This window comes from Labeo rohita, chromosome 3 (genome assembly GCF_022985175.1).
Source record: "Labeo rohita strain BAU-BD-2019 chromosome 3, IGBB_LRoh.1.0, whole genome shotgun sequence".
NCBI classification, from domain to species: domain Eukaryota; kingdom Metazoa; phylum Chordata; class Actinopteri; order Cypriniformes; family Cyprinidae; genus Labeo; species Labeo rohita.
In genome coordinates, this window is record NC_066871.1 from 49,609,089 (window position 1) to 49,681,177 (window position 72,089).

Below are 72,089 nucleotides of genomic sequence, written 5' to 3' on the forward strand. Positions count from 1 at the left end.
AAACACAAATAATGATAACCCTCAAGACACTTTGTTTTATTTATTGCTCTTTAATTGTCAAGAGTTTCTCCAGTGTTTGTTATGAACAGATCTTTGTCAGAATGATTTCTTCACATGCTGAATCTCACTTATAAACACTTGTCTGTTTTTCATGCTGGTTGTCAATGTTTAGAGACATGAGCAAAGAAACTCAAGTAAAAGATTACTGAAGTAGAAGTACAAGTAACAATTGTAATAATTACTTTAGTATAAGAGTAAAAATGTGTCCAATGAAAATACTATTTAAGTAGTGTTCTTATCTAAGTGTAAGGTAAAGGTAAATTAAAAGTAATAGACTAATGGTGTGTTGTTCATCATAAATTATTTCAGGAGTGGAAATGGCAAATAACTCATGCTCACTCCTCTACTCCCTCTACTGGTTATAGTAATAATTTCAGGTCATCTGTAAAAAAAAAAAAAAAAAAAAAAAAAAAAAAAGAAGCCCAATAATTGTGGCTCACATCATTTATATGATTCATATGATTTATATGATTCAAATAGATGCATGTAAAAATTAACATAAAAAATGGTTTACAAACTTTTTTAATTTGAGGTCTGAGTACTTGAAAAGTCATATTCTATATAATGAGTACTTGAAAAATCTGTTATTTTATATCCTATTATCTATTGGGTACTGATTCGTTCTACAATCACTGTGAGTTATGGCTTCTTCTCCTGCTATTGTTGTCTGCACTGCTTGCCACATGTATAGCTTATCGATCTCTGTCAGCAGTGAGGGATTTACATGTGATAAATGCAAGGAAATATTTAGGCTGACAGTGAATATTTCAGAACTAAAAAATAACTGTAAAAAATAAAAAACACAATTTGTTGAGTCAGCTTAAAATAATTTTTTTACCCTGCTGCCATAAAATTTTAAGTTCAGTCAACTAAAATAAGTTTATTCAAGTAGAATCGTAGAATACCAGTTTGCTAAACACACTCGTGGTCAAAACACGCATCGACTCAGTAATACATGAAACACTGATTACATTACACATAACATTACTTGTTTTATTTTAGATATTATCCTGCACTGATTGTAAGGCCAAATGTGATTGGTTGGAGCGAGAACATGCAACGATTGGTCAGCCCCACGTGGCCGGTATCTGGTTGGCTTAAGTAGAAGGTGGGTGGAGTCCATCCATTTGTGGATCAGTGTGCATCTTGACGCTTGAAATGTTTCGAAATCCACAAATATGCGCTGCGATCCACAAATGCACAGAGAGCTATCCACAAATACGATCAGCGATCTACAAATGCACAGTACGCGATTCACATATAAATGCCGGGCAAAGTTGTGTTTGTAAAATAAATAAAAAAAATATTTGTGAGTATGTTTTTTATTTGCAATTCAATTTTTTTTACTTGTGAATATAATTCATGTTTGTGGAACTCTAAGATTTATTTGTGGATCTCATTCTATTTATTTTGTGAATATGCTTTTTTTTTTGTCAATCGCTTTACATTTATTTGTGGATCATAATGTATTTATTTGGAATTATGCAACAATTCTAACTCCATATACTCTCTTTTCCTACTATATAGTAGGTAAGTAGGCATATTAGAACGCAAATTAAGTATACATACGTCCAAATCTCGCGAGAATGGCTGCGTTCGAAACTGCATATAGTGTAGGTACTTAATTTCAATAAGTACTTACTTAACGAGCGCTAAAAGAGTACGTACTTTACAGCCAAATCTCGTTGAGTATGAATGTAATTCGGACGTCATCGGCCATGTTAACGTTATCATGTGATCTACGAGCTCATAACAAGCGCAACAATTTAAAAGATACGAGAGGCAGGTTTGATCTAGCCGTATATATTTTGATGTTGATAATTGTTCTTGTTAAAGAAACAATTTTACATTTTATTTTACCTTTTTTTTAACTTTAGAATATATTGTTAATCATGTTATCCAATTCTTTGTAGTTAATTTCTTCATTTTCTGTGTAAAATTGACTTAAGTGGTTTAAATCTCCGTTGTTTCTTTTTTTTCTTGTTGAATTTAACTGTCCTTTCATCCACCAGGCTTCTAAAAAAAAGCACCGTGGTGAATTATTCAGATATTTAACCTTGTTATTATTATGTTGTTGTTGTGTTTTTCTGTGTATATAATGTCATACCATAATGAATGCATGATATCCCAGTTAGCAAATTTCCTTTGGCCCGGATCTGGCCCAAACCTACAGCTAAAGTGTGGCCCAGATTAGTTTTTGTTCGCCGGCCCAAAATTGGCCCATATGTTTTTAGCCAGAACTGAACCAAACCAGAGCCATAACTCCGGCGTTCATGAGCCAGGTAATACATTTTTATGTGGCCCATATATGGGTCTTATGTTTAATTTTAGTAAGGCTGAGTTCTGTTAAGACCTCACTGCCCTAATGTGGCCCACATGCGGCTGACTGTACATGTAAAATTCATATTAACTAGAGAGTAAATCACACACTCAACAACAAAAATGTAAATAAAATAATTTACTTTTGTCAGTGCAGGTTAAATGCGCTTTACAGTTACTCATTATTGCGTTAGAATATTCCTATAAATATATAACACATGTATTTAACATTACAATATGAGTTGGAATCATTTTTTAAGAATATAAATCAAAAACAATTAATATTCAAACCAAAAATTATGACATGGACAAATCTGAGTTGGAATCTATTTTTAAGAATATTTAACAGATATACATAACATTAAAAAAAATTAAATGGACAAATTTGAGTCAGAACCTGTTTTTAAGAACAAATAACATTAAACTTGAGTGTTGAGAAGAAAAGTGTTGAGAAGAGAAGAGTTGCTTGAAAGTGTGTTGCTTGAAACGACAATGCACTGTCGTTTATTCATTCTCTCTTTCCTCCCACCATCTCATTCTCCAGACAGGTGCAGCCACTTTATAAAGTTAATTTCAATATCTTTATCTGAAGCCCTTCCAGTCAGGAGATTCTGCACCTACAAAGAGAAATCAGGGCTCGCAAAATTTTTAAATCCCTGGTAGCCCTTCGGGCAGGCACTCTTCAGTTTTTGGTAGCCTGAAATAAATGTAGGTAGCCCGAATAAAATAAAGAGATTTTTTAATGTAGAATATTGTAAAGGAAACAAAACATTAATCAAAAACATTTTCAAAACAAATTACAACAACCGCATAAAACAGTCAAATTACAATCATCAACTCAAATATTTGGTTCTAACTGAACAGAAATTTCTATGAACTTGTAAAAAAAATGTATAACATGAATCAGTCAGATTCTGAATATGAAATTTCAACTGAGGTCACGGATGAGACGATGCCACTCGACGTTGAGGGCATAGCATCTCCTTCATCACCTTTCTCCTCCTGTGCGTCGGTCTCCACTTCTCTGCTCTTTGTTCTTGTTGAAGTTTTATGTTCCAGGTGTCTTGAGCCTTTTCCAGAAAACATCCAGAACCAAACTGCCTTGTCAGGGCAAAAAGATTCAACTGATTCTCCATTTATGGAGAGTTGCATGCAGTCATTCAGTGTTTCGGGCTGTAGAGAGGTACGATGTGTTGTTTTTACTCAGTTCATGCAGGAAAATCCTCTCTCACAGATGGCTGTTGATGGACTAAGTGTCAGCATTAATTTCACCAGCAGTAAGATTTGCGAGAGGTGTTCTGGATTCTCAGGGAGGAGATCCCTGTACAAGCAATCTAGCTTGCTGCCCCAGTGTTCTGCAAGCCACATTTTTAGATCCATCCATTCTTGTGGAATTTTCTTCTTCTCTTCCTCATCTAGCAAACTGGCAAAATGTGTGACAAGATAATTCACCTCTTCATCCCCATAATTTGCCAGCTCTTCTCTGAGGCAGGGAAGAGTGGAAGGGTCAAAAACCTTAAAACAAGAGAGAGGCTTTTCACACAGATTTTTAAATCTGCTGTCCATGTACTTGACTGTGTTGTCAATAATCTTCTGAATCTCTGCACCAAGGGTGTCTTTGTCTGTGCCCTCACCTCTTCTAGCAGCTCGCTGGCTTTTTGTGAGCTGAGTTCCACAGTAGCAAATGCTGCCATCCTCGTTCACTGTGAACTTTGTGTCCAAAGGTTTCTGTTATTCTCCTGGTTTTGTTTTCAGGCCAATTAAGCATGATGTGGTGCTCTCAACTAACTTATTTGTTCGCGTGATGTTCAAGTTGTCATGCTGAAAATCAGTACTGCACTTGGATAAGATGGTACTGTAGCCCAACATGAAATGCAGGAAGCGAACAAATTTCTCACTCTTCATCTCCTGCACCACCCCCTTTGCTTTGGCTTCATCCTCTGACTTGATATCACTTACTTCTGCCATGTTCTCCATATGAACAACAGTGGGAGTGTAATTTTTTTTCCACAGCCTTTAGACATCTCAGCCAGCTTGGAAGCCATCGTGTGGTCTTCAGGCCACTGAAACGTGCTATTTTCTCATTTAACAGTTCACTTATTTCTGTCAGTTCTCTTCACTTCTTTGGGGAATAGTAGTACATCTTAAAGATGGTTTTCAGCGTATCTTCAAATTTCACCAGGTACTCACAGCCTTTCACACTATCCAGCACGGCTAGCTCTAATTTGTGTGCCACACAGTGGATTGTTATGATGTGGGGTATTCTCTGTTTCAGTCTCCCAGCTACTCCTGTTTTCACACCCATCATCACTGCAGCACCATCAAAATTCGCACACACTACTTTTTATTCCATGTGTCTTCTCTGATACGCATGGTGTTCACTGCCTCATCAATAGCCTCTAAAATACCTGCAGCATTTGCACTCTTGATTGGCTGACATTTGATCATGTATGTGGATATGTCACCATTATCTCTCACATACCTGACATGAACCAACTCCTGTTCTATTATACCAGTGTCTGTACTGCCATCTGCAAGAACAGATAAGAACCTGCTTTCTTGAATTTCCTTTTCGATCTGGTCTCCTGACGTTTGTGCTATTGCTCCAATAAACTCTCTGCAAGCGTGGTCATTGAGGTAAGTGGAACCAAGGTCTAGGCCATTAGCTTTTTGAAGTTTGCAAAGACTGCTAAATTTTGCCAATGGCAATTCACTTTTTTTCAATGTAGTATGCTGTTCTGAAAAGTTTTTTCATGACTTCCTGTTGTGCTTGGTTTATTTTTAGTATGTTTTTTGCAATTGGTGTTTGTTCTGGGAAAGATGCTGCAGACTGAGCACCAATGCATTTCTTGTGATGCAGGGATTTCTCATGGGTTCTGATGGGGTCTTTCCTAAAATTACTGGTCCCAGTAACAAATGCACTTGTCGAGTCAGAAATCGAGGGAAACTCACGACACACCCGGCAGAACATTAGGTTATTTAGCTTATCGTGTTCCAGCCACAGAAAATCTTTTGTCCATGAAACCAAAAAGCTGCGCTTTCTTTTTGCCTCATAGTCTGATTTTTCTGAACTTTTCCGCTTTGTGGCAGTCTGCGTTTCTTTGGCTGTCCCTTCACCCTGATCTGTCTTGTTTGGCCCAGCAGAACTAAAATACCTCCGTAAATCCATGCGCTTATTTTCACACACGCACACACATAAACGTATGTGATATTCGAAATTCTCTCCACTGCGCAAACAATTTCTATCTCGTTTAAGCTTGCTGCGAGAGATTTCACGTGTCAAGTGAGGATAGTAATGACTGACAGGACGATCTCGTAGGCATTGGTGCGCAACAAATACGTCCCTGACCAATCAGTACTGCCGCTCCTTATACGCCGTTCGCGCAATGGCGAATCAAAAGTGAAAGTAAGATTAAAAAAAGCGAGCGCGAATTCAAATGCAGTTTCAATATTCCACATATTTATAGTGGCTCCCCGTTGCCCGAAAACTACATAGAACATAATTACCCAACTATATTTGTAAGAGAATGCAAAAGCATTAAAATATATTGTTCCTCCCTGTAAGATAGCCCGACGAGCAGGACGGATACATTTTGGTAGCCGACTGGAAGACACAATAACCCCGGGACGTCGGGCTAGCGATTTTGCCAGCCCTGATTCTATTGACACGAAATCCATAACTTTGAGTCAGGACAGTCCGAAGATGATATGACTTAATTTTGGTGAAAATCGGACCAACGGTCTAGGAGGAGTTCGAACAAGTAGGTTCCCAGCTAACACAGTTACGTCGTGACAACGTTACTGGAACGGACCATATTCGTCGCAGCGACGTACCAAATAACGTTCCAGCGACCTAACTCTGTGATTCCCATATTTGTCGTGGCGACGTTACAGTGTTACGTTGGTGGGACGTGACAAGTACGTCCTAACGACCAAACCAGTACGTCCTGACAACAAAACTACCACGTTCCTTATATTTTAATTTTTTACTTCTCACCTTTAGTCTGGTCCAGAGGATGTGCTCGTACCACCTTTAAATAGGTATATAAATGACAAACTCATAAACATGTTCTGCTATAAAAAAAAAAAATAAAACACTTAATTCTAATGTTTTTTAATCGTTATAGGAGATTTTAGTGAATATATTTAATACATACATGCAAACCATTACAAAAACATTACATTCTAAACATTAAATGAGCAAAAACAGTGCATTCATTTATTAATCAGCATTTATTCAGTGTTATTTCTACAAACACTAAGCGAATACATTTTGAACATTACACCTATTCTTTAACCATGCAAAGTGTTACCAAGTCATGAGCACAGATAATTTAACACATCAATACATAAATCATGTAAATTTTACTGAAGTGTTTTAATTTTACTGAAAATTATCTGTTATCTCATTACTGATGGGTATAGTTAACGATTTTATCTGTAAAAATGATCAATAATTAATCAATACTCATTGACAACTCCCTATAATCTGGTATAAAAAAAAAAAGACACTGATAAGAAAGGAAACAATTCAGTAGTGACTTCTTTATTACTTTAAGTTAATTTGTTTCCTGAGTGTCCTGTTTATGAAACACCTGCTACAAATATCTGATGGTGATGTGTTTCAATACTGCTTCACTATCAAAAGCAAAACCTAAACAATATTGTCATTACCAAAGGACCAAAGTACCCGAGTACTCTGATGTCAAACATGTTCTTCCTCCTCTTCGCCACCCTGAGCCTGTACTGCCAATATCGTTCTCTGGCACCTGAAAGAGAGGATCACCCTGTTAATGTTGCTAATGTATGTACACAATCAGTCAAAAATCTGCCGTCTTTGTGTTTCAATGTTTTTCGATAGAAGTCTATTCAAGTCCATTTAATCAAACTTACAGTACAAAACTGTAATATTGTGAAATATTATTTTTAACAATGTTTTCTATTGTTTTTCAAATACACGTTAAAATGTATTTCATTCCTGTGAGGCAAAGCTGAATTTTCAGTAGCCTTAACTCCAGTCTTCAGTGTTACATGATCACTCATATGATGAATTGATGCTCAAGAAGAATTACTGATTATCAATGTTGAAAACAGTTGTGCTACTTAATTTTTGTGTAAATTGTGGTTTTTCAGAAGAATTTTATGAATACAAAAATAAGCAAAACAAAAAAGCTGTTTTTTAATCTTTTGTAACATTATAAATGTTTTTACTGTCACTTTTGATCAATTAAATGCATCCTTGTTATTAATGTCTTCCCAATGAAAAGAAAATCTTAGTGACTCCAACCTTTTGAACTGTAGTGTACACCAAAAAAAAAAATGTAGGCAGCACAACTGTTTTCAACAACAACGATAATAATCAGAAATGTTTCTTGAGCAGCAAATCAGCATATTACAATGATTTTGAACACTTACAACTGGAGTAATGATGCTGAAAATTCAGCTTTGATCACAGAAATGATTTACATTTTAAGATTAATTTCAAAGTTTGACCAACAGTATACATTACTACATTTAAATGAAAACACATCTTGTAATAAACAATGCACACATTCTCAAAGAACTTACGTTCTGATGATTACTGCCTTCCCTCACGGCTGCCTTCTTCAGTGGTTCCCAGACTTCCTCATTTATCACCTTTCCTTTGAATCTACACAAAAAAAATAACAAAGAATTTGGATAAGTCACCCCAGACTTTTTTTGATGGTGGCCACAAACGGTCAAGGTGCCTTTTGAAATCTTAAGTGGTTCTCCAGCTTCTAAAGTAAAAGCAGAATCTGGGGCCTTATTCAGAATTTTATCTTACTACTATGTGTCCTAGCTAGGATATTTAGTTTAAAACCTATTTACAAACTCTTAAGAGTCTACAATATCTAAAAAGAGGGTTCAGTCAATGCATAGACCAGGGATCCTCAAATCTGGTGCATGAGATCCACTTTCCTGCAGAGTTTAGCTCAAACCCCAATCAAACACATCTGAGCAATGCCAATCAATGTCTTCAGGATCATTAGAAAATCACAGGCAGGTGAGTTTGATCAGGGTTGGAGCTAAACTCTGGAGCTCTTAATACTGAACTCCCTAAAGTGCACCAGATAGACAAATTTAACTTTAAACTGTACAGTACATTATTTCTTACACAAGACCATGGCCCCAGATCCCCCAGGTAGACCAAGGTCCAGCTATCCTTTATAGTCTCAAAACAATCCTGTGGGAAACACAGCAAAATGATTTTGTGTATGATTTAGGCATGGGGAGAGTAGGGCTGCACAATAAATTGCATGTAATTATCACGCACGTATAGTCAGTAAAGCCAGTTTCTTTGATTAGTAGTAAATTTCCATCACCTGCATTCAGCTGGAACAGCAATTTAAACATGGAGTCGTAAATCACTCACAAGCTACGCAAAATTGTGCTCATAATCGCAGATGAATCGCATTTGATTATGAGCGTGATTCTGCGTAGCTTGTCAGTCATTTACGACTCTGTGTAATAATTGCTGCTCCAGCTGGATGCATGTGATGGTGATCTACTACTAATCAAAGAGACAGCTTTATTGACTAATGCACTTGACAATCGCATGCGATTTATCGTGCAGCCCTAGGGGAGTCTTCACAATGGTCAAATTCAGGCCAACTACTTTTTTTTTTTTTTTTTAAAAATGGCCAGGAGCTCGGGAGGTGCAATACAATATAAGTGCAATATAAAGAAACAAAAATAAATAAATAAAAAAATACAGTTTACTTAAAGGAGAATAATCATCCTGAGGTATATGTGTTTGTATAGACCAATTATCTGTTTGTAAACATTCAGGATGCGCGCGCAGCATGGTTGCAGAAAACCCGGGAGGGATCACCTTTACGGCTAGAGAATTACACAGATACGGTACAAAATACTTAGATTTAAAAAGAGTGTGGATTATATTAATTAGATGTCATTTTCAAAATGTTATTCGCATATTACAAGAGCTTGTCGCCCAGTGATAAGCACTGTTATTCAAAGAAATTGCCGTTAGATAGTGGGATAGTCTTACAAATCCGAAACCAGGATGATGTTTTTTTTATGGGCGGTTCAAGTGGCAGTGTATGGAGCCATGGAATAAAAGAATAAAAAATGTAAATTTGATTTTAGATTTCAAAATACGGACTGTATTTTCGCAATTCTGAGATTTTTTTATTTTCGCAACTCGTCATTCTCTCTTTCCCCCTCAGCTTAATTCCCAAACTTCTGGCTTTTTCCCCCTCAAAATAAACAAAGTCATTAGTTTTGTTAAATCGAGTTATAAAATTGGTAGATATAAACTTGCATTTGTGAGGAAAAAAGTCAGAATTGTGAGATAAAAAAAAAAAGTTTGGTAAAATGTTAATAGTAATAGGTTTAAATAATATGTAATGCTGTAACGGTAGGGCTAATAACGGAACATCCCCTATGAACAGCTTATGTGAATATTATGTAGGCCTATTGTTTAATCAAATTTATGCTTTAAAAGTAGAGTAATCCACTATGCGCGCGCAGCTGCAAGTGACGTCACTGTGACGTGTACTCGAAATTGGTCTATACATATTTGTAAGGAGTGTCATAAGAAATTATGTTTTTTGAAATTATAACCCAGTCTTTGCAAAGTGAACAAGCAAAGAAGATCAAATACCCATAACAAAAAAGGTAAAACAGAGATATAGGACAACTTTGAAGTTGAGGGAGAACATGAGATGGGAGTTTTTCGACACACCCTAACTGTCATGTACCGAAAAAAGAGTTTAGGCAGAGCAAGACAAGATGAGCATTTGACATTAAAAAGTATATAAATTGTATTGTATTCCTCGCCGAGGTTGTTTACAACCACATTTGGGATCGTTAAACACGGGGCACCATAGAAGTCCACTATATAAAGAAAAATGCTGAATTGAATCCTCAAAAAACATAATTTCTTTATGACTGAAGTAAGAAAGACATGAACATCTTGGATGACATGGGGGTGAGTACTAGGGATGCACCGATACCACTTTTTTTCAGTACTCGACCGATACTGATGGTTTTATTTTTGGTACTTGCCGATTCTGAGTACCGATATCAATGTTTTTTAATTTACTGGTAAATTTATAAAATATTGGGTACAGAAACTAAAAGAATATGTAAAATGTTAGTTGTTTAACTTCATTTATCAAATAGATACAGTCAAACCAAAATTCATTCAGACATCTTTTCTCACATTATCAGACAACATTTCTCTGCAAACTGGAACTTATCATTTTTGATCCCAAGTGATCAATTTTACTGTATGCAATTTTTTGGGAGTATATGTCATACTTTTACTTTATTTTGCTGATTTACATAAATGAACTATAGTGTCCTGCACATTAATTAAAAAATGTAAAAAAATTATACTAGTGTCTGAATAATTTTTGATTTGACTATATCTTTCAGTTATATCTACACTTAGTTTTTGCTCAACACTTACACCTAAGTTTTCATTACTTTCACTGTTCATTTTTTTGCTCTATGGTACATCATCTTTAATTCATAGAGCTGCTCCATTGCAGCAGCTACTGTAATCATGCGTTTTGTTGTAATAATGCAGGGAACTATTTGTTATAAATCTCCTAACAGTGATATTTTTGCCAATAAAGTTGTGTATGCTTTATAGTGAATGCCCCTATAAATTTCCAAATTAGTTTTAATCCAAATTATGTGTGTGCTAAGTGAGTGAACATCAATAAAGATCACACAACAGAACTGCGCTCCCCCGCCCCCCTCTCTCTCCCTATCTTTAGATAACTTGTGCATTGTTTTACTTACTTATTTTTGACATATCTGACAGAACTACAAACTTCTGAGTAATGTCTGTGAGAATAATAGCAATATTAACTCGTCAATCTCATACAGTACCACATACCGGTATCGGTGCACCCCTAATTTCTGATCTGGATGTAGACTTCTCCTTTAAGTGATATCTATCTAGATATGAGTAAATTGTGAAATCCAACCCTGTGGATTACCTACCTCTCCTCCTGAGCATTCTGTCGTATGGGTCCAGGAAGTTTTCTTGTATGTCTGATATCGATGCGCAACTCTTTCAACCATGAGAAATGCAGTTCCAGTGTGTCTTCACATCCAGGGCAACAGAACGGTCAGGCAGGCCTGAAATATAAACATATAAGCCACTAAAATCAATTTACATCTATAGTTACATTGTTGGTCCTGTATCTTATATCTGTTTTTCAGTACTGAACAAGTCAGGAGCCAAATCAGTACCTGTTCTCGATAATCATCCCTACTCATAATCATAATAGTTGTCAGCTTGGTGCTGCCCAGACTGTCTCTCCACCTGCTGACAAAAATGTTAGTTTTACAACAATGAATAAAATATTTAGTCTACTAGGTAGTAACAAATGAGCATCTTTTCTTATAAGCAACTGACTGAATCATTGCCTGGTTCACTGGCAGTCAGGACCTTATTAAAAGAAAATGAACCACTAATTTCTTAACAGATTTGTTAAAACGTATCGGATCTTATTTGTGAATGAAAGGTTACGTTAACTAGCATAAAAAGCAAGCATGTAAAAAACATCTTTAACACCAATAGTGAGCAAATGACACAATTTACAGGTCTGTTGCTCGAGGGGAAAATGCGGAAAATGTTCCCACATACACTCCCAGCTAACAAAAAAAGGTCGCCACAACGTCCCCTGAATGGCATCTGCGAACGTCCCCTGGACGTCATCGTGTAGGGTTTTTTGGATGTCATGGGGACGTTGCGAGTTTGTTCGCGGGACGAAACTGACGAAATGGGGACGTTCACGGGACGTACCACGGACAATTGCGGGACGTTCATGAAAACATTGTGGGGACCTATAGCGAACGTTTGCTACAGGTCATTTTAATATACGTAAACATGTCATTAGTCAGATCAGACAAAATTGATCTACCCAAGGAATAAACACACAAGCAATAGTACATTAACAATACATTTTTATTTGTTAAAATATTTTTCTTTTGTGTGTGTGCTTGTCTGTCTGTCGTCTGACGTGTGTTCCAGATGTTGTTCGTTATCCAGGTCTGATTCCACCCTTATGTTCGAAACCTAAAACAATATAAATGAACAAAAATCAGCAATGGTTTTAAACCTTGACTTCGTTTTTGCATAATGACATAATATTCTATCAAACTGAATCATTATCTGCGCGAATGACACCTGCGTAGAATTTCCCGATTGATAGCCAACCTCTTATGATTTTTAAGCCATTGTTCCTATTCTATGTGCGTTTATCAAAAATGCACTTAACACAAAAGCACCAGCATATCGCTGTTTGTTCAATATTGAAGTTCAATATCTGTCAATATTGTATACGTTTAATCGTTTCAGCTTTACGAAAATCTGATATATGGCAATATATGTAAAACACATATATATATGTCGATGTATGGATTACACAGATATATAAAATAGCCGCTTTCAAATATGCGACATATATTTCCCTAAATACACACACATGTCTTTATATTACATGTTCATATATGGGCAACAATGTATATGTAAATGAAATATATGTTAAATATATTTACATATATTTGAACTAAAAATTTAATGGCAAAATATAAATGGCAAAAACAGAATAAGGGTAATGTTTAAAAAACTTTTAATTAACTGATCAGCTACAAAACACAATAATATTAACACTTTTTTTAAAAAGTTATTTAAAATGTATTAAAAGGGATAGTTCCCCAGAAATGAAAATTATTTAATTATTTACTTACCATCATGTTGGTCCAAACCTTTATGAGCTTCTTTCTTCTGCTGAAAAAAGACGATATTCTGAAGAATGTTTGTAACCAAACAATTTTGGGGCTCCACTTACTTTTTTAGTATTTTCCTATCATGGAAGTAAGTGGACAACAACTGTTTACAAACATTCTTCACAATACCTTTTTGTGTTCAGTAGACGAAAGAAGCTCATTCAGGTTTGGATCAACTTGATGGCAGTTAAATAATACAACATTTTTATTTTTGGCTGAAGTTACAGTAAAACAATCAAGTGGCAATATAGTGACAACTACTTTAATTCAGAATTTTTTTTTTTTTTTTTTTTTTTTTTTTTTTGCTGATGCAGTTCAGAGCTCTGCCATTTTGCAGTTCAAGGCTGTACCAATTTGGCCAGAAGTGGTTCCTGGGATGTATCATCATCAAAGCAACTTAAAAAAATGCAGAAAATTAAGTTAGAAGCACATTAATCCTAAAAAGAGCAAGAAATCAGAAAATAAATTCATTGCTATTTCCCATCTTCTTAGGACACAAATATTACAATTTCATGATTTTTTTTTTTTTAAACATGATTTTTTTATTATTAAGTTTGGTTGACTAAAAATCATGTGATGGCATTATTTATGATTCTCAGATTTAAACTATCACCAACAGCACAACAATGCAAAAGGACGCTAAATTATGAAGGTTGTGTAACGTTGTTTTACTTTTCCCCTCAGCTCCCCTGCGACTAGCAACAAACCTTAAATATTGTAGAAACTGTTATAGCGACCTTCACGTCAGCACTGCATAGAAATTAATATCTATGAGAAATGTTTAGGTGCACACAGCATATTAATATCATCATGAAGTAATATTACACATAATATAAATGAAGTAAAATACTTACTTTTGGCATTTCCTTGATATAACTAACTTTCCTGTCTGCTCTGTGTTGTGATTGAAAGAAAATATATCTCTGAGAAAAAGTTCAGGAGAGCACAGCACATAAATATCACTATAAATCCATATGACGTTATAAAATACAAATTTTAAATGAGATAAAACACTTACTTCAAGTGTTTCCCTGTTAAAAGCAACCTCCACGTCAGCACTGCATAGCAATTCAGATCTATGAGAAAAGTTTAGGTGCACACAGCATATTAATATCATCATAAAGTAATATTACAAGTAAATGAAGTAAAACACTTACTTTCTGTGTTTTCCTTGATAAAACCAACTTCTCTGTCCGCTGCATCGCGAGTGAAAGAAAATATTGCTATGAGAAACAGTTTAAATACATAAATTTCGCTATAAATCCATATGACGTTATAAAACACTTACTTTCCCTGTTAAAAATGACCTCTACGTTAGCACTGTAATGCAAATGAGATCTGTAAGAAACGTTTATGTTGGTTTAGAAGCATACAGCTATAAAATATATATGTTAAATGAGGTAAAACACTTACTTCTTACGTTTCCTTGTTAAAAGCACTGCGTAACGTTAATATCGTCATAAAGTAATAACATCTTATAAAACACATATCGCAATTGAGGTAAAACACTTACTTCCGGTGTTTCCTATGCCCTGTCTGCCCCGCATTGCCAGCGAAAGGAAATAACGTTATGTCTCTGGGAAGAAGTTCAGGAGTACACAGCTCTCGTCTCGAAGAAAATGGCCTCTGTGAAAAATATTCCAAATGGGTCAGGCGCGCACACGAGCAATAAATGTCCCGGATGTGACTAATACGGATGAAAGGCCGTATTTACACTAACTAGTGTTCATCACAACAAGTTTAAATCTTTACTCTGAAAGTCCTTAACGCCAGGATATATATATATATGTTTATATATGGCCATGTATCACATTTCTATATGGGTGCTAACGTTAGCTTCAAAAGTGTTTAGGCTAACGGCCAGCAGTCTTACACGACGGACAGCCTCAGCAAACGTTTTAAAAGGTAAACTTTTCATAAAATGTAAATATTACGAGATACGCAGTGGTTACGGTACTTAATGTCTACAAGTATAAAAGTATAAATACCTTTTCGACCGGACAAAAGCGAAAACTCAAGGCCATATCTGGGGAAATCACCATGACCGTTAACTGTCACTCAGCGTTGCCATGGATACATGCGCGTACCCTAAGTGACGTCACTCGATCACGAGCTCATTTGATTGGCTTTCACACTTTTATTTTTGCGCTGCATAACAGTCTTAAATGCAATAACTAAAAAAAAAAAAGTAATTTTCCTTAATAACTTATCTTGTCAGCTTACCAACAGCTTGATAGCCTATGTAAATATTAAAAAGTAAGAACTGATTTATTTGTCTTACCTGTGTTATTTTCCACTTTCTTTTCTATTCTTCATGTTTTCCTTGGCTGCATTCATCACTCTTCAGGGATTCAACCTTATTTTATTTATGTATGGGGAATACATAGGGCCTAATTGTAGCCTAGGTTCAATTACATTATTGAAGTGTATCTTGTTTTTGATGTCGAAATGCTGAAACAGACTTGATAATTACAGAAGTTACTTTTTCTTTTGCATAAATTCAAGTTATTTATTTTGCCACAAATTAAAATATATAGTTTATAGTATAGTACATACTAATAATAATAAAAATAATGCCAATCTTTCCATTTTTCATTCCAATATCACAGTTAAAAAAGGGATTTTGTTTTAAGGAAATATCCTTTAAAATCCAATATGGGTTTATTATTTGTTTTATTATTACTTGTCTTTAATTTAATGAACTCTGAGTTGCAAGGTGTCAGGTAAAGTCCAAGCATGGGCGACTGGATTTTTCATGTGTTGTTATGGGGATGTTTGCAAACTGGTTCGGGCGAATGTCCTCCAAATGTCCGCCAGCGAACGTCAAAAAGAGAACCAAATGCGGACGTAAGTGAACGTCCTCAGAACGTCCGTCAGCGAACGTTACAAAGCGGACCAAATCCGGACGTCCTCCAAACGTCCGCCAGCGAACGTTACAAAGCGGACCAAATCCGGACGTCCTTAAACGTTCGACAGTGAACGTTATAAAGCGGACCAAATCCGGACGTCCTCCAAACGTCCGCCAGCGAACGTTACAAAGCGGACGTACTGCGGACCTAAACCGACGTTCGTAACGTCCGGGGGACGTCCCCTGTTTGCTGGGCTGAAGGTGATTTCGTTAGCCTCGGTCTAATTAAACGTAAACAGTAGTTTATATTCAAGCTTACAATATGGCTAGCATGAGCAACATAAAGCGAGAGTGGCAGGCAGTCAAACAAACTATTACGGTTGAAGTTTTTTTTTTTTTTTTTTTTTTTTTTTTTTTGACAGTGAATACAGTATAGTTTATTGTGTTACATTTCACTAAACTAAAAAGAAGGAATACAATTTTATCTCATGATTTTAGCAGTTAAGGTTACCTCAGACCGCGACATAAGCGAACCAAACATGGCGTTTATTTACGAAATTAATATAGAAAACCTACAAAAATACAAAACACTAATCATCTTACATGATATCTAACCTTATATCAGCAAAACGATGAATAAAAATAGATTTATAGCGCTTACCTTTTCCTTCGGGTCCGTCTGCTGGAAGTTGACCGTTAAAGTGACGGGCACGCGCACTTACGCAGCACTTAAAAAGTGACGTGCGCTGGTTTAAATGTTCACTTGTCCCATATGCCATTTTTCAATAAATTTCTTGTCATTCACAAGCATAAATTATTGATATTCGCTAACAAGCTATTTGTTTTTGTTTGGTCATTAATTTGATGACAAATATATACATTTTAAATGACGGCATAATTATTATGTTTCTATAACAATTCAAAAATGCTTGATTAATTCAGTGTATTTCCCTTATTATAGGCTATTCAAATGGTATACACCTTAAAAAGATAGGCCAAATACATGTAGTGCAATAATATGAAAAGTTATCTGGAGACCAGCTGACCACGTCGCTACAACGTTCCCATGCGACTAACTAGCGACGTCTTTTGAGGACGTGCACAGGACGTTTCTGGGACTTTAGCCAAAATTCTGAAAATGGAACGTTACCTCGACGTCCTCACGACGTTATCAAGTAATGTCACGCTGACCAAATGATGACCAACTGGCGACGTCCTCACAACATACTGTGTATGCTGGGTAGAGACCATGGGATCACGTCCTTACAACGTTCCCATGGGACTAACTAGCAACATCTGTAGAGGACCAGCCCACGACGTTTCTGGAACGTCACCAACGTTCTAAAGCCTTGAATATCTCTCTAGCATGTATAAATGGAATGTCAGTCTTGACGAATAAATATCTAACATTTTAAATTGTAAGCAATTTATATTTAACAATTGTAAATAAATTGTAAATAAAATACTGGTAGACCTATACTATAGAGACCAAGGGACCACGTCGCCACAACGTTCCCCATGGGACTAACTAGCGACGTCTGTTGAGGACGTGCCCACGACGTTTCCGGAACGTTAGCCAATATTCTAAAAAAATGGAACTTTACCACGATGTCCTCACAACGTCGCCATAAAGTAATGTCGCGCTGACCAAAGGACGACGAACTGACGACGTCGTCACAACGTACTGTGTTTGCTGGGTTTTGTACATTAATCAAAATGGTGGAAAGGAAGTTTGGCCAAGTATGGAATAATTGGTATGTATGTTGTCGGCATGACCCAAGGAATATTTTGAGACCAGTTTTATTTCATTAGGCTAATGCAATCACAAGTTATTAGCATTTTTGAAAATTTCATTATTAATGTTTAATGAATGGTGTATTACTTCTGACCAGCAGGTGGCGCTGTTACCGAATTGATGTGGCGTGGTCAGGGTGTGGTGACAATAGCACATATAAAATTTGGTGTCAATATGTCAAGGCTTTGCAGAGATACAGCCTCAGAAGTAGTTTGGCATCTTTCCAGCAAATTCGTTGATGCGCTAAATGAAAATGGTTTCGTGTATCAACCATAGACTGTAAAAAACATGGACGTAGTGTCCGTGACGTCACCCGTAGGTTTCTGAAGAGCATTTTTGAAGCTCTTAGTGGGCGGGAGTCGGCCATTGCCATCTTGGAATCGCGTCACTGCACGTCACGCCCGGATAATCGAAAATCATAGATATATATACTGACTAGATGTCGCCTCTGACGCTGCTGTCTATAGGAACGATGCGTCAGCGCGGCCGCCATCTTGGTTCGGGGGAAGCCGCGTCTACTCTGCATTAGTTAACATTGGCAGAGAACTATCAACGATTAAAATCACCTTAATTTGCTTAATTTTCAACCGATTTTCAAGCCGTTTGGTTTATTATAAATGTCAGACATATATTTATGATAGAACATAGATTAATTAATTATTTTACTTATAAGTAAAATAATTAATTAATCTATGTTCTATCATAAATATGTGATATATCATATACAATACAATACTTAGACACACGTACATAACTAATTAATTTGTTCTACAATGCACAAAACAATTACAAGGATGCTGATAGTATAATGAAAAAAAACATGAATAATATAAAATAAAGTATATATAAAATATAAATAAATAGATAAATAATAGAGCAAAACTTTAATAAAGGCATGAGTTAAACAAACAAAGCGGAAAAAAAAAATAATAATTATGGACTTCCTGACCAACAGACCTCAGAATGTTAGGATGGGGAACCTAACATCTGCATCTAGGCAGAAATTAAATCATCATAAATCGTCCAAATCTCAAATGATTTTTTTTTTTGTTTGTTTTTTGGTTTGTTCCAACTGACAGACATGTATTTATGATCGAGTCCAGAGAAAATTGAAGCTTTTGATATTAATCTACTTCAAAACTAGGTGTAAGTTTATTATTCTTCCACTTCAGTGAACTTAAAATTAACTGTTGTTACTTACCTTAGCCTAGTCTACTGCACACAAAATGGCTACACAGGGTTGCTGCAGGATTTTTAAGCTCAAATTTAAGACTTTTTAAGACCTTTTTTAAGACCTGCACAAATAAAATCAATACCATATGAGCAGGGTAAGGCAATGTCTATGGTTAAATATTAAACTGTAAAATGACTGTAAACTACTGTAAAAAACGATTTACAGTTCAGATTTTTGACAAAAACAAAAGGTTTTATAATGTGATACATTTCACATTTCTTTAAAGTGTCAATTTTTAAGTAAATAGAAAAAAGTATTCCTTTTATTAATTGAAACAATTATTATCAATAAATTATTATATTAATTTAAAAAAACATACAAATACATGTTAGTGTTTAGATTTTTATGATGAATTATCTTCTAACTGATCCACCAGTTCACATTTACAGCTCTGCATGTTTGCAGGGTAAAAACATGGGTCGCTTTTCGCTTTGGTCTGAAGAAAAACAACCTCAATACTATGTTCCTGCAAAACCACATTTCTGGGACCCTATTTTTTGAGACAGCGCCATCTAGCAATTCCAATTCAACAAAGAAATATCAAACAGACGCAAAGACTAGATCCATTGAAACTATTTTATTTTATTTTTTTTTAATCTTTCCATCTTATTTTTAATGTAAAAGCTGACATAAACTTGAGTGTTCAAAGGGGTGTTAGCAATCTCCATTTAGCCCATTAAACTGTCAAAAACAGTTAATTGTGCTGCTGGATGTTGTAAATTAGTATTTGTATTCAAATTATTTTACATTTATTAAAGTACTAATAAACACACTAATTTGTACAGCAATTGTTTTACTGTTTACTTCACTTTGTTAAGTGGGTCACACGTCAGACATGAAGCGCAGCGGCTAATGAACTGAAGTCTAGAATATATTGAAATAAATTAGGCTAAATATTTCAGGGGTAAGTTTAGGATTAGGAGTTGGTTAGGACAATAATTAAGTGTATACAATTAAACAACTAAATTCAGTATTTCCTTAAAAATAATAATATACAGAATTGAATAGCTACTGCTATAAATAGTATGAGCTGTTAATGCATACATAATACAAATAAATAAATACAATACAATAAAATAAAAATAAGTAATTTTTAAAAATTTACAGGGTCCTAAAAATGCGGTTCTGAAACTACAGCCTCCTGTATTGTAAGAATACCCTACTCAAAACAACAGGCATATTGAAAATGCACATTCAATCTCTGCCAGCAGATGGCGCATTCGGAACTGCAGACATGTGTTTCCTCGGTAACCGCAGTACACAAAGCAGCTCAGCACCGGACTTTGAACGGGCAGCGCTCGTGTTTATTTAACGAAATCACAGCCTTTTGAAGTTTAATCGTGACACTAAGCTGTATCGCAATTCTGGTCTTCCCGTGCCTAAAATTTAAGACCTCTTAATCATAATTAAGACTTTCTTGTACAATTTAAGACTTTTATGACCTTAAATTTGATAAACTAAATTTAAGACTTTTTAAGACTTTTTAAGGACCCGCGGGAACCCTGCTACAATGGTGTGATATCCATACTTAAAAATACATGTTAATTAAAACATTTGAATTGTACTGGTTTATTTTGTACATCAGCAAGCCTGCAATACAATGACCCAGCGTAAAATGGTTATATAACACAAAAACAAACATAACGTGCGTACGTAGTGTGAAAACATCTTCCAGTATTTACAACAGCTTATTAAATGATTAGGCTACAGTATATAACACAGGTTAACCATTCTTTGAAAACATCCAGTTCATGAAAAACTTTGGCGCTTCCTTCAGATCCCCGACCCAAGATGGCGGCGATGTTGACGTATGCTTAGAGGACCAAGGCGACATCTAGTCAGTATATATATCTATGATCGAAAATGGGCAAATAGGCGGGACGTGGGTGGAGCTGGTTGCTGAAACCACGCCCGCCTAGTGCGACGGTGGTGACAGCAGCGGCAATCCACCTGTCACTTAAGTGGCCACGCCCTAAATTATGCAGAACTTTAAGGCTTAATATAAATTAAACGGATGAGTTATAAAAAAATTCACCCCTCTCAGAGTTGACATGAAGGGCAAAATTAGCTATATAGACCAAAACCACTTTTTGAACCAGGCTATAAACATATTTTTTTTTCTGCTGTGAAGTTGGGCATTTTAACATGAGGAGTCTATGGGATTGACTCCCTTTTGCAGCCAGTCTCTAGCGGCCAGTCGATGAATTGCAGTTTTAGTCACTTCTGTGTTGGCTTCAAGAGGGAGCCCGGGAGGTTGCCGCTTGGTATCAACACGAAATTCATAACTTTTTGCCAGCATGGTCTGAAGATGATCTGAGTCAATTTTGGTGAAGAAAAAGCAGGTTTTGTACATTAATCAAAATGGCGGACAGGAAGTTTGGCCAATTTCGGCATAGTATCAATGTTCTCGGCTTGACCCAAGGAATCTACTGACATCAGTTTCATTACAATAGGCTAATGTAAGCAGAAGTTATTCGCATTTTTGTAAATTTCTTTATAACTTTTGACCACAAGGTGGCGCTACCCCCAAACTTTTTGAGTACTGTCAGGGCATGGTGCCGAATCTCGCGAGAATTAGTGCACTCGCCTACTAATTCTCGCCTACTCTTTTATGAATACTGAAAATTCAAACATACTCATACGCTCGCCTATGCTTTTTGCCTACTGTATAGTAGGGAAGTATGGGTTCCGAACGCAGCCTCTGATTAGGTACAGGTGTGTGCGTGTAATCAGCTCAAAGGCTGATGGGAAAGGTAGTCCGGGGTGTAGTGCAACAGTCTGTGTAGTGTGAAATAGAGGTCTGCGCGGGACTGTTTTTTTAGTCCCGCTCCCGCGAGGTATTATTCCACACCCACCCGCTCCCGCTATATATATATTCACTCTTTGTTCACCCGCTGCCCGCTTGGAATAATTTTCTTCCCGACCCGACGGTTCCCGCTAAATTTTTATCTATTTCCAGAATCTCACATTTAAACCGAAAGAGAGAGATAACAAAAAATTGTAGGTTGTACAACAATTTATTTTATTTTTATTCTTCTTGTCAAGATGCTGTTAATACGGAAAATGTGTTGCAGAAAACAAAAATGTAGAAAAAATGTACAAAATTGTAGCATATTTATTATTTTTATTCAAAATACAAATGTGTCATTTTTTTGTCAACACAGTAGCTTAGGAAAAGTATAGCTGAAGACAAAAATTACATCTGCCATTTAAAATTATAAGCAAAAGATCAAATTCCTTGGCTTGTAGCCATTACGAAATTAAATCACTTTTAGCCTAACAATTTAACGAAAAAATGTCCCGACGTCGATTTCAACGTCTCTCCTACAAAAGAAAATATATAAATACAACATTATAATAACTAGTAATAAATTAAATGATATTTCAAAATTGTAAAAAAGTTTACTTACTTGCAAAATCACCTTTTCCAAATTATTTTAAATTAATTTAAATTAATTATTTTATTTATTTGCATGCAGCGCGTGCATAACAGTCATGAGCGCAGGCCATACTCCATAAGAATGAGTAAAGCGCAGATATGCTGTTCAGAAAGGACGTCGGGAACGGTATATTATTAGACCGCCCGCTCCCGTCCAAGTTACACCAGAGTTACCGACCACTACCGCGTTTTGTTTGTAAATTTATTCCCGTGTAGCAAAAAATCTGGTCGGGTCCCGCGGGGAGAGCCGCGGGAATGCAGACCTCTAGTGTGAAATGTCAGTGAGATGCACAGGCGACCTCTGGTGGCGGGCAGACCGGACAGGATTCATGACAGACAGAAACTAGGAGCAAGAAACCACCACCAACACATCAGCTCAAACTAACTTCAATACAGGAACAAGGAACTTAAGTAATAAGAGGCAAACAAGATAATTGACCATACACAGGTGAACAGAATGTCTTAATCAGGCAACAAAGTAAAATTAGGTCAAGGCAAGATCCACAACTCAAAATACAAAGAACACGTGACACAAATATTATTCTTGATCAGTAAATAAAGATCAGTGGTTTTGCATAAAAAGACTTTGCTGCAGTTTTGTGCTGTTTCTAAATCGTGTTACTTTAGATCACAACTCTGGATTAGAGAGTTCTATGAATTGTTCTTCAGGAGCGCAGTAACTGAAATTTAAAACTGTTAAAAGAAAAGGCTCAAATAACGAAAGCACAAATTAAAACAATAGGCATCAATATCTCTTCACTTTGTGCTTTTAACTTTTTCATGCAGTGTTGCGCGCATAGATATATATGTGTAGATGCCTCATTAGCAACTGTTTCTATGGGCCATTATACGTAAGCCGTCCGCCATATTGTATTGGTCAACTTGACTTCATACACCATAGGAATCACTGAATTTTTGCAATGCCACAATTTTGCACAGCCATTAGTCTGCGAACCTATAGCAGGGTTGCCAGGTTTTCACAACAATACCCGCCCAATTGCTTCTCAAAAGTAGCCTATTCGAGTTTTGAGGGGGTCCATGTTAAAAATCGTGTTCATGGGGGTAAAATACACGTTTTTTGGCGGGAAGAAAACGTGTAAAAACAATCCGTGGCAACAGTCTGAAAGTAGCCCAATTCCGTGGGAAAACCGCAGACTTGGCAACACTGACCTATAGTATGGTGAATGACATAAAGTTTACAGTTCCAAGATGGCGGACACATCTGCGTGCTTGGAGAGGTCGAATGCAGAATCTATACACATTTTATACCTATGGTTATGTGCAGCGACTTTAGACTTAACACACTATAACTAGAATATTTACAAAACTGAAAGGTTGTCTTATGCCATAACCCCCACCACAATAATAAAAAAAAAACTAAGTAAAAGCAGATGGGCTATAGAACAGATCATATTATGTTTTTTTATATTTTTTTTTTTGTTATTTTTTTATAGTAAATGAACAGCTCTCTTCTCTCCAATCCACTCTACAACAACAGTCTCCTATTTCCCTTTGCAAAAACTTTCACAAATTCATCCATGTCCAAGTTATTTGTTATGGACTTCTCATGGGCCAAGATCACCAAATTCTGCTTTCTTTTGTGTGACATGGTGCGACGATAGGGGGTTAGAACCTGTGACAATGTGGAGAAGGAACTCTCACAGGCTGCTGAAGACACACCAATTACCAGGGCTGTTACATACAATTTATGTAATTCAGGAAAGGCTTCCTTGTACTCTTGCAGGTGTTTAAACACAGAGGACAGGTCTGCTTCATTTGGACATTTTTTGAGCAACATCTGTTTTGCCACAAGGATTTCATTTTTCAGACTTGCATTGTCTGCCACTGTGCCAACCAGCACAGTAAGAGGCTGCAACTGAGTTGAATCTAGAAATGCACTAGATTTGGGTGCAAGACTAGATATGGCTTTCATCAGGTCAACATTCCTCTGTGAAAATCTTGTCTCCATTTCTGAAATGGCCCTGTCAAGGATGTTGAGCAGAGATCTTTTCAGAGACTGATGGGGATTAAGGGTAGGATTATCAGAGTCTGTATGGCCCACAGTTAAGAGCACAACACTTTGACCGAGGTGTTTGCTCATTGTTCTTCTTCTCTTTGGAAGATGTGAATCATCTCCAGCAGCCGCCTCAGATAACTCTGCCCAATACTCATCTTTACGAACCTCAGAAGCACTGCACATATCCACAGACTGAGACTGTAGAATTGCATTTGCTGGTTTTAAGACACCAAGCACCTGCACTAGAAACTCTCCAGTCTCAAAGAAGTGATGCCTCCTAATTTGACATAGCAGGCCCGATGCCTCAGTGCACAGGTCAACTGCAGCATCTTCATCCTCTGTCATCTCACATAGGATACTGAGAATATGATTTTGATTTTCAACAATGCACTTTGTCACCTCATAGTGGCTTGTCCATCGGATTTCAAGCAGCCTTTTAAGATGAGGTGCATCATATTTCTCAGACACATGGTGGTGCTGTAGAGTGAACTAGAGAGGTCAAAAAATCTTTTTGCACATGATTCACTCTGCAAGGCATGCACAACTACTAGGTGCAGTTGGTGGTTGTAGCAGTGGATATATGGAACATATCTAGATAGCTTCTTTTGGAGCAGAGCTTGTATACCACCTCTTACCCCACTCATCACAGAAGCCCCATCATAACACTGGCTAAGTATGTTGTCAGCACTGTAGCCAGCATCAGAAAGGTGTGTCAATATCTCAGAGGTGATGTACTCTGCATCAAGTTGATGCAAGTCAAGCAACCCAATTAGATGCTCCTCTGGCATGGAATTGCTCACAAAGCGAATCATCACAGACAAATTTTCCACATTGCACCTGTCCCTGGTCCCATCACTTTTGAGGCAGAACCCTGCAGAATCAGCATTTTCATATTTTTTCCTGACCTCTCTAAGCACCATGTCTGCCAGTGTTTGAATAATTTCATTTTGGATATCCTTAGATGTGTATTTTGCATTCTTTGGGATACCCTTAGCAATGCTTGCTAGCTTCTCATCCTTCTCTAAGGTATACTCCATTAGTTTCAGAAAGAGACCTGAAGCGATGTCATCATTACCTGCTTCATTCGGCCTCAAGGTTTCTGCAGTCCCACGGAGCCCCAACTCATTCACACAGAGAAACTTAACAGCACTGCCCACACTCTTGACATAGTAATGGTTTTTTTTTCAAGTTGTGTTTTACCAACCAACAGGGAGTCAACAGTTCCCCCTGTAGCCTCTCTGCTTTTGTGCTGAGTCCATACAGTTGAAGCATGCACATGGTTGTGGCTGGACACATGCCTCTGTAGCCCCTTGTCTCGATCAAGGGCTGCTTTCCAGTTGTTAAAACCAGTTAAAGTAAAAACAACATCCCTCTCATTAACAATGCTTCCATATTTCCGACAGGGGAAACAGAAGCAGGCATCTCGCTCAACAGAGTATTCTAGCCATGGTCGTGTGCGGTACCAGGCAGGATTGAATGATCTTAATGTTGTAGCAAATGCACGCTTTGGGTAGCTACCCAGTACTGGCTGAGATGGTGCATTGCTATTTAAGTCACTGGGTAGCTGAGCAGGCTGCTTTGGGACAGCACATGTTGGGGGAGGAACAGGAGAAGCAGTGCTTGCTGATGCTGAAGTAGTAGTATTACTAGTAGTAGCTGTCTCTGATGTACTAGCAGCAGTATCAGAATTGGCAGTTTTAAATGGTACCACTTTATGACATATAGACCTTAAAAGACACTTGAGACCCAATGTACCATTCACACTTCTTTATTGTTTTGTTATCTGTTCTTGTATTATATCTCACAACTTTTTTCCCATCTTTAAATGACATCAAGCTCATCATTGTACAATCAGTGAGCCATTAAGGTGCTGTTTGGGTGTCTCACACATAGCAGTGTGTATCTGCTGAGAAACCTTCACCTGTCGGAATCTGCCTAGACATCTGCACAACTGGAGATGACAAGATTCGTCAAAAGAAGCAAGAAAGTCCTTGGAAGGTGTCACTAGAGATAGAAGTTTCTACACGATGGAACAACACATCAAACTAAACAAGTCACAAAAGTGGCCTGGCTTGATTCAATGAACTATGCACATGAGTTGTCCTCAACCAGACAAGTGAAATGCTTAACTTGTCAGTCTACCTGCTGCATTCAAGCTGAATGCACCTGCTGAGATTGGTGCACCCAAAGGTCTTTCTAAAGGCCCCTACAACTGCAAATGTTACATCACAAGGACCACAACAAGTATCTGACAAGTGACCCCTGTGGGACTCATCTGGATTTGACCCACAGGGTCAAAGGGGAGGAAAACAGAAAAAAAATTACTGTACTTCAACAAAAGAGGTTTTTTACATTTCAAAGGTTGTAGTATGTTTGTATGTACAAGACTGACTTACTGCAAGTGAAATTTTGTGAATATCAACCTTGCTGTACATACAGCAGATAATTGTTTTGTTTTTTCATGTTTCAAAGGTTGCAGTACATTTCTAGTGGCCAGACTGATTTATTACAGTCGTAAGTTTGCCAGTATCTACCTTACTGTAAGCACAATACACAATTATTATTTTTATTCAATTATTCTAAACAATTACTGAAATTCAGCAAAAGGGTTTTTTTTTTCATGTTGCTAAGGTTGTAGTACATTTGTGGTTACAAGAATGACTTACTACAGGTGAAATTAGGCCAGTGTCTCCCTTACTGTATGTACAGTACACAGTACAGTACACTTATGGTCTTGTCTTCCCTCCAGAATCGACTGCAGTGCATGTGTGTTCAATAATGTTTAGTTGCAAGGTGGTTGTCCCTACATATCAACCCCAAATAATTGTTCTTATTGTTAGTTACTGCGTAATACAGAAAATAATTGTTGATTTGAACATTGTTGCTTTGTAATCTATTCAGCTGTTCATGGAATTCCATTTGGATTAAAGTCTCAAGTCTCAATTTATGATTATTCATAAAACATTTGTGATTATTTATAAAAGTTGTATTACAGGTATTTTTCCCCATGGATAGAGTAATATCTGAATCACTTTTTTTATGGAACATGATAAAAATTGGTTTAAGTTGTATTACTGAGTGTGTAGTCAATTAATTTTTACTGTACTATTTTTTTTTTTTAATTTTCCAATAAAAAATGTGGGTGTTTCATCTTTTGATAAAAATTTTAAAAGTGTTTTTCAGGACTACTTTGGGAAACATTTTCTTATTACAGTATGTAGATATTCATTGCACACTGAAATTGGTCAACATACATATATCTTACTGTTTTATTACATATTCAGTTCTGTTTATTTTTACCATTTTACCATTTTTACACGTTTAACAGAAATTAAATCTAAATCATCCACATATTTTTTTGAGGAAAGAAGTACTGACATCATGTGTTCCAATTTACATGATCAATTATGGCTCTTTATGTATGGTTGTATGTTTGTATGCATTTATGTTTCCATCAGTGTAGGTTCCACATACATAAATCTATCTACACACACCAACACACGTTATGTTTCAAACTTTTATGGTCGACTCCCCATAGGCAAAATGGGAGCCCAATCACCTCTGAGCTTAAGAAAACAGGCCAATGAACATTGGCGAGTGGAATTTGCATGCCAAGCTTAACGTACTCTACGACGTTACGTTAATACTGATGTATTTGGGGTCTCCTCTGGAAAACACCACAATCCTGAACCACGTTACGTAGTTGAGGAACAGACGCCGACAGGCAAGCGTGTCAGGACAAATGAATCTCAACACGTAACCTTCCCAACGTACTGATAACGGCCCACCAGGGGTGCCAGGTATCTGAAGCAAGTGTTAAGAGGTGGAGCACAATGACGAAATTTTAAGCCATGTGGAAAATGGGTAAAATAATATATTTGTTAAGATACTAGGGGAAACACGGTGGGATAAACCGTGGAGAAAAACACTGAGACATTATACCACAAACCTCCAGGGGGCGAAACAACTGGGAGAAAGCGCACAGATCCGTAAGGAATGGTAGGTAGCCGGCGGAGGACCAAGCACTGCTAGCAACTCGAGGCAACTATTGTCACTGCAGTCGAGGTCCTGTTCAGGAGCCCGAGGCTGCCTGCCCATTGCAAACAGCACCCCAGCCCATGTTGAAAGCATCTGAGTTGACTGCCTCATGCCTCGACACCTGGTCTAAGAGCACTGCTGCCCGTAGAACCGCAGGGTGTGAGCAGGGGCTGAGAAGGTGGCAACACTGAGGGGGATGCCAACCTGAGGTGTGCCACAGTGCCATGCCCATCTCAGGATCTGGTTGTGTGGCCAGTGCTGAAGCGATCTAATATCGAGCAGCCGAGCGGCCAAAACGGATCTACGGCTGCTATATGCCCCAAGAGCCTCTGAAAGTTCAAACCGCTGTCATGTACCTGAAAAGAATCTGGGAATTAAGCTCCGACTTTTTTTGCTGATATGTCTCGACCAGATCCAACTCCAAGCTAAGAAAAGAGAGAGCTTGTTCTTCTTTTATTTTATTTTTATTTATTTGTTCTTTAAAACTCACTTTTCTCCCAATCAACCCGAAGTCCCAGTGGCTGAGGTGCGGAGGCACCAAGTCCCTGTATTCGCATCAACAAATCTCACGAGTGAGGTATTTCTACTCCAGTCATCGAGATGAGTTGAGGATTCAGGTGCCCTTCTTCTAAGTGGGGCCAGGGCACCTTGAGTTTGTAAAATGCAGGCAAATGGATCATTTTGAAAAACAGGGACAGGGAAAAACAGGGAAAAACTGTACTGATACATCTGACCACTGAAGCAGACTGAAAAATGATCTGCATCAGGTAATCAGCGTAACAGCACACGTCCTTCAGGTCGAAAGCTATAGCCCAACCCTAGTGCTGAAAACTAGAAACATGTGTTACTGTTTCAGCCACCCGAACGGTAGCCCAAAAAGGGGACTGAATCAGAACTCAAGAACCAGGATGGGGCGAAACTCACCCCTTTTTTCAGGTTGTATGGACCGACCAAATCGACCAGCATACATTCTAGGTTTATTTAGTAGCCAGGCTGCTACCTGCAAAAAATAGGGTCATAGGGACTGTACCAACACCTCCGAGGCGGGACAACCAGGTTTTTTGTTTTTCTTTTGTAACGATGGCTCAACCCGGGAAGCAAGCATCCCGAAGTAGCGTCAGTTTTGTAACTACAAACATACTACAACCTTCAGAACATTAAAAGACCTTTTTGGTGAATTACAGTAACTTTTTTCTAAGAATATTTATATACTTTATGTACAATAAGGATGATATTGTCAACATTTCACGTGTAGTAAGTCAGTCTTGTAACTACAAACATACTACAACCTTTAGAACATTAAAAGACCCTTTTGTTGAATTACAGTATTTTTTTCTAAGAATAATTATATACTGTATGTACAGTAAGGATGATATTGTCAACATTTCACCTGTAGTAAGTCAGTCTTGCACCTACAAACATACTACAACCTTTGAAATGTGAAAAAACTATTTTGTTGAATTACTGTAATTTTTTCTAAGAACAATTATGTACTGTATGTACAATAATGGTGATATTGTCAAAATTTCACCTGTAGTAAGTCAGTCTTGTAACTACAAACATACTGCAACTGTTAGAACATTTAAAAAACCCATTTGGTGAATTACAGTTATTTTTTTAAAAATAATTATGTACTGTATGTACAGTAAAGATGATATTGTCAAAATTTCACCTGTAGTAAGTGAGTCTTAAAGAATAATTATATATTGTATGTACAGTAAGGATGATATTGGCTAAATTTCACCCGTAGTAAGTCAGTCTTGTAACTACCAACATACTACAACCTTTGAAATGTAAAAAACCTCTTTTGCTGAATTACAGTAATTGTATTCTAAGAATAATTATGTACTGTATGTACAGTAATGGTGATATTGTCAAAATTTCACCTGTAGTAAGTCAGTCTTGTAACTACAAACATATTACAAACTTTAGAACATTAAAAAAAAAAAAAAAAACCCTTTTGGTGAATTACAGTTATTTTTTTTTTTCTAAGAATAATTATGTACTGTACGTACAGTAAGGAAGATATTGGCAAAATTTTAACTGTTGTAAGTTAGTCTTGTAACAACAAATGCACTACAGACTTTGGAACATGAAAAAAAATGTGAATTACAACTGTTTTCTAAGAACAATTATGTGCTGTATGTACAATAAGGAAGATATTGGCAAAAGTTCACGTGTAGTAAGTTAGTTGTTTACCTACAAATGTACTATAACCTTTCGAAAAATGAAAATAATATTTTCAGTCAGATTGCCCACAAGCATTTACTATGGCTTTGATAAAAATTTTGTAGTAATTATTGGATTTCGTTTTGTACTGAAAGGTAAATTTGCAGACCTAAATCAGCCTAGGCGAATGTCTGGCGAATATCAAACCTAAAACTAACTTTACCAAGCTCATTATGCTTCCCTTAAACGGCGTATGATACATTGGAATAGCGAAAGGGAAATCAACGGAGTCCAATAATGATACAAACATGCTCAAATAATGTGGAAAGCTTTGAAATCTATTCCGTAGAAAATTCCATGTGACGAATCTGTGGCCATCCAACATCTGCTAGAATCTCAGGTAAAACTATTTGCATGTGTAACGGAGGTCAGCGGGTAAGTGCTGCGCAAGTAAACCTCACTCCCCTGATCTGAAGAGACGCACTAGCGACTAATGCTAAGGGTTGCAGCCTTTAGCCTCCTTGTTAGTGCATCCGCCTCCCATGCCGGAGACCTGGGTTCGAGACCTGCTCAGAGCGGTGTGCAAGTAGGACCCAGGTGGAGGGTTACATTGGTGCTGTGACCTGGATGGGAGTGAGGTTTAGGGGGGTGAGTGTAACGGAGGCCAGCGGGTAAGTGCTGCACAAGTAAACCTCACTCCCCTGATCTCAAGAGATGCACTAATTCTAAGGGTTGCAGCTTTTAGCCTCCTTGTTAGTGCGTCCGCCTCCCATGCCAGAGACCTGGGTTCGAGACCCGCTCGGAGCGGTGTGCGAGTAGGACCCAGGTGGAGGGTACACATGCACGCGCATATCCCCAGATAACATGATCTCCAGTTGATCCATAACATCGGCGGTTTGAACTACTGTCTAATTGTTCAGCATTCTTGATTTTGAGGATAAGTACTTGATTAATATGTACCTGTTTGTAATTAGTAACGTAGCATTATAGATTAAAAATAAGTTATTAGACACTGGGGCGATGTTTCTAAGCAGGCTTATTCTCTCAGGCTAGAAGCACGTGTTGGGTTAAATTCTGTGTCTTTGTCGATACGAGTTTCATCTTAACGTTAATAGATCCACTACAATTGGTGCATTTCTGTCACAATACAATGGTAACTAAGCCTACACATAACATAACCTACATTAAACAAGTACCCCAACGATGGGAGGGGAAAACGGTAGAAAAAGTGACTGAGAAAAAGAGTTGAACGCACCATGAACCTGTTTTTTTTCCTGTTTGTAAGTTAATGTAGCTTGCATAGTGTGCCATTTTTATGATATACCCCAGGTACATTTACTTAACTTATTCTATCGGTTATATCCGAAACACCAAAAGTTAATGTTGAATCAGTGTGCACTTCTCATCGCTCTTTTCAGTCTAGCTAACGTTTATAGAGTGATGGGAATTTTTTTTTTTTTTTGCTTAGTATGCCAACGGAGGGACTGTTGTCGTCATTAGCTATATGAACTAATGTTAGCCTGGCCCTTCGTGTGTGTATATCAGCAAAAATATTACTTTAAACTTTCTATAACTAGACATTTCTGTTTATTCAAACATAGAGTTTGAATAAACATGCTAGCCAGCTTATTGAATACAGTACGATTAAAAATTATTTTATGCATGTTTTTATTCAGGTAATATAGTTAGAAATATAAGTAAAACTCTTGATATTTAGTAACAATACCCAGTAGTGGTAATTTTCTTCTGGCCAGTTTTTAAACTTACACGTTAGGGTAAATTAGTTTTCATCTTTTGTTTACTTTTTTTTTTTTTTTTTATTTCCACAGTGGAAATGTTCCTTTTTATGTACAAAAAATGCATCACAATAGAAAGCTGTACCCATGCTCTTCTGGTGTAAACCTCACCTTAATTACATGGTAAGTAGTTTTTCTTAATGCTCACATACAGTAATGTATAACTAACTATCCTTGATTACTTAACTTTCCCTTTTTTTCTCTTTCAGTAAAGTGTATGTGGCAGTGCAGGAAGTATGTTGCAAAGAAGAGTTATAAATCTGTCAGGCATTCACCACAGCCACCATCATCTGACACACCTCCTCAAGCACCACCCACTCGTTCGGAATCACCCGAATTCTGATTGCCTGCACCTGCACCTCGTTGAGCCACGCCCTATAATATGGACTCGCTTGCATTCACTCATTGTCTGGTCTACCGTTCACATGCTGTGTCTCTCTCCTGACTCGCTAAACCTTTGTGGTTTCCTTCGGTGCTTCCTGAATTTGTGGTGTGGCTCATACTTGGACCTTGATTCGACTCACACACTACAGTAAAGGCTCTATGTTCATCTTTACGTTTTGTCTAACTTTGAAGATCGTTTTAATCAACAACTGGATTGAATTGTTACTCACCTCTCGTCTCATCCTGCCTTTTGTGTGTGTGTGTGTGTGTGTGTGTGTGTGTGTGTGTGTGTGTGTGAGTCTGTGTTTGTGTATATTTAAATTGTCCATGCATGTTTAAAACATGGGCGGGACTTAAAATCTATGTGTATAGATTTCACCCCTTACATTCTACAGACAGCAACACATTCAGTACTCTTAAGATGTGCCGCCACTGAAGTTTGAGTTTATCTTGTCCCCACCCTACAGGATGACACTATACATACCAGAAGAACCTGTGTTATCAAGTCTCTGTGGACCTACTTGAAATGAAGACCCTGAAAAACTAGTAAAGTCATATTTGGTGAGTTGATGAGGAAAAATAAGTTTCAAAAGCCCATATATTCTGTACTGGGCTGTGTTTTCCCTATTTTCTACATCAAAAATGTGACGAGAACACTTTACGCTGTCAAATAACTGAGCTGGACAAACTGTTCATTTATAGGAAACTGATGACACACCATGACATATTTCTTATGTGAACTGGTTGATGCACTAAACCAATTAAATTTTATTTATATCGGTGAGCTGTCTTGGGGCCTAATTTACAAAACTATGTGTAAACCCCTACTAAAAATTAAAATTGATCTGAAATGCAGAAGAGGCATGCTACAAAAAAAAAAAAAAAATAATAATAAATGTATACATGCATGCATGCATACATGGCATCAGAAAACTGTACTTGCATGGTTTTGTTTTAGTGCAGTGCATTACATTCTAAGATGGTTCTAATGTTTTAGCCAACTCTAAATGTGGTAGCCAAATAAATTATAACGATCTTATAATATAATGCACTTCAATAACACTTCAGCACCCACTGTGACTTCAATAATTAACAAATAGTAGAATTATCACCTTTGTGACAATTTCAACTTAAAAATTAGAAACTATAACCTTATAAATGTAAAATTCACAGCAGAGCTCCTGTAGTGGATTGAAGTTTACTTTACAGGTGTACCTAATAAAGTGGCCAGTAAGTATATATGTGTGCAATTCTTGTAATAAATATTTGAGCTAATTTTTGTTTGTGATCTTTCATGTATTTTGTCGCACAGGATTCAGACATTGACTCACAAAGTTCCAGGGAGCAAAATGTAATGAGAGTGTATGACATACTGAAGGAGGGAGCGCTGCCTGACGATGACATTGGACAATGGTGTCCGTATTGAAGGTGTGGAAGTCCTAAGTGACTTAAGTAGCATTGCACAGGCTTGTGCTCTGTTATTTGGACTGATGCACAGACTGATGCTCAGGTTTGAACCTGAGCTAACCACTAGAGCTCTCATGCACTTTTGAATTCTTGCAGATCTTTCTAAATTGACAGAGGTTGTCATCCAAGGCACAGTTCCTCAAAAACAATATCAATGTTTGTTTTATGTTATAAATTCATGTTCATTCTTGTTTGTTTTCAAATGTCACTTTTTTTCTATGTCAGGCCTAGGTTTACCTTACAATTAGCTGAAAAGGGTAATATTAAAATTGTTAAAATGGCTTAATTTTTAGAAGTTTTAAGACCAAAAGGGCATTAACGTCCTACAAGCTTGGGGATCAGTTTTCTCAAGAGCCAAGATTTTGTTGGCTAAATGTTTCTTATACACTGTGTTACAAAAACTTAAATGGATAGGAGACTTACAGCTGAATGATTTAAAAAAAAAAAAAAAAATGTTTGCATGTTTTCTGTGCTTTTTCTGTAGATTACTGAGCTTTGGGTAATGTCTTGTTTCTTAGTGTTTTCATCTAAAACAAATCTAATTGAAACAAGATAGATATTCATTAAACTACTAAAACCTTACAAGACAATAACTAGTTGATGTAACAAGGCAGAATGTGGTTGAATCAAAGTGCTTTACTGCCATTTAGTGAATAAGAATAAATTTAATTAGAACAACACAAACATTTTGATTCAGTTAGTTGACAAGAAGTTACACTGACGTATTAAAATCATGTTAAATCTACAAATGTATATTGCGTTGAAATAACATTCAGTTCAAGTTTACTTGATTTGTTTAGATGCATAATGGGTGCTACGATTAAATCATGTTCATTCAACAGATTATTATTTTTTTTTTGAGTGCAGTATATTCTGAACAGGGGCGGTTCTAGACCATTTTTAGATTGTCATCAACTTTTTTTTTCAGTTTGCACAATGAACATGGGTTGGATCTCTTACTTTTGATTCTTAAAGTACACATAATGAATGAATTTCACTTTAAAATTTCTAAAATTTTCTCCTGACCCCCCTTCAGGGACACCCACCCACCCACCATTTCAATATGTGTCAGTATTAAGAATCTGTGAATTTACTGCATTAAAAATGTCATTCAATTAACTAACTTATTGCTTTAGGTATTTGTGTATATTTACTTAACAAGGCAATATCTTGGTAAGCAGTTTAACAACATTGTGAAAATAATTTTGGTGTATCAAAAAAATCATGCTTATTAAGATACCAGCAGACATGATAATACAGCACAAATTGGTGCATGAGTAGTCACCAAAATGAACCTCATAGTTAAATACAAAATGGGTGAGAATGGAAAAAAGGTCCACTTTTAAAAAAAAAAAAAAAAAAAAAGAACCTCCCCTTCCGTTAGGCTGGCTAAGGGCCCTATATATATGTGTGTGTGTATATATATATATATATATATATACACAGTAGTCAACATTTGAAGTGGATCAAAACCTTTCATCAAAGTTGTCCTAAACAACAAAAACAAAACCCATTCTTGTCTTAGGACAACTTTGATGAACTTTTTTGATCCATTTCAAATGTTGAGTACTATATATATATATATATATATATATATATATATATATATATATACAGGGGTTGGACAATGAAACTGAAACACTGGCCAATATAGTGTTGGAGGTTTCATGGATATGTTTGCACAGCCTGGTGGCCTATCTTCACTGATTGCACACTGCACCAGTAAGAGCAGAGAGTGAAGTTTGACTATGTGCACCCAATGGATCAAACATTGTACCCTGAAAGTAGTGCCTTGTATCAGGATGATAATGCACAAATACACACAACAAGGCTGGTGACAGAGTGGTTTGATGAACATGAAAGTGAAGATGAACATCTCCCATGGCCTGCACAGTCACCAGATCTGAATATTATTGAGGGATGTTTTGGAAGAGCGAGTTAGGAAAAGTTTTCCTACGCCAGCATCACGTAGTGACCTGGCCACTTTTTTTTGCAAGAGGAGAATAGCTTAAAATCCTTCTGGCTACTGTGCAGGACTTATATTTGTCATTCCCAGGATGAAATGATGCTGCATTGGGCACAAAAAGGCTCAACAACGTACTAATTGTTTTTAAAAAAACAGGTGTTTCAGTTTCATTGTCCAACCCCTGTATATATATATATATACTACATTAGACTTTCATATATTTTAGATTCATTACACACAACTGAAGTAGTTCAAGCCTTTTATTGTTTTAATATTAATGATTTTGGCATACAGCTCATGAAAACCCAAAATTCCTATCTCAAAAAATTAGCATATCATGAAAAGGTTCTCTAAACGAGCTATTAACCTAATCAACTGAATCAACTAATTAACTCTAAACATTACTCAAAACCACTACTGGTTCATTACTCAAAACCGCAATCATGGGTAAGACTGCCGACCTGACTGCTGTCCAGAAGGCCATCATTGACACCCTCAAGCAAGAGGGTAAGACACAGAAAGAAATTTCTGAACGAATAGGCTGTTCCCAGAGTGCTGTATCAAGGCACCTCAGTGGGAAGTCTGTGGGAAGGAAAAAGTGTGGCAGAAAACGCTGCACAACGAGAAGAGGTGACCGGACCCTGAGGAAGATTGTGGAGAAGGACCGATTCCAGACCTTGGGGGACCTGCGGAAGCAGTGGACTGAGTCTGGAGTAGAAACATCCAGAGCCACCGTGTACAGGCGTGTGCAGGAAATGGGCTACAGGTGCCGCATTCCCCAGGTCAAGCCACTTTTGAACAGAAACAGCGGCAGAAGCGCCTAACCTGGGCTACAGAGAAGCAGCACTGGACTGTTGCTCAGTGGTCCAAAGTACTTTTTTTCGGATGAAAGCAAATTTTGCATGTCATTTGGAAATCAGGGTGCCAGAGTCTGGAGGAAGACTGGGGAGAGGGAAATGCCAAAATGCCTGAAGTCCAGTGCCAAGTACCCACAGTCAGTGATGGTCTGGGGTGCCATGTCAGCTGCTGGTGTTGGTCCACTGTGTTTTATCAAGGGCAGGGTCAATGCAGCTAGCTATCAGGAGATTTTGGAGCACTTCATGTTTCCATCTGCTGAAAAGCTTTATGGAGATAAAGATTTCATTTTTCAGCACGACCTGGCACCTGCTCACAGTGCCAAAACCACTGGTAAATGGTTTACTGACCATGGTATTACTGTGCTCAATTGGCCTGCCAACTCTCCTGACCTGAACCCCATAGAGAATCTGTGGGATATTGTGAAGAGAAAGTTGAGAGACGCAAGACCCAACACTCTGAATGAGCTTAAGGCCGCTATCGAAGCATCCTGGGCCTCCATAACACCTCAGCAGTGCCACAGGCTGATTGCCTCCATGCCACGCCGCATTGAAGCAGTCATTTCTGCAAAAGGATTCCCGACCAAGTATTGAGTGCATAACTGAACATAATTATTTGAAGGTTGACTTTTTTTGTATTAAAAACACTTTTCTTTTATTGGTCGGATAAAATATGCTAATTTTTTGCGATAGGAATTTTGGGTTTTCATGAGCTGTATGCTAAAATCATCAATATTAAAACAATAAAAGGCTTGAACTACTTCAGTTGTGTGTAATGAATCTAAAATATATGAAAGTCTAATGTTTATCAGTACATTACAGAAAATAATGAACTTTATCACAATATGCTACTTTTTTGAGAAGAACCTGTATATAATCATGAACACTGACACAGAAGCTAGGATAGGTGTGATATGTGTTGGGTGTGGGTATGTGTTATCTCATTTTATTATTATATTACATTAAGATTGCATCATTATTAATATTACTATTATTTACTTTTGTTTTTTTCTGATATTACTGTTGCCGTCATCACAAAATATTACTGTTATCATCACCATCTTTATTATTATTATACTTGCTAGTACTACTCAAATACTACTATTACTATTATTCAGATTTCTGACTGTAATTTCCAATGATCATTGCTGTTATAATTATTGCTGTGCTATTGCTGTGTGTGTGTTCACCCTATGTTGTATAATTTCAGATTATCATTACTGTTTATTTAATTGGTGTTATTGCCTGTTTAATTGGTTAGTGCCTGCTGTGATCTTGGTGTATAACCATGTTCTTTGAGCTCATTTCCATGGGTTAAGTAAGTTTTTTTTTTTTCCAGTTGTATTATTTATTTGACTTATTTGGATTGAATAGTTAATCATTCCTTGGACTGAGTACATATTATGCTAAATTAATTTACTATATAAGCCTGATTTCCTTATATTATATTGTTTGTACAGATTTAAACCAATCCTGCTCATCCTGGAATTGTGGTGGTGACCCCTGAATCTGAAACAATACAGAAAGACTAAAATGTTTAATGTCTTTTGTCTTTACTGTGTTATGAGAGCTGTACAGATTACAAAGCACTGTATGCATTTAATTTGTGGAAGCTTTAAAGGAGCATTAAAGTGTGAAAATCATCCAATCTGTGTGTCACTCAGTGATTGCAGCTGTGGACAAGCCATGAGGACTGATCTTCTTCAGCTTCTCCATGACAGACATGTACTGCTTCTTCCTTTCCTCCTCAGACAGTGAAGATGGATTAATCTCCAAGAAATTATATGCATTCTTGGACTGAATGCTGAAGACGCCCTGCGCTCTCTGACAGCATGCACCAAATCTCTGCCAGTACTGAAAGATTAATGACATGCCAGCATTAATCACAACATATTTACTAAAAATGCAGTGATAATGTTCACTTGCATAGTGAAAGTCTGATTAAAAAAAAAAGAAAAAGATTTGTTCCACAAGTCATGGCAACATTTTTTTTTCCATGATCATCACTTTAACTTGAACTAATTTAACCAATTTCATCTTCAATTATGAGCTCTTCAGATAATAATAAACACTGTAATAAAAAATAGCAATTCACCCAAAAATATACATTTTGTCATTACTTACTCCAAATCTCTAAGACCTTCATTCATCTTGGGAACACAAATAAAGATAATGCTTTGGATGCTTTGGATGCTTTGGAGTTGCATGGATTTGCCTTAATGCTGTTTTTAGTTCTGTTCTAGAAAGTAATAATATATTTGAAAGATATACAGACTTGTGCATGTGTGCAATTTAAGAATTCATATATAATTTATTCAAAATCCACTGATATTTTTGTCAACAAATAAAAAAACAAGATGATTTGAGAATAGATCCAATCAGAACTGCTATCCCGCATTGTCCTGTATACATTTGAATTGTAACCTGATGATTTAACATCTCTGGGAAAGAGAAGACCAGACATATGGATAGATCTGAAAATACATCACAGCGTGAATTAAATATGTAGTCTGGTTTTATGTGTGCACAGAGAGCCACTTCTCAGTGCTTGAGTACTGATTTGATCACTCTTCTGTCTCTTTTTTCACTTGAAGAGAACAAAAACACACAAAATTAAACAGCTGGGAGAATATCAGATGTGTATCAGTTTATAGAGTGCAACAGCTGGATTCCAGAAGTAAAAAACTCATTCATTTTCTCTATAGGGAAACTGATTTTTAATAATGAACTTACAAGTCTTTGAAGACAGCCCTACTGTAAGCTAAATTGTTGTTAATCGATGGTATTTGCTTCTGCTGAAGCTGTCAGACATCCTGTATTTTATAATGACTATTGAACATCACCTCTAAACTTTGACTGGAATGTGCATGCTGCATATTAACAATATTCTGTTTTTTGTTTTTTGTTTGTTTTTTCTTTCACAAAGGTCATTCAAGGACCTCAAAATAACAAGCTTAGAGCAATGTAAAAAAAATTGAAACGCTTATATCCTGAATATATTTTCCTCTTACACATCAGTTTGATACTGTAAATTTGGCCTAATGTTGCATGATCACCAAACAGCAAAGTACACAAGATTTAGATTATCATTTTCTCCTATAGCTTGCTGCTAGTTTGAGTGCATTTAAGTCAACATTGTTTTTGTTAGTTTGCGATAAAGAAAAAGCTAAAGTCTTGCATAATGAAAATATATGCCTTGAAGTTAATATACATTATATATTATATTTAAATAAAATCAATACATGCTATGCACATGTGTACATTTATTTTTTAAAAATATTTTTATCTATTTATTTTGCTTCCTTAAACAGACTTTTGGGGTGCACAGTGTCCTCATCCAACTCTGAAGCCTTTAAAATCTAATAACTTTCAATGATTAGACATATAAATCTTTGTTGAATCTACAGAACTCTCCATTTTACATTCTGCAAATATATTGCATAATTTGTTCTGCTGTACACTATTGATCAGAATGCATTATGGGTAGAGAAAAATGACAAAGGAAATTAAATTGAGAACTTTTGAATATTAATAAAAGGCATAATCACCTTTGACCAGAAACATTTGCTTAACACCTAAGTTACCTTTTCTGCTCCATCAATGGAAGCCAGAAACTCATCCTTCAGGTCTTCTAGGTCTATGATGTCCTCCCCAACAAAGGTCTTGTCTTTCAGCGTGTCCAGTGTAACACCCACCTTCTCCCAGAACTTCTGAAGATCAACCAGAATTTGCTGGATTTGAAAAAGACACTTCTGGACTTCTGTCAGGTGAACAGGACTGGGAATCTCACCTAGACAAACAACATACAACACATACTGATTTATGAGAGTTCACTGTAAGCCTTCAGATTATTTCACACGAAGTGGCAAAAAAATATGAAAAGATCAAAACACACATACAGATACATTTACCGAATGTTTAAAACAATAATTTTACGCACAGAGAAGCCGCTCACCCATTTTTATTTTGGAAGTGGCCAACTTCAGCTGAAGATCGGTCTGCTTGATTTTGATGTCCCACTCTTTGTTTCGCAGACTGTTCTTTTCAGAGTCTAGACGGGACAGTTCACCTGTTTTAGCAGCAACACCAGGTACCTTCGAAGCATCTCGATAGCCTCCGAAAATTCGCCGAAAGAACCCGAAAAACCAGGAACGTTTTTTTTTTTCTTCATATGTTCTGATGAGATCCTGCAGCTCATTGTTTGTTTCTTCAAGTTTCTTCTCAGTTTTCTTCATATCGTCAACATTTGTTCTCAGCTCCACTTCAAGTTTGGCCAAAGCATCCTCCAGACCCTTCATCTCGTCAGATTGTTTTGTTAGTTTTTCTTTGGTCTCCTTCTGTTCTTGAAACACATCACTGGTGCTTGTTGCCACAGTCTCATTTTGTTGTTTATATCTGAATAATATTTCAGATAAATGAGTAAATTGTGATGTGGTCCAGATTTCACAAGCACAACACAACATAAATACTGAGCAATTTTCCTATATTACTTATTATACCCTTTTACAAAGACTTGATTTTTTTTTTTGGGCTGTTAGAAGTTTTAACACTTAAAATGTAAAAAAAAAAAAAAAAAAAAAAAAAAAACCTAAACAAAACACACACACACACACATTGGGTCTAATTCACTAATAATTGTGTGGAATTTGTATTTTTATGCACAGGAGAACTTCTCACAAAAAATATCTGGCAAACTCACAACATGTGCCATACACGTATGAACTTGTTCTTAACCTCGTTCTAATGTTAGTGAATGCAGCAAAATGCTACTTTTAACACAAGCTTGCATTTCCAGGCTGGCATATTTGCATTTACATGAATAAAAGTCACTGGAATGAAAAGTACAGTGTGACCGCACCGTTATTCAAACAAACCTTGCAGCTGAACATATAATGCAGCTTTTCTTACGGTTTCACTGTATATGATGAAATGTATTTAAGATGAAGTCATATGAAATCCATAATTTATAACTTATTAAAGTGATAGTTAAAATGATAATTATAGTTGGATTAAATATAATTTCTTAACACAATTATAAGGCCATACAAAGTAAATGCTTTTGCATACATGTGGTTTCAGTTGTACCTATATTTGTTCATAAATGCAGAATACATTTTAGTACTTTTTATTTTTTTTTTATTGTTCAAGTTATTATATTTTATAAAAAATTTAAATAGGGATAATTTTCTTAGGCCTTTATTAACCCCCTGTAATCGTGTGGATTACTTTTATGATGGATGAATGCACTTTTTTGTGCAAATCGCAAGCCCCATTCACTACCATTATAGCTTGAAAGAGCAAGGTTTTTTTTTGTTTTTTTTTTTGTATATATTAGTTAGTATATATATATATATATATATATATATATATATATATATATATATATATATATAATATAATATAAGTCAGATTTGTGTTTGTGTTAGTGTTTGTCTAAAAGAAGATACACCTCATAGAAGATATACACATAGGTCATATACACCTATGATGCCTTGAGGGTGAGTAAATCATGGGATAAATTACATTTTTGGGTGAACTATCCCTTTAACTCTAAACCAGGCTTGAATTGGTGTAACATTTCTAAAATTGATTGGCCTGCTAACCAATCACAACAGATTTTGTATTTCAGAAAGGGGACCCTTCATTGAAACAGAAGCTAAGATTGGGAAGAGAGCTGCAATAATGTAAAATATATGAAAAAGAATTACTTTTAAACATTCATGCATGAAAACCTATGTTGATTAATAAAATGATTATTTCCTATGACATACTAAAAATCTCTCTGATAGTATGTTCCTAATATTCTCACCTATCCACCATGTTAGCGACCACTTTAATGATGTCGATGATCCATGTCTTGGCTTTATCCAGGTACTTCTTTGCCAGATCGGGTTTATTAAGCTCAACAGCTTTCTTCAGTATTGGGAATAGAGAGGTGGCCAGGTTGGAACTCGTGCCGACACACTACAACAAAACATCGTTCATCAACAAAGTTAGTAATTTGATAGACAAGTAAGTCATGACAATTCACAATAACCACATGACAGTAGAACAGTTAAAAAAAAAAAAAAAAAACATTATAAAAGTATCATAACAGTAGTCTGTGTTACTTATGAATGATATTCTAAGTCTTCTAAAGTCATATAATGCTGGCATGGCTAGTTGTGTTAAGTTTCTTATTTTGAAGTTTTCTCTGTCTGTTCTAGCTCAATTATTGTTTCCAGTTTGAGTCAATTGAGTCAATGTAACTTACATATGAAGGGTTTGGTTCCAAAATGCTATAAATCCATCTTGATTAATGTGAGTAAAAATGTGTTTTCTTTACCAAGAAAGTGGCAAGATGAAAACCAATATTTTCTGTTTTATGCTTTCACATAGCATCTTTAGGTTATAATAACATTAAAAATTCAAATCCAGATTTAGATTTTTCAAAAATGTATTATAAAAACTGATTATTTTTTCTCAAAATGCAATAAATCCATTAGGAGTCTACGCTTATTTTTCTTTTTAGAGAAAGTATAAGTGATGGAAAGAGATGGCATAAGTGCAATCAAATTCATAAACTCTTGTTGAGATTAATGTTTTAAATATACAATTTTGAACATAGAAATATTAAATGACTTTAATAACTAAAAAGAAGATAAAAATGAAACTATTACCGCCAGTAGGTGGCGGTACGTCACTGATTTCTAGTGTTGGGTTCGAGTCCACCTAAGTCGAGTCCGAGTCGAGTCCGAGTCTTTTACCAATCGAGTCCGAGACGAGTCCGAGTCCAAAATGGTCCGAGTCGGACTCAAGTCCGAGTCCCAAAGGGCCGAGTCTGAGTCGAGTCCGTCCGAGTCCAAGGAAACACTACTGTTTGTCAGTATCTTAACATTGTTTTAACCCAGGGGTGCCCAAACTCGGTCCTGGAGATTGGTGTCCTACAGATTTTAGCTCCAGCCCCAATTAAACACACCTGAACCAGCTAATCAAGCTCTTACAAGGCATACTAGAAACCCCCTGGCAGGTGTGTTGAGGAAAGTTGGAGCTAAACCAAGGACCAGGACCGAGTTTGGGCACCCCTGTTTTTAACCTTTACAACTAGAAAAATGCAATGTCAGTTGAAATGTAAGAAAAGCAAACCTCTAGTGGATCTTGCCATTTTCATTTTTAATTTCACAACATCTCATAATTTGTGTCCATGCTCTGCATAGCAAACCTAAAGTCATGTAACAAACGTTATGGCTGATCTATGTAATGTGACATATTTTAGAATGTGAAAAATTATTGGGCGGGACTTGACTTTGTTTATTGATGTAGTAAATGTATAAATTCAAGGGTGGGGGTAAAGGAGTAGGTATCTTGGTGAATGGGATCTTAAGAGCAGAAAACATGTAGCCTCTTGCAGCACCTCTTTTATTTCTGACTGTGGCTGTGTGTGTTTTGAGTTGTATATTGGCACACACTGTGTATAAAGCCCTACACTTTCCACAAGTCACAGCAAACTCACACCTGTTTTATTTTTGAATGCATTTATAGTTACATTAATTACAATAAATTACATTATATAAGTAATAATTGATGATGGGCCATTTAATTATTAAAAAAATTATGCACACCCAAGATGGTTTTGGACCCATAAAAACTGTTGCTGCAAAGATGTTAGAAAAATTATTTTTCTTTCAAGCTAGAAACTGCCACCATGTTTAAATAATAATAATTTCAATACAGAAAAAACGAATCAACTAATGTAAGTAAAACATTCTCGAGCTCAAGGCAAGTAAACACTCCAAGTATTACTTACAAGCAAAAGTATTAATACATATATTAATCAAAAATACAAATGAAATAATAATTTTTAAAATAGAATCTTTTTAAAAAAAATAGAATTGTAGGTTTTTTTATTTATTTATTTTTTTTTATGTAGGTCTATATAAAGGCTATCACAGAAATAGACTACAGACATTTCATGAAGTAATAAATGTTAAAATAAAACACTGCAAAATCTTCACTGTATACATTAAAGATAATTCTTATTACAGTTAATAAGTGATTCAGTCAAGAACAGTGAGTGATTTTCTTTTTCTTTTGTTGTTTGATTAATATTTATGACGCGGTCGGCTGCTGCAGGTTTCGCTGCTGTCGCTTTAAGATCTGACGCACATTTCAAATATTTTGGCGCATCAGTATTTCTCCCAGCTGTTCAGGTTTACTTAAGACAAAACCGGCTTTATTTACATGAATAGTCTCCAATACGAGCTTGTGTGTAGCAATAACAGAACCTATTAGAAGCGAAAGAGAACTCTGTATTTACACACTGACTGAGAGCATTCTGTGATCGCGCTTTGAGTGTGCGCGCACTAGTGATGCGAGGATGGCGGTTATATCCGCGGGTCGGGTGGGTCGGGTAATAAAAAAATGCATTCTGATTTTTTGCGGGTGGGTCGCGGGTGGATTAAATGAATCAATAATGAGGCAAATATTAACTACATTTTCTAAAATATGAACCTGTTCTAAATACTTTTTTTTTTTTCAGGCAAATGATTTCATTTTTGTGTGTGTGTCTGTTTGTGTGTTCACCTGTTCGAGAAGTTGTGACAGAAAAAAAGACATTCCAGATCAAGTTTGAAAGGAGTTACGCCTGTGTTAATGCTATCGAGTGGTGTAGTGCAGTACCTGCGGATATCCATTTTTTTAATCCGACGGCTTTGCGTATACACACTTCTAAATTCCCTCAGATGCGCATCATTCAGTAGTGTCCTGCATTAGCCAAAATCATGACAGGCCACCATTTCTAATTCAATCGTATGTGAATAAATGCAAATATTCAATCAGAAACTTGGCCCACCCTGGCCCACACTACATAGCCTTACATCCAATCACAAAATTGGAGCGATATTCAGTTGAGCTAGATTTTAATTTGTCGTTTTTTACCGCTCGCACCCCGATACATTTTGATATTGTATATAGTTTTCGCGCTATCAATACGCAGGGTACTGAAATCGCTTTTGCGCTGTTTACTTTCACTTTTGCTTTCGTAATTAACGCGCACTCTGTGTAAAAGATGTATGTCATTGAGCACAAGATTGAGCAGCAAATCCTCCAGCATGGTCCATCAGTCATCTCTCCTTACTCTTTTTATATATATAGTCGCTAATCCCAATCCTAGCTTAAAACTCTCTCTGTATAGTTATAAATAAACATGTCAGACAGATAAGTGCAATCACAATAATTTATTTATTGCAAAAATGTGAAAAGCAGTACCAACAGCATTCCAAATGACGCTGCACAATATGTTTGTGAGGTGCAGAGGAGAATTTAAATTGTTAATCGCTGATTTTTTTTTCCAGATTATTTCATTCCGTGAAGGCGCGCGCGCATCATTCAAACACGCCTCACCAGAAACACGCGCATGTCGTAATATGTGACAAATGCAGGCGAGAACCAATGAGGGTTCGATTTTCCTGCCGTAAAACTTGTAGCTTCTTGGTGCAGCAATATTTGAAGTTATTTTAATATTGAATAATGAAGATCGCCTGATAAACGCTTGAATTTGGGTCTGTTCCTCGCAGTCGTATGGATTCTGAAGATTTGGAGTGCTTTTAACACACTATTTATTAAAATAATGTATGTATTTACCACTACACCCCACCCCGGGCCCACCTAGGATATCACTTGGCCCACCCTTCATCTCAGTTCTGGAGCCAGGCCTGGATGCACAGCGGCTCAGTTGTGATTTTGTTTCAAACTATTTTTGACGATGAAACAGAGCAAAATCAAGCAATAGTGTTATAGTCTAGTTAAGTGCAAGTCACTTAATATTAACTTCTTGTTTATTTAACTGTTGTATTATATGTCATTTACAAACTCCCCTAAAAATCATTAAAAGCTGTCACTCATTTTAGTTCAGGATCCAGAGCCGGACACCACCAAAACCTCAGAGACTAAGTGCACTGATCAGTCCACCCTAGAGCCAGGGGAGGACCTGAAACTCATAGATCTGTGGTCTGCAGATGCAGTTCCCACCCAAGTACCCACCCTCAAACCCCTGTCTTCTTCGCTCCAGTTCCCTGGATCCATCCAGACCTCTGTCTCAGGGGCTAGCTCCTTGTGGCTCGTCAGCCTTGCCTCATGCTTCCCCTTCACCGGCTCGGTATTGCGTTTGGCAAGTCCCCAGCTGCACTTCGGCCCTCCATGCCAATGTCTCAACCTCGGTCTGTCAGCCCACTGACTCCACTCTGGCTCTGCACTCTCTCTTCCTTCGGCCAAAGCTCCATTCTGGTTCCCTCCACCGTCAGCTCCACAATGGTGTTGGTCTCCTCCGACTTCTCCAGGTTCCTGTCCTTCACCAACACCATGCCCAGCACCTAAGCCTTCATCCTCTTTTCTCTTGTCTGTCAACTACTGTTGCGGCGTCAGTTCACGCCTTCCGAGTGGGGGAGCTAATGTCATGGTTATGTTCAGTTTAGTTCCGTTTCTGTAATGTCAGTTATGAGCTCTCATTAGATGCCATGGTTTCTTAATCCTTGTCCAGCTGTACCTGTTTAATTCCCTCATTTACCATGAGTGCATTTATATTCCTGATTCAGTTCTGTCCTTTGGCAGTTATTGTTTAGTGTTATGTATTATACCATATCTGCATGAGTAAAGTCTTCTTTGTAGCATGAATCCGTGTCTGTATTCTTTATTCCTCTACAGCCCGTGATAACTGCTTTACCCCACATTTGCTTTACTGGAAAAAGTGGAAGCAGTCGACTAGCATAATAAATGCTCTGCTGCTCTTGCTTCATGTATTACATTCATCTGTCATCAGCAATCACTCCAATGACCTTGTTCCACTCCCACGGCTTTCAGCCCCACCCATACTACAGTAGCAAGAAGAAGCACATTAAGGTCCCGGAGTGGCCTAGCCAGTCTTCAGACCTTAATCCCATAGAAAATCTGTGGAGGGAGCTGAAGGTTCGAGTTGCTAAAAGTCAGCCTCTAAACCTTAATGACTTGGATCCCTCCTGACATGTGTGCAAACCTGGAGGCCAACTTCAAGAAATGTCTGACCTCTGTGATTGCCAACAAGGGTTTTGCCACCAAGTACAAAGTCATGTTTTGCGAAGGGGTCAAATACTTATTTAACTCATTAAAATGCAAATCAATTTATTACTTTTTTGAAATTGTCACAAATCTGGTCCTGTACACCAGTCCGCTCGCCACCAGAGGTCGCCTTGCCATTCATATTACTCAGACTGTTGCATCACACCCCGGACTACGTTCCCCATCAGCCACTGCGCTGATAATTTGCATCCAATCAGATACTGTATATAAGCCTTGGACTTCCCCTTACGTTTTGCCGAGTATTGGTTTGCGTTTAGCACCTGTTTGTGTGTTAGCAACTGTACGGAGCCCTAAGTCAGTCTTCATCCCACGCATTGTTATTTCGTCTTGTCTGTTTTGCTGCCAGCCTATCGGAATTCTCGCCTGTCTTTCTGGATTACTCTTTTTCCTCGCACTTCGGATAACGTTCGCCGTTAATCGACCCTCGCCTGTGTTACGGAACACTCTTTGTCTTGCTGTCTATATACCTGTCTGCCATTGTCTGACCCTGCCTGCTATGACCAAGTCTTTGTCGATGTCCCTGAATGAAAGTTTGCAAATGGATCCGCCCGCTTCACGCTTCATCTCTCACTCCGTAACAGAAATGTGTTTTTGTGGAATATTTTTTGTTGTTGTTGTTGTTATTCTGTCTCTTACTGTTAAAATAAACCTACCATTAAAATTATAGACTGATAATTTCTTTGTCAGTGGGCAAACAAACAGCAGAGGATCAAAAAATTCTTTTCCCCACTATATTGTCCCTGTTGTTCAAAATTCCTTTCAAAATGGTTCTATACAGAAAATACTTATTACACACTTACAGGGGAAATTAACATTTTTTTAAATTAACTTTTAAAGTGGAGGGCTAACTGGACAACCCTAATTGCTGACATTGATGGTTATGATAAATTAGGCCTCACCTTCAGCAAAACGGCCTCAGAAGATCCAAACAGCAGTTGGGTTTCAATGGCTTGTTCTCTGATCAGACGCTCCAACTTTGGAAAGCCTCCCAGACACAGGTAAGACAGGTGATAGAGGAGAGCCGTTCGCTCCGCAGATGGGAGAAGCTCCTGAATGAACTCTGGGCTCCATGGTGAATCGTTGATGACAAGCTCTGAGGGATTTTAAACAGTAACAATGGTTAATAACCTTTGGAATTCAATAGCTAGAGGGTGAAATGGGACCACAGTACGGTTTATCTAAACTATTAAGTTTTGGTTTTAACTTAAATAAAAGCATTTGTATGTACAGTATGTATGGGTGTATGGTTGGTTATGTGCCAGCCTGATGAATGTTTTTTTTTATATATAAATATATACACAAGGCCCTCTACTGTATATGTGGTTGATTTTTTTCCTGCTGATGAAAGGTTTGGCCAGTGGTGGGCCATCAGGGTCAGCAAAGCTTTCTCTGCTGCCCTAAAATCACTGACTTAATTTTAATATATTTTTCCAATAAATGTGTTTTTAATTGTTCCTGATAGTCTGTTTTCTTCATTTCATATCTTTTCTCTTAGTTGCACTGCTTCCAGTAGTGTTTGTTTATATTAGAGCTTTTGTCCAATCATATTTCAGCAATCATGTGTCGCCAGGGTCAAAGACATCAACCTTAAGGACTTCAGAATCAACAGTGCAGGCGTTTGTAGCTTAAAACAAATGGCAATAAAACTGCTGCTTTAACCAATCAGATATCGAGTTGGATATCAGATATCGACACAGGGGCCATCTAGCAGCCATACAATTACATCAGCATTTTCACATCATTTAATTGGATGGAGAGTGTTCTAGTAGCCAGAGCTAGCAAATAGCACGCTGTAATCTTGGGTTTCTTACTGTATACTGTACTGTGTACAGTATGTTATTGTAGATTTTCAGTGCATTCTGGAAAATATGTGACTCGTGCAACCAAAATGAGTGTGCATGCGCACGGTCTAATTTTGAGCTACAACCAAAAGAAGTGAAAAAAATGTCAATTTTGGTCGAACTTGAGGTTTTCACAAAAATTAGTTCATTAAGTGATCCCAGTGCTCCAAACAGTAATTAAACATCTAAAATGTTCTTTATGTGTACGTTTTCTGAGAGGAGTAACTTTTTGTCTGCTCACTTGGACGACTGCTGCTGCTTCTCACCACAAGTTGTAGGTCTACTGTTGCAAAGTGCAGCATTCCAGCTTTGTGAACATTCATATTGACTACTCAATCTCAATTAAAAAAAAAAAAAAAAACACTGTAGTATGGTACATTAATTTTCATTTTTGACCTTTTATCACTTTATGTGCTTTATCCTGATGTTATTTTCAAGGTATAAAGTGTAAGTTTCTGGAAGAATATCTAAGGAGCGCTCAGTTTCAGTAGTCCCTCAATGCAGAACACAGATCCAGGGATTGGATCTAGTGGGTGGAGATGGGTGGGTTTAAAGTTCAGGGGGTGGAGACGGGTAGATTTAGGTATATGTAAGGTGGGAGGAGTTGGATATGGATCCAGCCTCACCCCCTGGATCTTGTGTTCTGTAGTGAAGACCATCCCATCAATTTCAGGGTCAAGCTGTATTAACTGGCCTTTTCCCCCTGGCTGCAGCGCCCTGGCAGAGGTAGACTGGCGGGTAGACAAGTCATGAACATGAGAGTCCTAGGGTACATTAAAACACACTTCTCTTAATGTTAATTGCTAGTATTTTCCTCCCGCAGCGCACTGGCAGACCAGCGGTGAGACTCGTAAAGCCTTATTTGTTTTATACCAATGTTAGTTGCAAGGCATAAATAGGTTTGAGTTAATAAATTTATGTAACACATTCTAAATTAAAATACATTTAGAATTAACAATCACTGCTGTACAAAGAGTAAAAAACAAACCAACAAATAAAAAAAAAAAAAACACAACGTTACCTATGCAGAGAATAGGCTTGCTGCCATACAGTTAAAAATAAACGTAATTTTACAGGTAAATGTCTGTATTTTTATTTATTTATTTTTACAGATTTTTTCCTTTTTTCATTATACGATGAAATACCTGTTGTTTAACAGATATGTTCTGTATTTTAAAGTTCCACCATTAAATTTACAGATAATTCCTTGTATTTTGGTATTACATACATTTTCTGCTTTTTTAAATGGAAATTTTCTGTATTTTCACAGAGTAATGTGTAAATTAACATAAAATGTTATGTAATAATTACGGTCCGTGTACCTACGTAAAATTGGTTTTCTCGTTTTTGTTTTCAAAACAAACAAACGAATAAATGATTGGTTAATGCAATATTTACATTTTCTCGGGAACACAAAAACGAATTTCATTCATATTTTCAATTTTGTTTTCATTACACGTCGTTCAGATGCAGATATTAAAAAGTCAACAAAACCAAATAAAAAAAATTAAAGTTTTTTTGAACAAAGCGCGTTTTAGTACACCGGAAGCTCTCTGCTGCAGCACATGCCAGGTATTTGACCTCCGTGAAGTTGGCACCCCATACTTATTTACTTTGCGAAAGTATGAAGCTGCAGCTTCACAATACATTAATTACACTTACGAGTAACAGTAAAATGATGCAAATATTTTTTTTTCTTACGCTTGAAACGCGATTTACACTTTTACAAAGCTTCTCTTGCGCATGCAAATTTATTTTACGCTTACAGTCTTATGTACACTTGCAAAACGTGTACTCTTCACATGCAAATCTTTATAAAGGCTAGAGCGAAAGTGAAAGGTGAACGCCGAACATACAAGGCGGGCTCGCCATAGCCTACTTTCGGCCTTGTTTTTCACTTTCGGCTGATATTGTTTGCTGCTGATATTTCGGCGCATTCCTTGTTCTGTCCTGAGTAAGTATACACACACATAGCTTAGGCTATTGGCAGGCTAAATGAATGAGTTTGAAATGGAAATTGTCTCACCTTTGCAATCAGCCATGTTTTCCAAAGAACGTACACTGGTAAAGCATATGCAAGGACTCTTAAAACAGGAGAACAAGTATTAGTAATCAGATGCCATATAACCCATAGTCTTCTAAATTTACAACGTCTATTCATGATTTAAACATTTTATATGGAACCCACATGCAACACAGAACGTTCTCCTATAACGTTCCCATATTATTCCCATTTGGCTATTTTTTTGGAGGGAACCAAATAAGATAATTCTAGATATAAATAATAATAATAGTTCGTGGGTTGTTTGGTAGCCTACTTTTTTTTTTTTTTTATCTTTCACATACAGCCGGTTTGGCACGTCTAATTGAAGAGAACTTGAAGTTAACCCAAAAGATTTTGTCTACTGTCCAAAAGAGAGAAGCGCGTCTCGTTAATGAATGTAATCGTTAGTCTCATATTGTTGTATTGTTGTAAATTGTATTTATTTATTTATTTATTTATTTTTAAATGTCTGTGAATAAAATTTATATTTTAAAATCCCTGTTTTATGTTGGAGTCATTATTTGGTGGTTTAAGGACAAACCAGTGTTACAGTGATAAACATTCCGAAGGTTTACATTTACAAAAACGTTCCCAACGTACTGAGAACCAAACTTTGTTAGCTGGTAATATGTTCACTGTTATTATTTTCTATTGGCTACACTTTTAATAATAGTAGACATACTGCAAAATGGAGTAATTCGGCACTTTAATGAAATGCATTTATTATGATTACAGTATAAAAACATTTAAAATAATCAATAAATAAATAAATAATACCCTTAAGGGAAAAGTTTGTCTACTTACATATTGTGTTTCCTTTTCCACCTGCAGCAACTAAGCTGCATCAGTCATATATAGGTGGGGTGGACAGCCACGTGGTGTTTAGAAGATAAAGGTGGGTTCACGCCATATCGGAATTCCCGTAATAACCATATTCCAACTTGTAAAAAGCGTTCACGTCCTCGTAGAACTGGTAAATACAACTTGTGAACTTGGAGTCTTCTGAGAGCTACGGCTTGTACCACATGACCGCTGTACCACCTGACCAACGAAGGCTGTGTTTAGACGTTGATAGTGTTGCCATAGATAAGCATTATTCTGAGTCTGAGGACGTGAACGGGTCCGAGTAGAACGTCACATGTTGTCATCTAGAAATTACGGTAATTACGATATGACGTGAACGCAGCATTAAACCTTTGTTCTTTGTAATCACGTGATTTATAATTTCAGCACATCCACAGGGAAATCCCCAACAGTCCAAAGTCATGACTTCGGTGTAGTGTTGTTTTTGGCAGCCTGTTTTAATTTTAGTTTTAGTCTAGTCTTTGTATGAAGCTGTCATTTTAGTTTTTATTAGTTTTAGTCACGTTCATACTCTTTTTAGTCTAGTCAAGTTTCAGTCAACTAAAAGTCTGAGCATTTTAGCTTTATTTTAGTCAGAATTATCCATGACTAATTTCGTCTAGTTTTAGTCCACGAAAACTGATGACATTTTAGTCTAGTTTTAGTCAGTGAAAATTGTATTTTAGTCTCTTTTTAGTAATGCTATTCTATTTAACCCAGTCAGTAGTATAAGTACCTTTTAGTATAGTCAAGATACAAATATGCGCACGTGATTGTGTGTGAAACGGTGAACTCAAAACTTTCCCTGGAGTCTGCCATTGGACCAGCAAAGCAATTTCCCAGAAGCATTGGCTCTGAAAAAACGACCCCATGGATCGTATGTGCAATCAGTTTATTACGACCTAATCTTACGTTTTAAAGTGAAGCGCCCTCTTGCGCTTCTGTAAATATTGGTAGTGTCGTGTGTCATGAAATGACGTTTGAACGTCGTTACGAAATTCAAATACTATTTGTTTTATTTTTGTATTTACACAAGATTACTTAATACCGAAAACTGTTTTGGAGCTATTTTAGACCTAAACTCTTGTCATATACAATTTCAATTATTATTATTATTATATTTTAAATAAAAATATAATATTAAAATTTTTAAATACATTTTAAAATAACTTTTAACTTTTTCTAAGAAAGCACAAAAATCGCTTAAATGTTTAAAAGCACTGCCAAGTCAGAGCCGTATAGAGAGAGAGTTGCGACAACTCCATTGACGCCAATGGACCAGTTTTTTACAGCAATGGCGGATCGTGGAGGCGCGCAATAGTTCCCGGAAGTAAGCGCTAATACTATCAGCGTCATAGAGATGCAGCAGAAGAGACCGCTGTGATCGACTTTTACAAGGTAAGACATTTATAGAACAAAACTGTATATTACCAGAGCATAGAATTAATTTACCTTATGCATTAAAACAGATTATTGTGATAGAGCATCACTTTACCATTTCTCCTGTGTTTTTCTCCTTCTCTATTTTGCTCTCAGAACAAGAACCACCTGAAGACTCCCTGTTACGAGAACACCTCTGAAGAGATGACGCCGAACCTTGAGAGGACTTCAGATGACGCCACCTCCGAATAAACACACAAAACTACCAAAATTTTCTTTGTATTATAATCAACATGATCAAATCACGAGATCATTGCTTTAATGTATTAATTGTTTCTGCTGAATACATGATGTTAACTAACTGCATGATTTGTATAGCCTAATTTTAGAACATTTCTGCCATATGAATATTACTTTGACAGTTACACTTGTAAACATAGCTCTTATTTGTAACGTAAAAACATTAATTTTCTGTAAAGCTGCTTGAAACACTGTGTATAATAAAAAGTTCTATACAAAGAAATGTGAATAAAATAAAACTTGATGCATCTTTTTTTCTCCTCTCCGTGTCAGTAGGAAAACCATACATTCATTCTGCTTTCTGTGAGTGACTCTGGAGCATTCCCATGTAGCACAGGAAACTACAAGGACAACATGCTTTTCTGTTTATTATAAATGAATAAATCAGTTGCTGTAAACAATTGTATAACAAAAGTCAACATACATAAAATATATGATTAAATGTGTAAAAACAATGTTTTAAGTTGAATATACTATGAAAATATTTATATATTAATATATATGGGGTGAACAAGAATCAAAAACATTAAACAAGATAAATTTCCCTTAATTTAATTTTATATTTCACTTATTTGGTATTAAGACAACATACCAACAAGACAATACCATTTCAAAACAGCAAATGCAGTCTTTAACCAAAGTTACTTTAGCCTAAAATATGTTAACAAGGGAAGTAGCGATAGTTGACCACATTAATCCTCAAATATTAGCGTATTTTATATTTTAAATACAACACTGACATAACTACATATACATGTCGATGTATTTTATAAATTATGTAAATACATTCTTTTATTGTCTACTAATTAACCTAAATCGCAGTTCTGCCTCTCCAACTCCATGTATTCCAATTGCCCGCATTGAACTTCCTGGAACTATTTGCAGTCTACATGAATCACGTGACGATCGAGCGTTTTGAACTTCCGTTGTCGCAACTCTCTCTCTATACGGCTCTGTGCCAAGTAGGGCTCGCTGCCATAGATATATATAGAATGACTAGATGTGTTACGTCGAGGTCTAGAGCGTCCGCACAGGTCGGCCATCTTACCACAGGCTGGCTTTCTGGCGGGATCAGTCCGTCGAACCTGAGGTAAACGGAGGTAACCTGATGTAAGGTAAGTGACCTGCACAAACGTTAATACTCTTATCTCGCTGAAATCTTGATGGATGATGTCTGTTTTCTTACAAACATTATTAACGTGGTTATAATTCTGGATGCTTGAACATGTTGAAATCGAAGCTTTTCTCCTTGAAAAAAAACTGACTTAATCGTGCAGTGTAGTTGTGTATCATGGCTAGCTAGGCTACTAGCTACCCAGTAATTTGGGGCGAGGCAGAATTACGCTTTCTTTTCAATATAATACACACATTATAAACATGATTTAACTGAATTTACACATGATTTCCTGTCTGGTCGGTTTGTTAAAACATCTTACATTATGATTTCTACAGGAAATTGCTGACAAGATGCCAGACTTTTGTGCCACCTATGGCTGCTGTAACCGCCGTTGTCTCGAAACGAGAACCCGAGGGATCACCTTTCACCTGTAGGATATTACAATATTAAGAATTATTTTTAGGATAATAATTAGTTACTTAGTGGAAGTATGTACATATTACATAATAGTATTGCTAGATTGTTGTTGACACAAGGTTTAGAATATTTTGTTTACATAATCACTGAATGTTTGAATATAGTTTTTAGTGTGTTTATCTTATTCTTGAAGTACATACATACATACTTACTTACATACAGTTACCCCCAACATATGATAATCTAGGTGTTTACTTGTGTCCTTGGCCTTAAATGGAAAGATGGATTTAAAATGTTGACAATAATTTATATATCTGGGTACATTTCTCACTTTTTTAAGGTTTCCCAAATCCAGAGAGAGAACTGGGAAGTGGGAAGTTGCCCTAAGAAGGGACGGTTTTGCTGCCACTGACAGGACACTGATCTGCAGTGAGCACTTCAAGACCGAGGACTTCGACAGGACCGGGCAGACTGTGCGGATTAAAGATGGTGTTGTGCCATCCATTTTCAGCTTCCCAGCACATCTTCAAAGGGTATGTGTATGTGTATCACTGACCAAAAATAATATAAGGTGTATAAGACTGATATATCAATATACACATGTGATTAAATGTGATTCATTTTTGTTTCTGACACTGGTTACAGCGGCCCTCACAACCCACCCCCACCCTCCCCCCTTCCCGTGAGGATGGACACTGGTTACAGCGGCCCTCGCAACCCCACACCACCACCCCACCCCTTTCAAGTGTACATATTGTATGTAGTTCTCTGCAAACCTATGGCGGCATCATGCCTTCACACTGAATACTGCACACTGCATATTGTATTATTGACTTCCTGGCCTGCACAGCCTAGCGACCCACAACCTGCCAACCTATTCACTTATCACTTCATCATCACTTATCAGGACCAGCCGGATGAGGACCAGAACCAGCACCACTGGGACACCTTCGTTACTTCGCTAAATTTTTAATGAAAATGTAAAAAAAAAAAAAAAAAAATCCATCAAATGTCTCTAACACCTCTGTCCAAACATTGATTTTAATAAATCTTCAAAAATCTTTGAAAAGTGCCTTTATAATGTCTAAACAAACTGGTTTACTACCATTTTATGTGTAAAAATATTTTTATTAACAATTTGGAAGTATGGGCTTTAGTTCTTTGTGCTGTGTTATTGTCATCACTGTACAGGGTGGGGATTTCAACATGCAGCATTTCTTGATGTATATTTGTTAAGGGAAATCTTGTAGGCTTAGTATACCTATTCTAGAACATTATTCTATTTTTTAGAACATAAGATAATTATTCAAAAGTATTCAGTGTCATAACTACATATTTGACGTTTATAATAAATCAAACCGTTTGAAAATCGGTTAAAAATTGAGCACGTTATGGCTATTTAAAAATTACATGTTTTACTATCAACACAATATTTTGGGTGAGCGAGCAGCCTGTGGTAAGATGGCCGCCATATGCGGACGTTCGACTCCGTTGGCCAGCAACGCAGACGAGACATCTAGTCATTCTATATATATCTATGCTCGCTGCAGCCTGCGGTGGACATCCAACCCCGCCCACATCCACGCATGACGTCAGATGCCACGCCCATCGCCGATACAACCCCGCCCGCATACGAGCGTGACGTCAAAAGTCACGCCCATATTAAATACGTCACCTTGTGATTCCCCAATCCCTATACCGGGAAACCCGGAAGTATGTCGAAGCAACTTACGTTTTTTTCGGGGATTTATATAAAATAATAGGCCATTGTCCTTCGTTTTACTAATACACGTTTTCTTATTTGTGTAAAGGATGTCTAGGCTAAAATGTCACAACTTAAATCTAATATATTTAATATGTCTAATATACGGAGCTGATTTCGTCATCATAACAGCCTGTAATAAGCTTGCATTGACTTCATTAGGCTAGATGCTAATAACCTTTAAACCTTACCTTGTTCATTTATGTAATGAGACAAATTCACATTTATTACGATCGATTTTAGGCGAATTTTCAAATGTAATGTAATGTTTAAAGGGGACAGTTCGATTTTGGTATTGTAAAAGTATGTAAAAATATGGTTAAAGTTGGTATTGTATAATTGTCAGTTTTTTTTTTTTAAAAGTGTTCCGCTTATCATAAAGTGTTAACATTTAAATGGCAGAGTCAACAGTTCTCCATATGCAGTAGGCTACACATACATAGGCTAAACAGAGGTTGATTGCTTTGATAGTTTAAATATGACATTGACCTTCAGGCCTTATTCATCACAACTTGATATGAAATTTGTCCAGGTCCTCCACATACTTAAATACGAATAAAAAGACATACATTACTTATTTGGGCATTTTATATTTATTATTTTACAAAAATAATTCAATTTAAAATGTTACAAAAATATACCAGCCAAAAGTTTTTGAACAGTAAGATTTTTAGTTTTTTTTTTTTTTTTTTTTAAAGTGTCTTCTGCTCACCAAGCCTGCATTAATTTGATCCACAATAACACAAAATTTAAGCTTCTATTTTAATATATTTTAAAGTGTAATACAGGGGTGCTCAACCCTGGTCGTGGAGATAGACTTTCCTGCAGAGTTCAGCTCCAACCCTGACCAAATACACCTGAACCAGCTAATTAGGATCTGAAGGAGCACTTGATAATTACAGACAGGTGTGTTTGATCAGGGTTGGAACTAAACTCTGCAGGAAAGTCAATCTCCAGGAACAGGGTTGGGCACCCCTGGTGTAATATATGTAGCAAAGCTAAATTTTCAGCATCATTACAGTCTTCTGTGTCACTTGATCCTTCAGAAATCATTATAATATGCTGATTTGCTGCTCAAGAAACATTTCTGATTATCATCAATATTTAAAGCAGTTGAGTACATTTTTTCTGGATTCTTTGATAGAAAGATCCAAAGATCAGCATTTATCTGAAATAAAAAGGCTTTTGTAACATATACACTATATAATTCAAAAGCTTGAAGTCAGTGTGCGTGTATATATACATTATTATAGAATTAATAGATTATAGAAATTAATACTTTTATTTAGCAAGGATGCTTTAGATTGAACAAAAGTGATGATAAAGACATTTAATTTTTAAAGAATATAGAATGATTTCTGAAGCATCATGTGACTGGAGTAATGCTAAATGTCATATTTGAAATCAATGGAATTAATTACATTTTAATAGAAATATAGAAAACTGTTTCAAATAGAAAAAATATTTTAAAATGTTACTGTTTTTGTTATACTTTGGATCAAATAAATCCAGGTCTGGTGGGCAGAAGAGACTTCTTTAAAAAAAAAACATTAAAAATCTTACTTCAAAAACTTTTGACTGATTGTGTTTAACAAAATATATGTTCCAAATATCATAAGTCTGAGCAGTTGAATGATCAGACAAACAGTTATTGTTATGCAGTACACATACCTACATGCATGGGTACTGTGATCAATGTTTATCATTAAAGATGTCATATGTATGTGAGTGTTTTGTGTGGGGGGCCAGTAAGTATATATGTGTGAGAGGGATTAAGTTTGTCTGAGTGGGTGAGATGACTGTATTGTGTGGGGGTCAGTGTATAAGAAAAAAAAATGCACATTGATGCACTCTCTGTCTATTCACACATGTATGTATATATGTATTTGTGTGTGTGTGTGTGTTTACACACACCTATGTATGTATACACACACACAGACGTACAGACACATGTACAGTATACACACAGACAGAGACACACACTGATGCGCTGATTCTTACGACGACATAAAATGAATGCTGAATGAACGTGCAAGTTCCCCAAAACACAAACACATAACAACACTCATCTAACCCACGCACGCACACATATAACGTTAATATATATAAAAATATATATGTAAATTTGTTGTTAGCTAAGTAATAACGTGTCTGTGTAGCAGTTTTACTCTGGTTGTGTTTTTTTTTTTTTGAATAAGGACGATGTTGACGATGGAGGTCTCAGGTTTTCTTTATTCTGCAGAAACACAGAGCACAAATTAATTCTTTGGACACACGTCTCTCCCCTTCACTCAGGCTCTCGTTAGTGGAGCGAGAGAGAATACATCTGACCCCGTCAGCGGCAAATTTGATTCTAAAGATGGCGCTGTACTCATAGTAATGATTGCAAAACATAAGACAACAAAATAAAATACAAAAATAAATGACAGAATAAAGTAGCCAGGAAAATACAAAACATTGTTATATGGCATATCAGGTATTATATTGTGTTTAGGTGTCCTATAATAATATAAATTTGTCACTGATTACTCATACAGCGAGCAATAAGATAAGAAATTTTACAAAAATAACCAAACATTCCAATATCAATGTATCAAATGTCAAAACAAATGTATCAAAATATACAATGTGATGTCACTTTTGCAGACAGACCTCATTTTTTATATATCAAACTCATATAAAGTTGATTTTAAACACATTTTGAACATTTCTCAACATACAATAAAGATACAGCATACCTGCAGAAACACAGAGCACAAATTAATTCTTTGGACACACGTCTCTCCCCTTCACTCTGCTCAGACAGAACGGAAAAAAAATTGTAAGCTATACCAGTCACAGTAAAGCATCCAAAATGCGATAATTTACATTCATTTTCATGACATCACAGCCTTACATTACTATTACACATTCTGTATCTCGTAAAATAACACACCGAACTCATTTAGCGCACTTTAAACATTCTTACCAGGCTCTCGTTAGTGGAGCGAGAGAGAATACATCTGACCCCGTCAGCGGCAAATTTGATTCTAAAGATGGCGCTGTCAGCGCGCCGCACGAGGTATCATGTGCGTCACTAATACGTGCTCTTCATTACACAAAATTCTGCATATATGGTTCCGTGTAGAGTAAATGATGTCCATTGTACCTTATAACTCAGAAAACAATGAATATAAAACTCAAAAGAAATAAGTTTTGATGAAGTTCACTTCAAATACAACATTTTATAATTATTAGCCCAGCTACATACTCCCCCCTGAACTTCACAAAACTTGTTCATCAGGGTAAGCATCTTTTATGAAAAATTCTCAAAGAAACTCAAACTGTCAATTGCTACATTAGGTTCAGCAGCATATGCTTCCCATACCACAGGGAAAGTGGTCCAAAGCAGGTTGATCAGGCCCACTAAGACACACTTGCAATTAAGGTGCCCTAAACACCAGTATATTGACCTAAATGAGACAGTGATTCGTAAAACTCAGAATCCCATGCAATATGAGAAGCTGGGACAAAAGATTGGATTACACAATAGAAACTCAATAATATGACCTGTATGTCATAACTCGCCTTATGACAATAAAGATCTTGCAAACTCACTGACAGAACTTGTCGGCCTTACATTTTGTGTCATGTTTTGAATTAACCTATTCACAGGCTTCACAAGTCTTCCGAACCTTGTTCTAACTTGTAATATAGCTTGGTTAGAAGATGAATCCGCAGATTCAGAGGTCATTACACCATCATCGACTGAACCTCTCTGTGACGTGTGTTTGTGTGTCACAGTCAGTCTCTGTATCACTGGAATGAACGGTGACATCGTCACAACACAAGGAGTCACCTCGTACTGCAGTAAAGTCAGTCCTTGGAGAGTCTGGGTTCACTACCAACGAAAGAACACTCTCAGACCCAAAGGGGACACTGGTTGGGACATCATCTGGAGTTACAGTCCTCGCAACCCAATTTACAGTTCGATCTGCATTACTGCATGCAGACGTGGGTATTACGGCATCACTCAATGCTACTCCACTGCAGTCATCATCTGGTTCACTGTCTTCACTGAATGAGGGCTCAAGTTCTTCAACCTCAATCGGCAAGAAGTTAGCTTGAAGCAGCAAGTTCCTGTGAACAGTTTTTTCCTGTCCAGTGTGGGTGTTACGGATGCGGTATGTGTGACATTGAGGGTTCAGAGCAACAACGATATAAGGTGTGGACTCCCATTTGTCTGCTAGTTTTCTCCGTCCACGTTCTCCTTTGTTCGCCAGCAAAACCTGGTCACCAATTTCAATTCTGCATCCTCTTGTCTTCTTGTTATACAGGTCCGCTTGGCGCCTTTGACTGGCTTCAGCATTCTTTTGAGCAAGAGTCAAAGCTTCTTGTAAGTCATCCCTCAGACGTCTCACGTATGTATCATAGTCAGTGACGGCACTGTCTCTTTCTATATTGCAGAACATTACATCCACCGGGAGTTTGGGAATTCTGCCGTACATCAGATAGAATGGTGCATAGCCAGTCGATTCGTGGGCTGTGCAATTATAAGCAAAGGTCAAAGTTTGCAACATCTGTGGCCACTTTTGCTTGCTCCTTGGTGGCAACGCCCTGATCATGTTACCCAGTGTCCTGTTAAATCGTTCAACATGACCGTTGCCCATTGGGTGATATGCGGTCGTTCTGGACTTCTTCACACCAGCAACTTCCAGGAGTTCGCGAATCAGTTGGCTCTCAAAGTTGGCACCTTGATCCGAATGGATCCTTTCTGGGAAGCCAAAAACACAAAAAAACTTGTCCCATAGTACCTTTGCCACTTGTTTAGCAGATTGGTCTCTGCAGGGGAAAGCACAGGCCATTTTAGTAAAATGGTCAGTTATGACCAGGACATCCACGCTGCGACCACTTGAATTCTCTGCAGACCAAAAATCTATGCAGACTAATTCCAGCGGGCATGTTGTTTTAATGCTTTCCAGAGGTGCTCTTCCTTCGGGTTCAGGCGTTTTGCTTACAACACACCGCTTGCAGCATTTAACATGTTCACAAACATCCCGCTCTAAACTGATCCAGAAGAACCTCTGTCGTGCAAGGGATAGTGTCCTACCCTGACCTTGATGCCCAGCTTCGTTGTGAATCCCCTTAAGAACCTGGGTCACAAGAGAAGCTGGAACAATGTACTGCCATCTCTTCTTTCCCATCAGGACATCTTTAGACACCCTGTACAACACTCCGTCAAGCATCTTGAGCTTCTCCCACTGTTTCAGGGTTTTGAGCACCTCAAATGTTTCTCCGGCTCTTTCCCGCCTGGATGGCCTCCTCCCTCTACTCACATAGAATAGAACTCTTGACAGTACCTTGTCGTCTCGCTGCCTCTGTTGCAACTCACTCAGTGAGAACACTGGCAGTGGACTGGGACCAGGAGACAGCAACTGATGGATATCCTGAGTGAGCCACTGGATGGCTCTATCAGCTGTGCCTACTTCCCACTGTGTGTGAACATCAAGGATGGCTGACACTTCAGCACAAGTAAGCGAAGAGTGCTCTGGTGCCTCACAGGGGACATGCGCAACATTACAGACGTTTGCACTTAACCTAAAGGCATCCTGAATGGTGTCTTCTTGAACTTTTTCTGACTTTCTCAACAGAACACCATATGGCTCAGACATCAGTCTTTGACCAACACTCTGATGGATGAAAGGTTGTCTGCTTAAAGCGTCAGCAACTACATTTTTGCTGCCGGGTATGTACTGAATGTTAAAGCTATAGGGGGCCAGCTTAGACACCCACCTCTGCTCGCATGCATCTAGTTTTGGCTTTGTCAAGATGTATGTTAAAGGATTGTTGTCCGTCCAGACAGTGAAGTTGTGTCCTTTCAGCCAGTGACTGAACTTGTCACAGACGGACCACTTCAGAGCCAGAAATTCTAGACGATGGGCAGGGTACTTGGTTTGTGCACGTGTGAGGGCTTTGCTGGCAAAGGCGATGGGGCGTGCCTTAGTCTCACCTTCTGGTACTTGTGACAGTACGGCCCCCAAACCATCCAAGGATGCATCCGTAGATAAGATGAATGGTCGGCTAAAATCAGGATGAGCCAGCACAACAGACTCTATCAGGGCCGACTTTAACTTCTGGAATGCTTCACTATGCTCCTGCTTCCAATCGCCAGCGTTCAGCCTCTTAAAATTTACATTACCTCTCAGAGAGACTTTCTTCCCTTTTGGTGCAGCTGTTAGGTTGAACAAAGGCTTTGCAACACTGGAACAGTTCAGGATAAACTTCTGATAATACATCACCATCCCCAGAAATGACTTGATTTTTTTCTGCGATGGTGTCACTCCATCAGGCATCATAAGGTCTGCTTCGGACACAGCTGATATGGCACTGACCTTATCAGGATCTGTCGCCACTCCAGTCTTGTCAATAATGTGACCCAGGAATTTCACACTCCTCCTGAGAAAGTGACATTTCTTAGGGGCCAACTTCAGTCCATGTGCCTTTAGCCTAGTAAACACAAGCTCGAGCCGCTTAATGGCTTCCTCTTCATTGGGAGCATACACCAGGAGGTCGTCGAGATAACAGAGCAGCGTGAGGAAATTCTGATCCCCGAAGATGTTAGTCATAAGTCGCATAAAGCTGGCTGGACTATTACAGAGCCCTTGTGGCAGACGATTGAATTCATACAGGCCCATGGGAGTCGTAAAGGCAGTGAACTTCCTGTCTTCCTCAGACACAACGATGTTATAAAACCCGGAGGTCAAGTCCATTGCACTGAAGACAGCATTGCCTCCCAAAGCTGCTAAGCAGTCTGCCTGATGAGGCAGGGGGTGGGCATCTTTAACAGTCCGAGTGTTCAGCCAACGATAGTCCACACACACCCTAAGATCCCCAGTCTTCTTCCATACTAGCACAAGTGGTGAAGCCCACTCACTATAAGACTTACGTATAATCTCCTGTTCCTCCATCTCTGAAAGCACACTCCTCAACTTTTGATACTGTGCTGGAGGAACACGGCGGTATGGAAGCCTGAAGGGTCGATCATCTGATAAATGAATATGATGGACAAACCCCTTTGCCTTCCCACAATCCAACTTATGCTTTGAAAATACATCCTCATGCCTCTTAATGAGCTGCACCAGCTGATTCTTCCAATAAAAGGACACTTCACATGAGTCAACATCTAGATCACTAAGATTAAGCTCCTGCAAGCTTTCATGAAGTTTAAAAACAGGACAACTTTCCTCATCACTGACGACGCCTCCAACAGTGCTCTGGCTCTGCACACTCACCATCTCATAAGCGTTGTGATCAGATTGTGCTCCAAGGTCCTCCACAGCAACAACAGGAAAGACATCGGCTATTTTTGAGTTCCTTTTCAGTGTTATGGGCTTATCAAGAGGATTTATGACCCTAACTGGGACCCATCCATCACCAGACATGGAGGCTATAACTCTTCCCACCATGATGTTTTTCTTGTGAGTCTGTGCCTTGGGTGGCTCAATCACAATAGTACTACCCACAGAAACAGGAGTGTTCAATGGAAGCTTGCCCCACACAAGGTGTTCTTGCTTAGGCAACAGAGTGACAGCCTGGGTCAGTTTTGCAGTGCCCACAATATCAGGTATTTTGTCACCCTTCCACCTGTTAATGCCCGACAACATATTCAGGAATTGCTCGATTTCAGGTTCTCCAGTTGTCTCAGGACGGTTCATGACATTCCAATAGCCAGAGGCTTGCTTCATCTGTGTAAGTAAGAACTTAATAACATTAGTCCCCAGAATTATCTGATCTTTCTGTTCCGGCACGACTAATGTAGGAACGCTCACCGACTTTCCATACACATCCATCTTCAACTGGTGCATTCCACGTGGTTTGATCTTGACACCACCACAACCAATGAGAAGAATGTTTGTATGCGTCTGGTCCAATTGTGCAGGCATCCCTTCACTCAACAATTCACGCTCTGTTTCTTCATTAATTGTGCATGCCATAGATCCACTATCTAGAAGAGCTTGGACTGTGACTTTATCGTTTAATAACACTGACGTGTAGAACAGGCTATCTGACTTCTCCAACTTGGTGATGTTCTGAAACAAGACAACACTATCGCTGGAGACAGACTTGCAACACTCTTCATAGACAGATAAATGATTATCATCCATAGTGAGGGTTTGATGTTGTACACTCACATAGTCCCCTCCCAAATGTGAGTGCATTAGTTTCCCTGAGCATACTAATCAGTAGATGGTGCAGCAGGGTTGACGACCTTGTGACATTGCTTTTGTTGATGTCCAATCTCCAGGCACGATAAGCATCTCTTTTCTCTCATACAATGCGAGCGGGTGGAATGATTTCTTTCACCACAGACTCTACATGGAGGGATGCTGCGCCATTGCGTTGCTCTTAGCTGCTGAATAGGAGCAGTTTGACTTGTACGCTCCAATACCCTTTCCAGCATACTCAAGACACGTTCCAGGGTGCCAGCTTCTGAAGCTGCAGGTTCAGCAGCCTTCAAAGGACTTTTGGGGACATAAACAGGAGCAGCTGCATTCAAACTCTCTCCCTTGGGGGCAGCGTGGGGGTAAGTTGACACTTTAGCTGCAGTGACTTGGACTGTGTTAACTTCATGTGAGACAGGCAGTTTCTTAGACTGGACATCCCTCTGGTGTTCATCAATGGCCTCTTGGATTTCTGAAACTGTCCATTTACTAATAGGTTTACACCTAAACACACTAGAGAGGCCAGGTTCTGGACAGTTCCTGATGAACATCATCGCAATCTCAGAACTCATGTTTTTCATCTTTGCACCTTGTGACTGCAAATGACTATCTGCTAGCTCAGCAGCTGCATTTAACCTAACCCAGTAGTCGACAGGGCACTCATTTACTTTGGGGTGTGTCGCATAAAAGTCAGCCAGAGGTTGACATGATCCAGGACTTTCACTGAAGTAACGCCTCAACACATCATAGATGGTCCCAGAGGAGACGGCTTCATTAGGGCTACTCTTAAGTCTGACCTTAACAATACTCTTGGCCCTGCCTAGCAGGTGGCTCAGTATCTCATCTACTTGATCTGTATGAGAGCAATCCGCTTTATGGAGATACAATTGCATCAACTCGATCCATTCCTGAACTGTGTGTTTGTCTGTTCCATCTCCTCTGAACATTGGAGGTTCTCTGACATCTGGCTTGACGATCAGGCTGACATTGTTAAGACTACGGCCTGCGTTAGAAGGTTCAGGTGCAACAGCATTGGATGGGACTGAAGTTGAGGGGGTGACTGGGTTTTGACTAGCTAGCAGCCTGGAGACAATGGATTCCCCTATCTGACTGCCTAATTCACCAATAAGATCACGCAACTGCTCTGCAACGTTATCATGAGCATTATTAGGAGTAGAGGCAGATGGCCCAACAGGTTGGTTTGCTGGTGTTTCAGGTGATAGGGGACTATAAATTAACACTCTAGGTTTACCTATAACAGGCTCTTCCACCCCCAACAACCCTCTACCCCTCCCAAGATACGGTGTCATCATATCTGAGTCTTTTCTTACTCCAGCCATAGTACAGACTTACAAAAATAACAGAATAAACACAAAAATGGACTAACCTCAAAAACTGTCAGAAAAGTATGATGAGGAGAAACCAAAAATTCGATAGTATCAGTCTGCAGAAATGTCTCTTTTCCCGTTATGGGTACTGGAACAACGGTGAGATGATTCCTCAGCCTACACGTTCAACAATCAGTTTATCAGTCTCCAGAGAAGTCTCTTGTCGCTTCACAATCTCTTCTCCTGTCACAGCTACTGGAACAATGGTGAAAGCGATTCCTCAACCTCCACGTTCAGCACTCAGACACCACGAACACGTACAACTCCGGCGGTCGGCTGCGGCTGATCCAGTTGATCCAGTAGGTCACGGCACCATTTTTATGTAGCAGTTTTACTCTGGTTGTGTTTTTTTTTTTTTCAATAAGGACGATGTTGACGATGGAGGTCTCAGGTTTTCTTTATTCTGCAGAAACACAGAGCACAAATTAATTCTTTGGACACACGTCTCTCCCCTTCACTCAGGCTCTCGTTAGTGGAGCGAGAGAGAATACATCTGACCCCGTCAGCGGCAAATTTGATTCTAAAGATGCAATGTACTCATAGAAATGATTGCAAAACATAAGACAACAAAATAAAATACAAAAATAAATGACAGAATAAAATAGCCAGGAAAAAACAAATCATTGTTATATGGCATATCAGGTATTATATTGTGTTTAGGTGTCCTATAATAATATAAATTTGTCACTGCTTACTCATACAGCGAGCAATAAGATAAGAAATTTTACAAAAATAACCAAACATTCCAATATCAATGTATCAAATGTCAAAACAAATGTATCAAAATATACAATGTGATGTCACTTTTGCAGACAGACCTCATTTTTTATATATCAAACTCATATAAAAGTTGATTTTAAACACATTTTGAACATTTCTCAACATACAATAAAGATAGCATACCTGCAGAAACACAGAGCACAAATTAATTCTTTGGACACACGTCTCTCCCCTTCACTCAGGCTCTCGTTAGTGGAGCGAGAGAGAATACATCTGACCCCGTCAGCGGCAAATTTGATTCTAAAGATGGCGCTGTCAGCGCGCCGCACGAGGTATCATGTGCGTCACTAATACGTGCTCTTCATTACACAAAATTCTGCATATATGGTTCCGTGTAGAGTAAATGATGTCCATTGTACCTTATAACTCAGAAAACAATGAATATAAAACTCAAAAGAAATAAGTTTTGATGGAGTTCACTTCAAATACAACATTTTATAATTATTAGCCCAGCTACACTGGCAAGTATAATGTAACCTCACCAAAAAAACTCCTGGAAATAAATAAATAAAAGAAAAAAAAATAAAAAGAACAAAAACAAAAACAAACAAAAAAGTATATTTTTGACACCAATGCGCTGGCAGTTTTTTTTAGTTATTTAATATAGACAGAAAATGTTTTTATTTGACACAAACTGCCTGCGATTGCTGACTGTTGTCTGAAGTTAATGTTTATTAATATTTAATGTATTTGAGGTGAACTCCTGGAGATCGCTGGCAAGTATAATGTAAAAAAAACATTTCCAAAATGTATAAAAAAAAAAGACATATAAAACCTCACCAAAAAAAAAAAAAAACAAACAAAAAAAAAGTATATTTTTGACACTGAAGCGCTGGCAGTTTTTTCAAGTTATTTTATATAGACAGAAAATTTTTTTATTTGACACAAACTGCCTGCGATTGCTGACTGGTATCTGAAGTTAATGTTTATTAATATTTAATGTATTTGAGGTGAACTCCTGGAGATCGCTGGCAAGTATAATGTAACCTCACCAAAAAAAAAAAAAAAAAAAAAAGTATATTTTTGACACCAAAGCGCTGGCAGTTTTTTCAAGTTATTTTAATATACACAGAAATTGTTTTTATTTGAAACACACAAACTGCCTGCGATTGCTGACTGGTATCTGAAGTTAATGTTTATTAATATTTAATGTATTTGAGGTGAACTCCTGGAGATCGCTGGCAAGTATAATGTAAAAAAAAAAGTATATTTTGACACCAAAGCGCTGGCAGTTTTTTCAAGTTATTTTATATGAACAAAAATGTTTCTATTTGAAAGAAACTGCCTGCGATTGCTGACTGGTATCTGAAGTTAATGTTTATTCATATAAAATATATCTGACGCCAATTACAGGAGATCGCTGGTAAGATTGAGGCAACTGTAGCGCGTGACACAAATCATATATATCTCAAAAGTCTATTTCGGTTGTGAGTAGTAACCTACTATAGCAAAAGAGTATTTAAGTAAGTACTTTACTTTTAATAATGTTTTTTCCCCAAATTAAATAGTAGGTCTTTTAAAGAAAGCAATAATTAAATCAACAATATGACAATAAGAACAAATCACTTTTGTTCAATGTAGGAAAAAAAAATACAAACTCTTCAATTTCTCAGTAATCACAACTTACAGTGACACCAAATTCACTGTGTAAAATGATACCTTTTTGTCCAAAACAAATGCTTTGGAAGTATGTCACAGTTCAGTTCAATTAGTCACTGATATCAGTTTTTCTTTGTTTCACAGTCACTTATCTCAAACTCAACGATGCATCTGTCCATTCACAGTTCCATCCAAAGGAAAAGAAAAGCATCCTTCCCGCAGAAAACGAAAGAAACACGATTTCAGTCGCTGTTAATCCTCTTGATAACGCTCCTCCCCTCCTCTCCTAGTATTCGACTGGGTAGCTCGCCATCAACGGAACTTTCCGATGAATTCAAAAACCTGACCTAATAAAAGTCAGAGATCGCAACACATCATATGTTTATCTGGGTGCACAATACCCTTTAGGTAAGTGATTTCCTCACATTACAAACAGCATTAACGTAATGATAATGTTTACAACAATCTCAAATTAACCTCTCTCTCTTTTCTTTTAGGCTCACGTGTACTATGCTTTAAAGCCACGTGAATTACAGCTCCATGTGAGACTAATTAACTCAACAAACATCTTTTACATTGCAAAACAACATACAAACAAATATAATTAACCGATACATTTTACAATTTCAATAAACATTTGAATTTGAACAACCGTTGTATGTTTTTTTTCACAATAAACAACAATTAAATCAGCAACTCACCGCATCCAACATTTGACACGGCAATCCACAAAATTTAAATCCTCTCCAAGAAAAAGAGTAACTGTATCTCTCAGGTATGAAGTTCCCCTAATGAATTCCAAAGGGGTTTTAATCAAATGTGACTCTTTAAACCTATATTTTTCTGTTTTATAACCGCTTGTTCTATTTTCTGTTCTGTCTTCCGCTATATCGATAGCTCTCCCCCTCCGCTTCTGCTGACTCAGCAGGGGCGGAGCTTCTAGGTTTCTTCTTATTGGCCACTTCTCTATTAAAGCAGATTTAATTTATTTTATTTTTTTCCACAATCATTATTTTTATTCTCACAGTATGATTTATTTGAAAATTGTATATCTATATCTTTTGATTCATTTTTAAACTATATACAATTCTAATTATGATCTCTGAAATCAAGTCAGGGTTACATCCTCCCCCTCTAACCGTGTACGTCCTCGGACACAAGTTAAGGTGATATAACCCTCACACAATCTGTGTTTGAGATGTTTCAACCAACTCATTGGGATTTGCAATACCACTTAAAGCAGTTGCAAAAGCAATATTTAGTCCTTGGAACAAAGACTGGGCTACTTGAATTAAGGGATTTCCAAGACTGGGATAGGTGAGTACCTTAGGCTTTGTTCTTTCTCTAAGGGAACGTCTGCACTCAGTTTCTGCAACAATATTGTCTTCACCAGTAGTATGATTAATCTGAGAACAATCTCTGTCATCACTGTCCCCTTCATTAACAAGATTTTCTGTTTCAGGTGTATGAGTCAATTCAACAGATTCTGCAACGTTGGGTAAGTTTTCAACAGAAACTTCCATAGGTACGTGTTCTTCTTCCATTTCAGGTGATTGGATTTCCTCCGTGTTATTCATAAGTAACAAATTCCCTGGGCTCCAACCGGTAAAACATTTCTCTGTCTAGGTAAATCGTGATAAGTTGTGAACCTCATTTCCTCAACTGGACAGCTTCGGAATACAGGATCTGGAGTTTCATCATCCATTTCTGAATTAAATGTCAATTCTTCCTGCTCTTGTACCACAAGACTCGACCTCGTCCTAGGCTTTGAGACAGGCTTTGGTACGGCGGCATCTACCTTTTCAGAAACTGGCAAAAATCCACAAGGAAGTAGTAAGTCTCTATGCAGAGTGCGAAATGGACCTTCCTTCATCTCTGGACGGATTGTGTAGACAGGTAAATTTTCCATTCGTTTCACTACTACATAGGTTTCAGACTCCCACTTGTCAGCGAGTTTATGTTTCCCTCATATACTAACATTTCGCACCAACACACGATCTCCCACTTCTAGGGCAGACTCTTTCACACGTTTGTCAAAACGAACTTTGTTTCTCTCTGCAAGTTTCTGTGCATTGCGTGTAGCGATTTCGTAGCTTTCTTTCAAGTGTGACTTTAAGTGTTGCACATATTGTGAATGTGATGTCTGTGA

General features: G+C 37.5%; 3 long non-coding RNA genes across 4 annotated transcripts in view; all 3 read right to left on the minus strand.

Annotated features, from left to right (window-relative positions):
* Positions 1-11,377: 11,377 nt before the first annotated feature.
* Positions 11,378-16,734, minus strand: LOC127161627 (uncharacterized). The gene is made up of 3 exons (XR_007827110.1): positions 16,680-16,734; positions 11,629-11,704; positions 11,378-11,514 (listed from the first exon to the last, which is right to left on the minus strand). It is a non-coding gene; the product is annotated as an uncharacterized LOC127161627 (long non-coding RNA).
* LOC127161614 (uncharacterized) lies at positions 12,353-15,651 on the minus strand. 2 transcript variants are annotated; one of them, XR_007827102.1, is made up of 5 exons: positions 15,452-15,651; positions 14,459-14,779; positions 14,328-14,366; positions 14,189-14,246; positions 12,353-12,457 (listed from the first exon to the last, which is right to left on the minus strand). It is a non-coding gene; the product is annotated as an uncharacterized LOC127161614 (long non-coding RNA). The 2 variants fall into 2 exon arrangements; XR_007827103.1 differs by having other exon boundaries at positions 15,159-15,651.
* Positions 16,735-69,803: 53,069 nt separating the features above from the next.
* The window catches only part of LOC127161635 (uncharacterized), an 11,214-nt gene continuing 8,928 nt past the window's right edge, over positions 69,804-72,089 (minus strand). Inside the window, exon 2 of the long non-coding RNA XR_007827115.1 lies at positions 69,804-70,417. This is a non-coding gene — a long non-coding RNA (uncharacterized LOC127161635). The remainder of the gene's footprint in view (positions 70,418-72,089) is intronic.